Source organism: Pyxicephalus adspersus, chromosome Z, assembly GCF_032062135.1.
Source record: "Pyxicephalus adspersus chromosome Z, UCB_Pads_2.0, whole genome shotgun sequence".
Taxonomy (NCBI): Eukaryota; Metazoa; Chordata; class Amphibia; order Anura; family Pyxicephalidae; genus Pyxicephalus; species Pyxicephalus adspersus.
In genome coordinates, this window is record NC_092871.1 from 56562723 (window position 1) to 56625713 (window position 62991).

The window sequence follows — 62991 nt, forward strand, 5'->3', positions numbered from 1 at the left end:
GGCTGACTTTGGCCCTTCCTGGACAACCCCCTATCAGGAGAGCTTATAGATCGGTTACCAAGACTTTATCGGTACTGGGCAGGCGGCAGCATCATTTACAGCAGGAGGAGGAGGCGGTGGGCTCTGAGACGGAGTGTGGACAGCATTAGTATCTGGCATCTACACTCGGGTACTGGGCAGGCGGCAGCATCATTTACAGCAGGAGGAGGAGGCGGTGGGCTATAAGACAGAGTGTGGACAGCATTAGTATCTGGCATCTACAATTTGGTACTGGGCAGGCAGCAGCATCAGTTACAGCAGGAGGAGGAGGCGGTGGGCTCTGAGATGGAGCGTGGACGGTATTAGTATCTGGCATCTACAATTTGGTACTGGGCAGGCGGCAGCACGTTTACAGTAGGAGGATGAGGAGGCGGTGGGCCCTGAGACGGAGCATGAACTGCATTAGTATCTGGCATCTAGAGTTTGGTACTGGGCAGACGGCAGCATCATTTACAGCAGGAGGAGGAGGAGGCGGTGGGCTCTGAGATGGAGCGTTGACGGCCTTAGTATCTGGCATCTAGAGTTTATTAGTGGGAAGACGGCAGCATCATTTACAGCAGGAGGAGGAGGTGGTGGGCTCTGAGACGGAGTGTGGACTGCATTAGTATCTGGCATCTAGAGTTTGGTACTGGGCAGGCGGCAGCACATTTACAGCAGGTGGATGAGGAGGCAGTCGGCTCTGAGATGGAGCATGGACAGCATTAGTATCTGGCATCTAGAGTTTTTTAGTGGGCAGGAGGCAGCATCATTTACAGCAGAAGGAGGAGGCGGTGGGCTCTGAGATGGAGTGTGTACGGCATTAGTATCTGGCATCTATAGTCGGGTACTGGGCAGGCGGCAGCATCAGTTAAAGCAGGAGGAGGAGGAGGCGGTGGGCTCTTAGACGGAGTGTGGACTGCATTAGTATCTGGCATCTAGAGTTTATTAGTGGGCAGGCGGCAGCATCATTTACAGCAGGAGGAGAAGGCAGTGGGCTCTGAGACGGAGTGTGGACGGCATTAATATCTGGCATCTACAGTTGGGTACTGGGCAGGCGGCAGCATCAGTTACAGTGGGAGGAGGAGGCGGTGGGCTCTGAGATGGAGTGTGAACGGCATTAGTGTCTGCCATCAAGAGTTTATTAGTGGGCAGGCGGCAGCATCATTTACAGCAGGAGGAGGAGGCGGTGGGCTCTGAGACGGAGTGTGGACAGCATTAGTATCTGGCATCTACAGTCGGGTACTGGGCAGGCGGCAGCATCAGTTACAGCAGGATGAGGAGGGTGTGGGCTCTGAGATAGAGCGTGGACGGCATTAGTATCTGGCATCTACAATTTGGTCCTGGGCAGGCGGCAGCATATTTACAGCAGGAGGATGAGGAGGCAGTGGGCTCTGCGATGTAGCATGAACGGCATTAGTATCTGGCATCTAGAGTTTGGTACTGGGCAGGCGGCAGCACCATTTACAGAAGGAGGAGGAGGAGGTGGTGGGCTCTGAGACAGAGCGTGGACTGCATTAGTATCTGGCATCTAGAGTTTAATAGTGGGCAGACAACAGCATCATTTACAGCAGGAGGAGGAGGCGGTGGGTTCTGAGACGGAGCATGGATGGCATTATTATCTGGCATTTAGAGTTTGGTACTGGGCAGGCGGCACATATACAGCAGGAGGAGGAAGAGGAGAAGGCGGTGGGCTCTGAGGTGGAGTGTGAACGGCATTAGTATCTGGCATCTAGAGTTTATTAGTGGGAAGGCGGAAGCATCATTTACAGGAGGAAGAGGTGGGCTCCGAGACGGAGTGTGGACGGCATTAGTATCTGGCATCTAGAGTTTAATATTTGGCAGGCGGCAGTATCATTTACAGCAGGAGGAGGAGGCGGTGGGTCTGAGACAGAGTGTGGATGTTATTAGCATCTGGCATCTAGAGTCGGGTACTGGGCAGGAGGCAGCATCAGTTACAGTAGGAGGATGAGGCGGTGGGCTCTGAGACGCAGCGTGGACGGCATTAGTATCTGGCATCTAGAGTAGTGTTGATGTTCGAATTTGGGTTGTCCCTATATTCGACCCGAATATGGCTGTTCGAATTCAGGTAGACCCAACTCGAATTTTGCTGCATTCGACAGCAAAAATTCGGGCGGAAAAAAAAAAAAAAATTTTTTTTTTTAATTTTTTTTTGTATGTGTTTTTTATTTTAAACTTGTTCTTTTTTATTTTTTACAGGTTATCCGACAATGACATTATGAATCATAATAGTGTTATGTATCTTTTTATAATGTATCTTTCTATGGTATCCTTTTACAAAGTATCTTTTTACAATGTATCTTTTTATGTATCCTTTAATAATGTATCTTTTTACATCTGTTTGGAGGCTGTAGAAGCTCTACACAGTGCTGAAACAAACCCAAATTTTTCTCCCATTGACTTTAATGGTGTTCGAATTCGATGTTCGATCACCCAAATTTTTTTGCTATATTCGAGCGAATAGCTGCCGAACGAATAGTGAGCTATTCAACCAACACTAATCTAGAGTTTATGAGTGGGCAGGCAGCATCATTTACAGCAGGAGGAGGAGGCTGTGGGATTTGAGATGGAGTGTGGACGGCATTTGTATCTGGCATCTATAGTCGGGTAATGGGCAGGCGGCAGCATCAGTTACAGCATGAGGAGGAGGAGGAGGCGGCTCTGAGACAGAGCATGGACGGCATTAGTTTCTGGCATCTAGAGTTGGGTACTGGGAAGGTGGCAGCAGTAACAGAAAGAGTGGGAGGTGGTGGTCCCTTTTATGGAGCAAGGACCGCATTAGAGGTTGAGGCCATCACCTCTATGGACAGTGTAGAAGCTGTAGCTAATTGAGACATGAATGGAAACCACATAAAAGGGAATGGGCTTGGTGGAATCCGTGGGGAAATACATACATTTTTTATCATTTGTGGATATCTAGCAAGTGCTATCACAGTTAAATATCTGTATTTGTTTCACATAAATACATACATTTTTATGGGTTTTAGGATACATACCAAGTGCTATCAGAATAAAATATCTGTATTTTTTGGAGAAAAATGTATAATTTTTAAGGCCTTTTGGATAGATACCAAGTGCTATCAGAATTAAATATCTGTATTGTTTGTAAAAAAAAAACATACACTTTTATGGCATTAGGAACATATAGCAAAGTGGGATCACTTTGCCTAAAGATCTGTATTTTCTGTAGGGAAATATAGAATTTTTTAGTCTTTTGGTTTGATACCAAGTGCTATCAGAATTAAATATCCAGATTTTCGGGAGAGAAATATAGAAATTTTTATGGCTTTCGAGATATATACCAAAGTGGGATCAGAATGAAATATCTGTATTTTTTGGAGAGAAATACCGAAATTTTTACGGGTTTTAGGATAGATACCAAGCGCTATCATATTATAATATCTGAATTTTTTATCTATAAATACAGAAATTTTTAGTTTTTTTGTGATAGATTGCAGGAGGTATTCTAAATTATACCTCTTGTGTTCTATCACAAAAGCCAGAAAAATTTGTATATTTATCCAAAAGAAATACAGATATTTCATTCTGATACCACTTGCAATCTATCTCAAAAAACATGAACATTTCTGTATTTTTGTAAAAAAAATACATATATTTAATTCTGATACTATTTGCAATATATCAAAATAAACAGAAAAATTTCTGTATTTCTGTAAAAAATACAGATATTTAATTCTGATACCACTTGCAATCTATCAAAAAAAAAGAAAAATTTCTGTATTTCTGTAAAAAAAAAAAAATACAGATATTTGATTCCGATACCACTTGCAATCTATCATAAACGCCATAAAAATGTCTGTATTTCTGTAAAAAAAAATACAGATATTTAATTCTTATACCACTTGCAATCTTTGAAAATAAACAGAAAAATGTCTGTATTTCTAAAATTTCTGTATTTCTGTAAAAAATACAGATATTTAATTCTGATACCACTTGCTATCTATCAAAAAAGCCATAAAAATGTCTGTATTGGGGGGTGTGGCCTGATGGCGGCGGAGTAGGACGCTGTTCCCTGTGCTCCATGTCCCGCCTGGGGGTTTCCGAGACTGTCAGCGCTAGCGGGGACCGCGACAAGGCCCCAAAGCCGGGGGCTCGATTTTTAGCGGCTCCTGACGGACAGGCACCGGTGGCGCGGTGCACTCAATCCTAGACCGGATCGCAGCAGGAATCATCAGGACACGGCCCAGATGCCTCCACACCTCCACCACCAGAGGTACATTCTGACTCCTCCACCCTTAGCCCTTGCATGATGCCCTCTTTGGATGCTTCTTTAAGTCATAGCCCTGCCACTTTAGATTACCGAGGAAGAGTGGGACTGGAAGGCCCACTTACGTGCCTTGCCCACCGGGCAGGATTTAGAACACAGTATAGGGCGCTTGGAAGCGAGCTGCAAGGCAGAGTTCCACGCTATACGCGAATCTGTTCAACAAGTTACCAGCGTTACCACAGCTCTAAAAACCCAATGCGCTGATCTTTCTTCACAAATAGTATCCCATGCGGCTATTTTGGAACGCCATGCCATATTTTGGTGCAAATTAATATGTTGTATTTGTTGCATGATGACGCTGAAAACCTCAACAGGAGGAATAACATACATATACGGGGTCTGCCTGAAACCATACCAAATTCAGAATTGCCCACTGCGACCTACTCTATTTTCGCTAAGCTTCTTGCTGTTCCATCCGATGTTGATATAGAGATAGACCAGATACATAGAACCCTGGGCCCGCGCAGCACAAATCCGCAACGCCCTAGAGATGTTATATGTCGGATTCATTTTTTCAGAACCAAGGAAGATATTATGAAAAAAGCCAGAGTGTACAAATCTTGAATACGCTGGGGCGCAGATACAGCTGCTACCTGATCTAAACATACATTGGATCTCCGCAGGGCTCTTAAACCACTTTTAACAGTTCTTTGCGAACCGCACATCCCATATAGATGGGGATTCCCCTTGTTTTCCGCGAGCCATCTGACCTGCCTCACATTGTACGGGATCTACACCTTCCCGTTATCATATTACCGGAATGACCTACAGCGACTTCACTCCTCAGCAGCAAACCAGTGCCATTGTAAGCTCCTCCACGACCTCCCCCAGATAGTTCTCCAAGCACCTCTGCGGGTCATCTCTCTTCCCCTCCTCCTTCCACAACCTAGCCAGTTGAATCGACATCGCCAACAATTTTTTTTGGATCTTTACATGCCATCAACAATCTTTCTTTTTGTATTTCTTAGGATACCATACAACCCTTTTTTTTTTTTGGATCTCAGGTTGCCTTCAACATCATTTCTGGAATTTATATCTGCCATCCTAATTTTTTCTGTGTTTCTTGGGACACCGCCGGAACTCTTCTGACCTCAACTTGTATTACCACACACTGTGCCTATCTGAGAGAACAACCCGCTTCTGATTGGAGCCTTGCATTTGCTGCCAAGCATAATCGGACTACATCCGACCCTGCGCAAGACGTTTTTCCTCCACGGTGGGACTTTCCATGGACTGGTAGCTATGTTGAGTGTTATTTCTCTAGTGTTTATTGCTGCAGATTCTGCTGTTAGTTGGATTGCTATTCTTGAATGCCCTCTAGATCCTGTGGTTAATTATATCTAGGGCCCACTGGGGGGCGCACAAGCTATACTGCTCTCGCCTCCCTAGTTGGCCCTATTATGGGACCTGGGATGTTGTATCCCTGCTTCATCAGATTATTTGGCAGGAAATTAGTAAAATGTTTATCTTATGTTGATGTCTTTTGATATATGCTCTGCATCTTATTAATCCTGATTATGGGACTGTTTAGTACTCTGGGCGAATGCCCAGGGATCACTTATTCTTTATGTTGTTCTTGATTTTGTGGGTTCCCCCAGGTGGAACCAGATGTTATGTTTGTCGCTTGTCTGTTTGCCTCCCCCCGCTGCACACAGACACTTCCCCCACATAGACCCTATGGCCTAACTAAGCGGTGATTTGGGATCTTTGGGATCCTGCTCTAGTTTTTCACCCCACGGTTGAGGTTTTGCACGCTTCATCCGTCTGGTGCCCCTCCCCTGGCCCGCTTCCCTTGATGTCCTCAATAAAAGAAACAACACAAGTTCTGAGAATCCGCACCCTCAATGTTAAGGGTTTGAATAGCCCGAACAAGCGCTCTCAAGTGCTATATGCCCAACATAAAGCGAGAGTGAACATTTTACTTTTGCAGGAGACTCATTTTCAATCCACTAGAATTCCGTCCCTCCGCAATCGTTATTACACTGTTTGGCATCACAGCTCCAATCCTGAGTCTAGAACTAAGGGGGTCTCAATAGCTTTCCACAAAACGTTGCCTGTCCAGATACTGGACTCCCACTCTGATCCACAGGGCAGATTTCTGTTCCTTAAAATTTCTCTTTAGGATAAGAAATTTACACTGGCTTCTTTTTATGCCCCTAATCATCAACCCACTGTGGCTCTTATGCAGTACTTGGTGACTCTGAAGGGGTTCGCCAAGGAATCTATTATAGTGGGAGGCGACCTGAACTGTGTCCTAGATCCCCGGATTGATACCTCCACCGGGAAAACTCCAGTACCCTATTCCAAGTTGAACTCCCTTCAATCTAGACTACACGATCTTAGACTAGGAGATATATGGCGTACTCTGCATCCCACCACCAAAGATTATACCTTTTACTCCAACCCACACAATATGTACTCCCGTATAGATTATATTTTGGTGGGCCACTCTGTACTTGATTGGAACCCTGTTACTTCTATAGAATCTTGTCCCTGGTCTGATCATTCCTCAGTATCCCTCTCGTTCCAGATCCCTCTAATGGGCCCTAGTGAATGGACATGGAGGTGTAATGATTCCCTGTTTAAGGACTCTATTTGTGCAAAGGCGGTTTTAGAAGCTATTACCAATTTTATAGGGGATCACCTCTCGGACCCCACTCCCCTACCTTTACAATGGGAGGCTATGAAGGCGGTGGTTCGAGGAGTCCTAATTCAACAAGGAACTAGGCTTAAAAGGATCAGATTGCAGGATATTACACATACTAGTGATACAATTCGCTCCTTGGAACACCTACATAAACAAAACATGGCCCCAGCTGTATTTTTAGAACTGACTGCTGCTAGGACTCACCTTTTGAAGCTGTACGACCTAGCATACCAATGCCATCAGGATCCCTTCTGCAAACTAATTTACCAGTATGGGGATAAATGTGGCCGATTGTTAGCACGGGCTTACACCCTCCCAGGTCCACTACTTATATCCCGTCTATCCGGTCTGCTAAAGGTGGCCTGACATCCATCCCTAAGGAGATCTTGCAGACTTTTCATAACTATTATGCCGATCTCCATCAAATTCGTCCTGCCCATGCCAGTTCATCCTCCCTACAAGATTATATAACCAAAACAGCCCTTCCAACGTTAGATTCTGAGGTGATATCGCAACTGGAGACTCCGTTTTCCAAACAGGAGGTCTCTGCCGCTTTACGTGCCACACCGACTGGGAAAAGCCCTGGCCCTGATGGCTTTACTCCGCAGTTTTATAAACTCCATACCCTTTAATCTTGTTCCTTTTATGACCAAAGTGTTTTCTTCCATCTCCGTTGACACGCCGTTTCCTCCACAGAGTTTGGAAGCTCATATTACGGTCCTTCCTAAGCCTGGCAAAGACCATACGGTTTGCTTTAACTATAGACCCATATCATTGATTAATGTTGATGCAAATTTTTTTCTAAATTTATTGCCTATAGGTTATCTCCTTATATGCCCTCATTGATTCATCTGGATCAAACTGGGTTTATCTATGGAAGGGAAGCTAGGGATAATACTATTAAAACTATCCCGCTGACCCAACTTGCTAAGTCTACAGGTACTCCTATGTGCCTACTGTCCAAAGACGCTGAAAAGGCCTTTGATAGGGTCTGTTGGGAGTTTATGTATTCAGCGTTACGTCAGGTAGGCCTGGGCCCCAATATGGTCTCTAGAATTGCTGCATTGTATTCCTCACCTAGGGCCCGGGTGCGGATTAACGGCACCCTTTTTGATTCCTTTCAAATCAAGAACGGTACGAGACAGGGGTGTCCTCTTTCCCCACTGCTTTACGCCCTAGTTATGGAACATTTGGCTGTAGCCTTGCGTCACAATATGGATGTTAAAGGGATCAAGATAGGCGATACCCATTATAAGCTCTCCTTACATGCAGATGATCTTCTGCTGTATATAACATCCCCTCATGTCACGATACCTTCAGTACTGAAGGAATGCGACAAATTTGGATCACTCAGCAATTTTAAGGTAAACTACTCTACATCTTCTAAAACTTCCAAACTTCTAAATGTTACCTTAAACTCGACCCAAATGTCCACTATACACAATAATATGTCCTTTCGGATTTGTCCTACTGCCATCAAGTATTTGGGTATAATGATACCATCGGACCCTTCCGCTTTGTTCTCCCTTAATTATTCCCATACATATAGTAAAATTCAATCCGACCTTCAGAAATATGACTCCCTGCCTCTTTCCTGGTTCGCTCACATAAACACTCTAAAAATGGATATTGTCCCCAGATTGTTATATATATTCCAAACGGTTTCCATATTTTTACCAACTGTGTATTTGCGTAAAATACATAGGTTGTTTTTAAAATTCCTATGGAATAAGAAGCGCCCCAGATTGGCATTCGGGATATTGGGTAAACCAAAATGTAGAGGAGGAGTGGGGGGCCCTGATATTGTCTCATACTATAGGGCATCGGTCCTAGTGCGCCTGACAGACTGGTTCTCAGTCGGGAGTCGAAAGAATGGGTGCTACTGGAAGAACTTTTGTCCCCAGTGAGTCTTCGGTCTCTGCCATGGGTGGACCGGTCGTTATTACGGCTAAGGGCTGCCAAGCTTTTATCCTGGTCCTCCTCCGAACACCGTCACCTGAAGGATATAGTTCATGATGGGCGGGTCCCCCCTTTATCCTCCCTAGACCTTTCATACAGTAGTAAGCTGTTGTCCTGGCTTTCATACAAGCAATTAATGTCTTTTATAGCTTCTTTTACTGATCCATCCTTACTACACAGAAATTTGATGGAATTCGAGCAGTTAGTTAGCTCACCCGCTCGCCCTCCCTATATTGTCTCAAGGCTATATGAGATACTCACACAAAATCCTGAGTCTACAGCCCCTATATACACTAGATATTGGGAGAGGGAATTGACTGGTCTCATAACTGGAGATGACTGGGAAACATCACTTACCCTCACACACAAGCTGGCATTGACTTGTAAAGCCCAGGAGGTTAATTACAAAATCTTGTCTAGGTGGTATTGTTGTCCTGTGGATCTGCATAGAATCTCTCCCAAAAATTCGGACCGCTGCTGGCGATGCCTGTCGCATAGGGGGACAATGCTTCATATTTGGTGGGAATGCTCAAAGATATATCGTTTCTGGGATGTGATTATCCAGATATTTAATGACAGCTTTGGTTCTACAGTACCCAATACCCCTAAAGTGGCCCTTTTATCCATGATCCCGGGCTCGCTTAAAAGTATTAAAAGAGGTCCCTTACGGCATTTTCTTACTGCAGCTAGAGTTCTTATCCCGAGACTGTGGAGGCAGCCTGTTGCTCCTGCTTTAGCTGACTGGGTATCCGAACTTGAAAAAATCTGCCATATGGAAATGCTGGTGGCGGAAGATGATGACAGAATGGAACAATTTAAAATAGTTTGGTCCACGTGGGATTGGTTTAAAGAATCTCCCTGACTCCATCAGTATCTATCTTAATGTTCTTGTATATTTGTTAGGGCGCTATCTCTGTACCAAGGGCTTTTTCATACTTTCTCCAACCTTGTGTGGTGTACATCCTCCTTTCCCCTTCACCTCCCAACCCCCGCTTGGGCTGCTTTGTTCTTTATTATTGTTTTTTTGTTAAAAATGATTACACATGTATATAGCACTATAGGCGGCATAAGATTGTTAGAACATTATTTATGCTCCAAGCTTCTATGAGTATTTTTTTGTTAATTTTTGTATATTTGTGTTGATTTGTTTTATCCTGTTTCATGAAGGCTTTGACAGATTATTGCTATGTTTATCAGAATATATGCTGTATTTAGGATGTGTACTTTATGCTCATACGAAGTCAATGCCGTTACGGGTTAATAAGCTTTCCGTGTTTTACGTTTTAGTGTTTGCTGTGTATGTTTGTCTACTCTCCTTGAAAACTCAATAAAGCTGATTGACACAAAAAAGTCTGTATTTATGTAAAAAAAAATACAGATATTTAATTCTGATACCACTTGCAATCTATCAAAAAAGCCAGGAAAAATTTCTGTATTTCTGTAAAAAAAAATACAGATATTTAATTCTGATACCACTTGCAAACTATCAAAATAAACAGAAACATTTCTGTATTTCTGTAAAAAAAAAACAGATATTGAATTCTAATACCACTTTCAAACTATCAAAAAAGCCAGAAAAATTCTGTATTTCTGTAAAAAAAATACAGATATTTAATTCTTATACCACTTGCTATCTATGAAAATAAACAGAAAAATTTCTGTATTTCTATAAAAAAAAATACAGATATGTAATTCTGATACCACTTGCTATCAAAAAAGCCATAAAAATGTCTGTATTTCTGTAAAAAAAATACAAATATTTAATTCTGATATCACTTGCAATCTATCAAAATAAACAGAAACATTTCTGTATTTTTTTTAAAAAATAAAGATATTTAATTCTGATACCACTTGCAATCTATCAAAAAAACAAGAAAAGTTCCGTATTTATGTAAAAAAAAAAAACAGATATTAAATTCTGATCCCACTTGCAATCTATAAAAATAAAGAGAAAAATTTCTGTCTTTCTATAAAAAAAATACAGATACTTGATTCTGATACGACTTGAAATCTATCAAAATAAACAGACATTTTTCTGTATTTCTGTAAAATAAATACAGATATTTATTTCTGATACCACTTTCAAACTATCAAAAAAGCCAGAAACATTTCTGTATTTCTGTAAAAAAAAATACAGATATTTAATTCTGCTACCACTTGCTAGTGTTGATGTTCGAATTCGCTCCGGCAGCCCTAGAGGAGCTGTGACATGCATTACACATACAGAACATGTCACAGCTCCTCTAGGGCTGCAGAAGCGATCAGGGGAGCAGAGCTGTCAGCATAGTAAAGCTCTGCTGATTGCTCTGCTCCCTGAGGAAAGGGGAAGCCTGATGACAGCAAAGGCATCATCAGGATTTCCCTTTCCTCAGCCAATTAGGGGAGCAGAGCAGCCCACCGCCTCCTCCTCCTGCTGTAAATGATGCTGCCGCCTGCCCAGTACCCGACTGTAGATGCCAGATACTAATGCTGTCCACACTCCGTCTCAGAGCCCACCGCCTACTCCTGCTGTAAATGATGCTGTCGCCTGCCCACTAATAAACTCTAGATGCCAGATACTAATGCCGCCCACACTCCATCACAGAGCCCACCGCCTCCTCCTCCTGCTGTAACTGATGCTGCCGTCTGCCCAGTACCCGACTGTAGATGCTAGATACTAATGCTGTCCACACTCCGCCTCAGAGCCCAACGCCTCCTCCTCCTGCTGTAAATGATGCTGCTGCCTGCCCACTAAAAAACTCTAGATGCTGAAAGGATCTGCTTCTGCTTCTAGTTCCTCGAATGCACCGTGACTTCTCCTTCATCAGAGAGACAGACATCTGGAGAGATATCCCAATAACACACACAGTATGGTCTTAGGAATATACTCTAATCTTTACATGACAAGGTGGTCTTTTTATACACAGTTATACAATGGGTTGGTCTTTATTTACATACAGCTGTTTAAGTTTTGGCCATATATAGTGTTATTTGATACATTGTAAGGCATACAAGGCATACATTGTATTTAAAAGAATTTACAATTTTTGCCATCTGGTTACAATTAAACTGTGTAGACAGAAGAAGAAATACAACTTCCTTACAGGAACATATATGGCTCAAATTAGATTAGCTATGTTAACCCTTCAATCCCCTCTTAAGTCATGAACATGACTTATTTTCTTTCTAACATAGAGAGGTAAATAGGATATTTTTGTCCAGGATCTGTGGGCTTTGGACACATAGCGTGGAATGTTTGTATAAGGGAAGGGATACATTGGATACAACAACATAAAATTATCAAGGAAGCAATTATAATTACAATACTGATAAATAATGTTCTTAACCAACTCAAATCTGGCAGCCAGCTCAATAACCAGTCCCACCAGGAGGATGAACCAACATCCTTCTTGATATTATTGGCAATTTCATGTAACGCTTAAATATGGGACTGGATTGATCTGGAATGGTCAGATAAATTAAAACAACACATTCCTTTAAAATCCTGACTCCCTACATAATGTTTAAGTAACAAATAATCCACAGCAAATCTAGTTTCCAGCACTGCTCCTCTTACTCCTTGTAGATCTAGGAGCATGTTTGATAAGGCGGTAGAAGTATGATTCAGAGACTTAGCCAGGTCACATGCAACAGAATTTATAGTATGAGTATTATATATAGCCAGTCCAGGCACTCCCAATATAGAGGCCCCCAAACTTGTATATTCTGCACGGCTGAGAAGGGGTAGAGTAGAGTCACAAGCGCGATCGCGCACGATTCCGGATCGCTAATACGACTGCGCGATCGATAATACGATTTGGCTTGATGAATCAGGGGCATTGACTTTAATGGTGTTCGACTTTGACATTCGACCACCCGAATTTTTTTGCTCTATTCGAGAGAATAGCTGCCGAAATGAATAGTGAGCTATTCGACCAACACTACCACTTGCTATCTATAAAAATAAACAGAAAAATTTCTGTATTTCTGTAAAAAAATACAGAGATTTAACTCTGATACAACTTGCTATCAAAAAAGCCATAAAAATGTATTTCTGTAAAAAAAAAATACAGATATTTAATTCAGATATCACTTGCAATCTATCAAAATAAACAGAAATATTTCTGTAAAAAAAAATACAGATATCTAATTCTGATACCACTTGCTATCTATCAAATAAGCCATAAACATGTCTGTATTTATGTAAAAAAAATACAGATATTTAATTCTGATACCACTTGCAATCTTTGAAAATAAACAGAAAAATTTCTGTAAAAAAATACAGATATTTAACTCTGATACCACTTGCAATGTATCAAAATAAACAGACATTTTTCTGTATTAAATTCTGATACCACTTGCATCTTTGAAAATAAACATTTCTGTTAAAAAAAAATACAGATATTTAATTCTGATACCACCTGCAATCTATCAAAAAAGTCAGGAAAATGTTCTGTATTTCTGTAAAAAACAATACAGATATTTAATTCTGATACCACTTGCTATCTATTAAAAAAGCCATACACATGTCTGTATTTATGTAAAAAAAAAACCAGATATTTAATTCTGATACCACTTGCAATCTTTGAAAATAAACAGAAACATTTCTGTAAAAAAATACGGATATTTATTTCTGATACCACTTGCAATCTATCAAAAATCCCAGGAAAAAGTCTCTGTATTTCTTTAAAAAAAATACAGATATTTAATTCTGATACCACTTGCAATCTGTCAAAATAAACAGAAACATTTCTGTATTTCTGTAAAAAAATACTGATATTTAATTCTGCTACCATTTGCTATCAAAACAGCCATAAAAATGTCTGTATTTATGTAAAAAATACAGATATTAAATTCTGATACCACTTGCGATCTATCAAAAGAAAAAGAGAAATTTCAGTATTTCTGTAAAAAAAAAAATACAGATAGTTGATTCTGTTACCACTTGAAATCTATCAAAATAAACAGACATTTTTCTGTATTTCTGTAAAATAAATACAGATATTTAATTCTGATACCACTTGCAATCTTTGAAAATAAAAAAAACATTTCTGTATAAAAAATACAGATATTTAATTCTGATACCACTTTCAAACTATCAAAAAAGCCAGAAACATTTCCGTATTTCTGTAAAAAAAATACAGATATTTAATTCTGATACCACTTGCTATCTATGAAAATAAACAGAAAAATTTATGTATTTCTGTAAAAAATACAGATATTTAATTCTGATACCACTTGCTATCAAAAAAGCCATAAAAATATCTGTATTTCTGTAAAAAAAAAATACAGATTTTTAATTCAGATATCACTTGCAATCTATCAAAATAAACAGAAACATTTCTGTATTTCTGTAAAAAAACACAGATATTTAATTCTGACACCACTTGTTATCTATCAAATAAGCCATAAACATGTCTGTATTTATGTAAAAAATACAGATATTTAATTCTGATACCACTTGCAATCTTTGAAAATAAACAGAAACATTTCTGTAAAAAAAATACAGATATTTAATTCTGATACCACTTGCAATGTATCAAAATAAACAGAACAATTTCTGTATTTCTGTAAAAAAAATACAGATATTTAATTCTGATCCCACTTGCAATCTATCAAAATACAGAGAAAAAATTCTGTATTTCTATAAAAAAATAGAGAAACTTGATTCTGATACCACTTGAAATCCAATAAAATAAACAGACATTTTTCTGTATTTCTGTAAAATAAATACAGATATTAAATTCTGATACCACTTGCAATCTTTGAAAATAAACAAACATTTCTGTAAAAAAAATACAGATAATTAATTCTGATACCACTTTCAAACCATCAGAAAAGCCAGAAACATTTCCGTATTTCTGTAAAAAAAATACTGATATTTAATTCTAACACCACTTGCTATCTATGAAAATAAACAGAAAAATTTCTGTATTTCTGTAAAAAATTACAGATATTTTATTCTGATACCACTTGCTATCAAAAAAGCCATAAAAATGTCTGTATTTCTGTTAAAAAAAAATACAGATATTTAATTCTGATACCACTTGCAATCTATGAAAATACACAGAAAAATGTCTGTATTTCCGTAAAAAAATACAGATATTTAATTCTGATACCACTTGCTATCTATCAAAAAAGCCAGGAAAAATGTCTGTATTTCTGTAAAAAAAAATACCGATATATATTTCTGATACCACTTGCGATCTATCAAAAATCCCAGGAAAAAGTCTCTGTATTTCTTTAAAAAAAAATACAGATATTTAATTCTGATACCTCTTGCAAAAAAGCCATAAAAGTGAGTGCGCATGCGCCGCTGTCCATGAAGGCAGCCTTCTAGATGGCTCGGCACCCTCCGGATCCCTCAACGGCTCTCCCTGTAGCCGTTCTCGGCAGCCACGCTACAGATCAGCTGTGCAGGCTCTGGACTGCTCACTGCACCTGTCTGAGATGGTCGGGAAGTCAGGGACGAAATCCAAGGACCGCACTCAGCGGTCTCAGTCTTAGCGGCCGGCTTCCAAGATGGTGGCCTCCCGGGAAACGCATGTGGCTGCAGGCTCTGCGTTGCTGGAGAGGGAGACTATCTCCCCCACATGTACGAGCGGGGGAGCAGCAGACAAAGGGTGGGAAGGGAGATCACCCCACTCTTCACTGGCCAGCACCCAGGCTGCACAGGTTTCCCCCAGCCTCAGCATGATCCAGCCCCCCTCATAGCATTGTTCTCGCCTGCAGTCCAGGGCTTTCAGATTAATTATGGAGAGGATTCATTATCCCTTAGCCCTCATGATTGAACCCATAATAATGGATCCAGATTTAGGGTGCTCTCACAGAATCCCATTGTTTCTTCACCCCCTTCCGAGCTTCCATTGGCGGAGAGTAGGCTGTTTTTAAATCTAGCTGAGCTTCTGCAAACAGAGCTGGCTAAGGTTACAGAGACTATCACCTCAGAGCTGCGACAAGATTTTCAGAACTTGGGCACTAGAATTTATGTTTTTGAAAACAAAGTGGACGAGACGGTATCACAAGTTACCCAGAATTCCAAAGAAATTTCGGCTCTGCACAACCAGATTGAGGACCTGCAACTTAAACTTGATGACCTGGAAAATAGATCCAGTAGAAACAACTTTAGGATCAGAGGCCTCCCTGAATCAGTGAAAGATAGTACAGAGGCTATGAGGCGATTCCTACAAGGTCTCTTACCAGATCTACCAGCGTACCATTTTGAAATTGACAGGGCACACAGAGCTCTTGTGGCACCCAGGCAGGATGGTCCTCCTAGGTATGTGATTGTCAAGCCTCACTACTTTTCTACTAAAGAAGCTCTTCTGAAGGCGACAAGGGGCCTGGATCACATTGAGATGGAAGGCCACCCAATACAAATTTTTTCCAACCTAACACAATTTACTATTCAACGCAGGAGGGCACTCAAACCCCTACTACAAGTTCTTATTGATCATATGATTAAATATAGATGAAAATTTCCTTTGAAATTGATTTTCCAGCTGCAAGGGAAAAGTTTTTCCTACTCCTCTTTTGGTGAGGGTGAACAACTCCTCAAAGACTTGGATTTAATCCAGAGGGAAGACGCTCCACCCACGCTAGGCAGGAAAGCTTCCACCTCTCTATACCTACTTTGGAATAAGGCCAAAGCATCTGGCAAACATCCTCAGAAGACACCTTGAAAATATTTGCTGGACGCTATCCTGTTGCATTTTTTTTTTCCTTTTTTTCTGATGGAGGACGTTCGGGTGCCCTACCTCTGTGGTAGATATAATGCAGTATAAATATTGATCTTTTTCCGTTCTCTCTTCTCTTTTTACTGTTCTTTTATACATCGAGGCCCCGGACCTGACTCTATTTTAGTGACTGCTGCTATGGCCCCGAGACGGGGTGCCATTGTTACTCTTGGTCAAAATTCTACTTGTTTTATTAATGTACCTCATTGACCTACCTGTGAAGTGGCTGCTGAGCCCGTATCTAGCCTATGATCTCTTCAGGTTGATATTTTTACGTTGAGCCAAATTTTTAATGACGAGATCATATGCCATTGTACTCAGATTTGGAGCGCTGTGGGACCCGGAGGTCAACCAACAGGGAATCTAGTTCGGGTCTTATTTATTTTTTTGACCTGGCCGGACTCACCCTGACAAGATGGAGCTATTTGGAGCTCCTGGAAGCACGGGAGGAGTGGCTCCCCCCCAATGTCCGGGACCTTGTTTGTTCTTTTTGTTTTTCTTGGTTCCCCATGGGCCCCTGTTTCACCTCCCTCCCCCTAGAGGAAGTTCACGCATAGCTCAATTAGTAGTACGATTTAATGTCGACTGAGCCACCCACGGTATCCGCTACCTCTCCCAAGCTAACATTGCTTTCACATAATGTTCAGGGTCTTAATTCACTGATTAAGAGGTCCAAAACATTCCATTACTATAACTCCCTGAAGGTCGATATCCTAGCTTTGCAGGAAACACATTTTTCCAACAATTCTGTCCAGAGGTACTTCCATAGAAACTGTCCCATTTTTTACAACGCAAACTCCGACAAGAAGAAATGTGGGGTCCTATTGTGTTTTAGAAAGAGCTTGAATTTTGCACCTCAAGAGGTCTTTAGGGACCCAGGAGGCAGGTTTTTGGTGGTAATCGGTTATGTAGGTTTGCAGCTAATTACTGTAGTGTCCTACTATGTGCTCAATGAGGGCAAATTGGTGTTTTTTCACACTTTACTGGACAAGATATGGTCTGTTAGGCGACTCTAATCTCTTGATCACATCTAGCTCTTGATCACATTTTGGATAAAACCAATTTAAGCAGATATAGAGACCCTCCCAAAAAAAGTCATGGCCTCTCTCTTTTGCTGAGAAAATATGACCTCACAGATACTTGGCGGGAAATAAATCCATCAGTCAGGGACTACACCTACTTCCCAGCGGCCCATAATCAGTACTCCCGTATTGATAATGGATTTGTCTAGTCCCACATGCTTCCAGGCTTACTCGGGGCCCGAATTTTGTCAACTCCTTGGTCCGACCATGATCCCTTAGCCATATATCTAATGGGCTTTGGCAGGTCCCAAGCCAGGTTTCGATGGAGAATTAATAAAAGTTTGGTCTCAGATACATTGATATGAGGGGAAATAAAAATATTTTACGTGGCTTTTTTCAGACCAATATCTCCAGCGATACATCCCTGGCTATTAATTGGGAAACCCATAAAGCATAAATTAAGGGTGAGATTATCAAAATAGGTTCCTCACGAAAAAAGACCTATAATAAACCGATTGACGACCGTCTTGAAGAATACCACAGGCTACAGTTGCAACACAAAAACCCTCCTTTTTCTGGGTTGAAGTCCCAGCTGGAGTACATTGATACGAGGGGAAATAAAAAATATTTTACGTGGCTTTTTTCAGACCAATATCTCTAGCGATACATCCCTGGCTATTAATTGGGAAACCCATAAAGCATAAATTAAGGGTGAGATTATCAAAATAGGTTCCTCACGAAAAAAGACCTATAATAAACCGATTGACGACCGTCTTGAAGAATACCACAGGCTACAGTTGCAACACAAAAACCCTCCTTTTTCTGGGTTGAAGTCCCAGCTGGAGGGCAAACGTACTGAACTCATTTTGATTCCTACAACTAGGGCAGAGAAATCTATAAGCTGGGCAGCACACATATTTTTTCTAACCCAAATTTTTATAACCCACACCCTAAAATTAAGGTCAAGGACGGTAGGTTGTCACAAAACCCAGAAAAAATCTTGTCAGTTTTTGAGGACTTTTATGGTCGTTTATACAGTTCCGAAGACTCGATTTCTCGAGACGGAATTGATGGGTTCCTTCGGAATCTTAACCTCCCCAAATTGCATCCTAAACATAAAGAAATCCTGGAACGGCCCTGTACAACTGAGGAATTGGATGGGGTTTTTAGATTCCTCAAATTGGGCAGCTTACCTGGCCCGGATGGCTTTTCTAATTTGTACTACAAAACATTTAGTTCAGTATTGGCTCCGCACTTGGTTGCTTATTTTAATTTTCTGAGGGAGTGGAACCCTCTCTTAGGCGATGCCAATAGAGCATTTATCAGTGTAATCCCCAAACTGGGGAAAGATGCTTCGGAAGTAGCCAATTTTAGGCCTATTTTTTGATTAATTGTGACCTTAAAATTATGACGAAGATTCTTTCAACCCGACTTGGTTCCTTTTTAGGAGCCTATATCCATCCGGATCAGGTGAGCTTCTTACAACACAGACAAGCCCCTGACCAAACGAGAAGGGCCATTGACCTCATCTCAGTAGTAAACTGGGACGGGGGCCCCCAACGCCAGGCAATGCTCCAAAAGGAGGTCTTTCATAGAGATACCTATTTAAGGTACTCCCCAGTATGGACTTTGGTGCTGTTATGTCATGAATATAATTTGTGACAGTTTATCCAAATATTGATGGGTTGAATTTGAAGTGTACAAAGAGAGAATACACAAAGACTTGAACGATTATACTATTTAATAATAGGATAGATAGACAAAACAATGCAATACTGTAAGAACAAATAATAAGCTGTAACAAAAGATACTTAGCTGCGGAAGAAAACTGAATTCACCCAAAGATTCTGCTGGAAATCAATACCTTGGTAGATGATCAAAGAAACATGTTGCATCCAGCTAGTCCTGGTCAAGACTAGTTCATTAGGTATGGCACTGTGTTTTTAACTACTCAGGAAGGAACTAAGACAATGGCTGGTGTTTGACCAGTACTGACCCATAATCATCCTTAAACCAGTATTTTACCTTATAAGGATACCAGTTAAAAGATATGCTGCATTCCTTTAGGATGACCTCATATAAGGTATACATATACCAGTATATACTGGTAAAGCATTATTGTTGGTGAGACATAATTGATATTAAATAAATTATGCTAACCCAACAGGCGCCCATTTTACTAATTTGTTGCTGGCTCTTTATGATTCTCCGGAAGCGAAAATATCGCTGGGGGGATTCCTTTCTAAAGCTATTCCGATTAGAAGGCGGACCAGACAGGGATGTCCTCTCTCTCCCCTCCTGTTTGCCCTAGCAATCGAACCTCTAGCGATAGCCATGCAATGGACCCTAATATTAAAGGACCTACTATGTAGCGAAACCACATGAAACGGAACAGGCTTGGCAGAATCAGCAGGTAAAGAAGAAGACCCTATTGAGCCTGAGTCTATTCTGGCATCTAGAGCTGGGTACCGGGCAGTGGGCAAGCAGCAGCAGTAATAGCATGAGGAGGAGGCGGCAGGCCCTGAGACGTAGTGTGGATGGCTGTGTTACTCCACCCGCTATTTACTACTGCTGCCTGCCCACTGCCCAGTACCCAGCTCTAGATGCTAGACTGGACTCAAGCTCAACAGGGTCTTTTTGCCCCATTGATTCTGCCAAGCCCTGTTCCCTTTCATGTGGTTTTGCTACATAGTAGGTAGGGACAGATTAGAATCTCGTTCATTCCTTCATGTCTCCAATAGCTACAGTTTCTACACTGTCCATATAGGTGATGGCCTCAACCCCTAATGCCGTCCTTGCTCCGTCTCAGGGCCCACCGCCTCCTCCTCATGCTGGTATTGCTGCGGCCTGCCCAGTACCCAGCTCTAGATGCCAGTTACCAATGCTGTCCACGCTCCGTCTAAGAGCCTCTTCCTGCTCTTCCTGCTGCACGGCCCAGGCTTCATCAATATGAGCCATCAGGATGCAGGTATACTTCCGATGAGCCAGCTGATTCGAGTGGGTGGCATTTTTAACCCTGGAGCGCAGGTCGAAGCGTAAGTGGAAGTGCACGTCAATCACATGCAATTGGTGCAAATCTGCCAGTGTGGCCCTGTAGAAATTCCCTTCTATGATGTCCCAGCGCACATTAGGAATGGGGTACTTTAGCACTTCACCAGCTTTGAATCCAACAGACATGAACATGTTGCATATCACCAGACATTTGGGGCTCAGCACCTCGGTGAGCCGAATAAACAGGTGGTCCAGGTTGGTTTTTCAAACTGGCTCCAAAAGGCTGCTGCTTCCTTGTACTGTATTGGTGCAGTCCTGAAATCCCTGTACTCAGATTGAGTGTTTCACTGTTAGATAGATAGATAGATAGATAGATAGATAGATAGATAGATAGATAGATAGTCAGTGTGTTACATACACGCAGCCAGAGTCAGGGTACCCTCCCTGAATGCATGCACAGTATAACACTTGTACTGAGAGACAGACACACAGACGCAGTGAATATTGCAGTATATAGTTTGTACACTGTGCTGCATATTACAAGCGTCACCACTGAAGGAAAGTGCTGCATACAACACACACAGCGCACTTGCATTTTTGGTGTCAACCCCCCAATAAAAAAATTCACTTACTATACATATTTACACTTTGTGAAGCATATTAGCTACAAGGTAAAAAAAGGTAATGCTTGGCTACATGCCCCACTCAAATTGCTGGCAGCAGCACGGATAACTTTGGTGGCAGAAGGAGGAAAGGCAGTGGAGGAACATCGAGTAGTTTCAGCTTGCTTCTTGGGCGGAGGTGGTCGCACAGAGCTCTGTGCTTTCACCAGGTGTTCCCGCCAGGTTACCAGGTGGTGGCTTTTTAAATGTGTGCTCAAGCAACTTGTTCCAAGTTTGTTTGTGTTTTTGCCTCGTTTCAAGTGTTGAGCACACAGTTTGCAGATGACCATAGTGTTGTCATCACTCTGGACATTAAAAAATGCCCACACGGGCGAACATCTAACTGGCCCGAAAGGTGTTCTGGAGCTGGTGGTCGTGGTGGCGGTCGCGGTTGTTGAGGCATAGCTGTGGTGACAGGCAGCTTCCGACGATGGATGACTATGACATGCCTCACTGGTACTGAAGGTAAGAAAGTTGTCAGTTGTTCTGCCGGTCGTACACAGCCAGTGCCAGATTGGTGGATTTACAGCGAAATCTCAACCTCCCAGTGCACCGGTTAATTTGTGATGTGGCCACACATTGGAATTCCACCTTTTACATGCTGCAGTGGCTGGCTGATCAACTGAAGGCTGTGGTGGATTACGTGGCAGAGTCAGTTCGTTTGAGATGTATACCTACACTACCTTTCTTCAGCCCTGCGGAGTGGCTGCAAATTTAGGACTTGTGCACTGTATTGTCACCTTTTGAAGAGGCCACCAGGATGATCAACAGAGATCAGGCCTGTGTCATTGACACCATCCCTATCATATGCCTGTTGGAACAGATGATGGTGGATCTCGGACACGACACAGAGCGGACGCTGCATCAAGAGACGTTTCAAACATCATGTCGAACATGCGTGCCTACTAGACATAGTGCACCACAAATCCCGGAGGATGGAAGAGGATGAGGTAGACATTGCAGGCATGGGAGAAGGGGAGGAAGGGGCAGAGGAGGATATTGAGCATCCATCCACCCAAACACAAGGCACCATGTTCCGTGGATGGCAAGACCAGGCGGAGGAGGAGGACAACGACCCTGTGCTGCTGTTCGACCCACAGAAGTCTGGGTACAGAATTACCTCAGCTGTGGGTAGTTTAAGCCACATGACAGCCTTCATGCAAGAGTGCAAAGCCAAAGATACACACATTCAACACTAATAAAATTCACACATTCAACACAATAAAAACTAAGACTGACGACTATTGGATTACTGGATCCACGTTACAAGCCTGAGATACAACAACTGATCCTGCCCCAATACATGGGACCTAAAATGAAGCACTACCAAGAAGTGCTTGTAAGGGACTTGCGCTCAGCCTTTCCGACTGCCAGCAGCAGCAGGAATCTCTATGGCAGTTCCACCAGCCGTGGGAGCCAAACAACTGCTTTAAGCAGCGGTAGAGGTTGGCATGGGCGGCAGAGGTCGTCTAAACCAAACTATGCAGGCTTTTTTCAGTAGAAGCAAGCTGCCAGTCGTGCAGCAATTGCCAATGACAATGAGCAGCGGTAGTCAGTCATGGTGCAGGAATACCTGAGCTCTGCATGGCACATCTGCAACCTGCAAAGCCAGGACCCACTGGGCTACTGGGTATCCAAGCTTGAGCAGTGGCCGGAGCTGGCATAACATGTCATTCAGATCCTTGCCTGCCCAGCCACAAGTGTGTTATCTGAAAGAGCGTTCAGTGCAGCTTGGGGCGTAGTGAGTGACAATTGGATTCGGATCTCCGCAGAAAATGTGGACCGAGTCACTTTTATTAAAATTATAAAAGGCTTGGATCGGCAATGACTTCAACACCCCCTCTGCTTGGTGTACTGATTAGTCGTCCACTGCTGCACGGCCTGCTGACACCTTGATGAGAAGAGCACGTTCACAGCCTTCGGCATCTCCTTCTATTCCTCCCCAACTGGTGGCCCTCTACCTCTACTCTGTCTCTGAGGTCAATAACTTGCAATGTAGCTGTGTAACTGGCTATTTTTTTTAAGGAGCATCCCCATCAGGGCCCTCTGCCTACTTTGAGGCCTATATCACTTGTAATGGAGCTGTGATTCATAATTAAATATTTGTATTTTTAGTAGGGAAATACATACATTTTTCTGTCCTTTTGGATAGATAGCAAGTGGTATCAAAAATAAATATCAGTTGTCTGGCAATTAAAGTCAGGTACTGGGCAGGCAGCAGCATCATTTACAGCAGGAGGAGGAGGCGGTGGGCTCTGAGACGGAGTGTGGATGGTACTAGATTCTGTTATTTAAATTCAGGTACTGGGCAGGTGGCAGCATCATTTACAGCTAGAGGAGGAGGCGGTGGGCTGAGACGGAGTTTGGACGGCATTATTGTCTGGCAATTAAAGTCAGGTACTGGGTAGGTGGCAGCATCATTTACAGCAGGAGGAAGAGGCGGTGGGCTGGGACAGAGTATGAACGGCATTATTGTCTGGCAATTAAAGTCAGGTACTGGGCAGGCGGCAGCATCATTTACAGAAGGAGGAGAAGGCGGTGGGCTGAGACGGAGTATGGACGACATTATTGTCTGGCATCTAAAGTCAGGTACTGGGCAGGTGGCAGCATCATTTACAGCAGGAGGAAGAGGCGGTGGACTCTGAGACGGAGTATGGACGGCATTATTGTCTGGCATCTAAAGTCAGGTACTGGGCAGGTGGCAGCATCATTTACAGCAGGAGGAGATGGCGGTGGGCTTTGAGACGGAGTATGGACGGCATTATTGTCTGGCAATTAAAGTCAGGGACGGCATTATTGTCTGGCATTTAAAGTCAGGTACTGGGCAGGTGGCAGCCTCATTTATAGCAGGAGGAGAAGGCGGTGGGCTGAAACGGAGTTTGGACGGCATTATTATTTTGCATTTAAAGTCAGGTACTAGGCAGGCGGTAGAATCATTTACAGCAGGAGGAGAAGGTGGTGGGCTCTGAGACGGAGAGTGGACGGCATTATTGTCTGGCAATTAAAGTCAGGCACTTGTCAGGTGGCAGCATCATTTACAGCAGGAGAAGAAGGCGGTGGGCTGACACGGAGTATGGACGGCATTATTGTCTTGCATTTAAAGTCAGGTACTAGGAAGGCGGCAGCATCATTTAAAGCAGGAGGAGAAGGCGGTGGGCCTAGACGGAGTATTGATGGCATTATTGTCTGGCATTTAAAGTCAGGTACTGGGCAGGAGTAGGAATCATTTACAGCAGGAGGAAGAATCGGTGGGCTGGGACGGAGTATGGACGACATTATTGTCTGGCAATTAAAGTCAGGTACTGGGCAGGCGGCAGCATCATTTACAACAGGAGGAAGAGGCGGTGGGCTGAGACGGAGTATGGGCGGCATTATTGTCTGGCATTTAAAGTCAGGTACTGGGCAGGCAGCAGCATCATTTACAGCAGGAGGAGAAGGCGGTGGGCTCTGAGACGGAGTATGGATGGCATTATTGTGTGGCAATTAAAGTCAGGTACTAGGCAGGCAGCAGCATCATTTACAGCAGGAGGAGAAAGCGGTGGGCTGAGACAGAGTATGGACGGCATTATTGTCTTTCATTTAATGTCAGGTACTAGGCAGGCGGCAGAATCATATACAGCAGGAGGAGGAGGCGGTGGGCTGAAACGGAGTATGGACGGCATTAGTTTCTGGCATCTAAAGTCAGGTACTGGGCAGGCGGCAGCATCATTTACAAGCAGGAAGAGGAGGCGGTGGGCTCTGAGACGGAGTATGGACTGCATTAGTATCTTGCATTTAGTGTTGGGTACTGGGAAGACGGCAGCAGTAACAGGCAGTAGGATGCGGTGGGCCCTTGTACGGAGCGTGGACCACATTGGAGGTTGAGCCCCTAACCTCTATGGACAGTGTAGAAGCTGTAGCTAATTGGGACATTAATGGATTAACCAAAATCACACTTTCCATACCTACTATCTTGTGAAACCACATAAAAGGTAACCGACTTGGTGGAATACGCGGGGAAATACATACATTTTTTATCATTTGTGGATATCTAGCAAGTGCTATCACAGTTAATTATATGTATTTGTTTCACATAAATACATACATTTTTATGGGTTTTAGGATACATATCCAAGTGCTATCAGAACTAAATATCTGTATTGTTTGTATAATATTACATCAATTTTTATGGCTTTAGGGATATATAGCAAAGTGGGATCAGAACTAAAGATCTGTGTTTTCTTTAGAGAAATATAGTTTTTTTTTTGGTCTTTTGCAGGGGTCAGCAACCTTTACTATCAAAAGAGCCATTTTGCCTCCTCTTCCACTAAAGAAAAATAGTCTGGAGCCGCAAAACATAACAAATCCCCCTCCTCCGCAGTGTCTTGGGAGGAAGGGGATCCCCCATCAGAGATCTCCCCGCGGCCGCCGAAGGGAGCCACAACAAGGAGGCTGAAGAGCCGCATGCGGCTCCGGAGCCGCAGGTTGCAAACCCCTGGTCTTTTGGATCGATACAAAGTGCTATCAGAATGAAATATCTAGATTTTTGAAAGAGAAATATAGAAATTTCTATGGCTTTGGAGATATATAGCAAAGTGGGATCGGAATGAAATATCTCTATTTTTTGGAGAGAAATACTGACTTTTTTATGGGTTTAAGGAAAGATACGAAGTGCTATCATTATAAAATATCTGTATTTTTTTTTACAGAAATACAGAAATTTTTCTGTTTGTTTTGATAGATAGCAAGTGGTATCAGAATTAGTTATCTGTATTTTTTTTTACAGAAATAAAAAATTTTTTTGTTTTTTTTGATAGATAGCAAGTGGTATCAGAATTAATTCTCTGTATTTTTTTTACAGAAATACAGAAATTTTTCAGTTTATTTTGATAGATAGCAAGTGGTATCAGAATTAATTCTCTGTATTTTTTTTTACAGAAATACAGGAAATTTTTTGTTTATTTTGATAGGTAGCAATGCTCTACATACTGCTGTACACAAGACTTTCCAGCTGCTGATGAAGAACTAGGAGGAACAGGTGTATCATGGACTGTTTGGGACACCTGTAAGGCCTATGTCTGGGACTGGGATGAAGATGGGGGGTGCAATCACTTGACCCAGGCTGGGTCATGTACTCCACTAGCTCTTGTTTATGGTGTGGTAATAATGGACGCCCACCACCAATAGCAGCGCTTCTTGTTCTTGGGTCTGCTGCTAAAAACAAACTCATACTGCTTTGCTTGCCACCCCTGCCAAAGCTGCCCCTTCCTCTTTGGCCAGACATTGTAGAATTTTTTTGTGTGGCTTGACACCATGCAAAATACTTTGTAGCTAATATGCTTCACAAATTATAAATTTGTACAGTAAGTGGATTTTTTTATTGGGGGGAGGGGGGGGGGGTTGACACCAAAAATTCATGTGCGCTGTGTGTGTTGTATGCAGCACTTTCCTTCAGGGGTGTGTGTATGTCTCTCAGTACAAGTGTGAGTGTGATACTGTGCACGCAGTCAGGGAGGGTACCCTGCCTCTGGCTGCGTGTATGTAACACACTGACTGACTGACTATCTTATCTATCTATCTAGCTACCATGTTTCCCCGATTATAAGGCACTGTCCTATATTTTTTGAAATGCCAAAATATGCCCTAGGTCTTATTTTCAGGGGATGTCTTATTTTTCCATGAAGAAGACTACAGTACACATTTATTGTTGAAAGTGACTCATGATCACTCATGTTCCTATGCCATTGACTGTCCCCTTCTGATCACTCTATGCCATTGATTGTCCCCTTCTGATCACTCTATACCATTGATTGTCCCCTTCTGTTCACTTACCGGTAATTAAGTGTAGGGATCTCCGTTAGGGCAGGTAACTCCGTTAGGGCAGGGATCAGCAGCATGCTTCCTGGTTCAGAATCGCGGGGGCGCGTGTGCTGGCTTTTTACTTTCAGTTTGGCTCTGCACTGCAGCCAGGAGGAGACACGCGCTGCAGCCAGCATCAAGGAGACACACACAGGATCGGATATTGGGGGATGTCTTATTCACGGGTGAGTGTCTTATTTTAATTATTTTTTTAAAAATCAGGGGTGGCTTATTTAATGGGGATGACTTCAAATCGGGGAAGCACGGTAGCTAGCTAACAGTGAAACACTCTACCTATCTGAGTACAGTAGATTTCAGGACTGCACCAATACAGTACAATCCAACAATCTATCTGACTAATAGTGTGAGTGTGACACAGTCTAAGTAAAGCACTTTTTTTTACTTTGACAAACCAAGCCAAGCAGCGCACAAAGGTTGTGATGCTAGCAAATCTCTGTCAGGAGTGGTAAATGCAGGCACGCCCTGGCCTTATATAGGCCAATGGCTCCCTGTGTGGCACTAAGTGACAGACAGCCAATTGGCTGCCTGCCACAACAAACATGGAGGGGAGCATCCCTGATGTTATTGGAGGGCCCTAGGCATCATGGGGAAGGTCCCTAGGCATTGTGGGAGGGTCAAATTCAGGGCTTCAAATCCATCGTACGGTCATATTCGGGTCAAACATTAGAAAGACCCGAATTCGAACAACGACACTAGTATTTGTGAAAACTGGGATCATCGCACAGGACACAAATGTACTGTCCAAACAGTGTTGTATATTGAACACAAAAAAAGGATTTCCCCAGTGAAAGATAACTTTGCTTCTCATCAGTATAAGTAATATAATAATAACATTTAGTGGGGAGTTAGCCACAAGAGTACTCTACTTGCACTTACATTTCCTTTTTCTTACAGAGAAGGAGGGTAGCATATGTTGGGTAAAATATTTTATTAAGGGTGGGGGGCAAAAGGGGTTTTCTACTGTCTCCCACATTTTGAGTTGCCAACATCCCCCCAGACAAATTGGTGTCCAGCTATGTGTAACAGGCACCCAACCAGCCGCTCAGTCCCTCGCGCTGCAGCAACTGCAGATTTGACTGGGTAGTGATCAGTACTGAGCCTCTCCCCTGAGCCATGGCATGAGGAAGGGGTAACCTTAAAGGAATAGGCAGCCTTAAAGTTTTGTGAGCAGGCAAGTTTATATTTGAGGCACCACAGCACACAAACAACTGGCAGTACCCTAATGCTCAATGCCATGAAAGTAAGTGGCCCCCTGGGTTTCCTAATATGGAAAGTTTATTTCGAGGAACCCTGGTCTTAAAAATAGCCCCCCTTAAAGTGGACCTATCACCACAATTTTTACTTTATATAGAAGGGTAGATAACCCTTTGTTTTGTTTTTTTGACCTTCTGTCATTACTGCCACGGCGGTAAAGACTGAATAGGAGCGCAGAACCCCCTTGGTACGCACCTCACAAATCCCAGGAGGCTTGGTCTCCTGGAACATGCATGCACAGGAGGGACTTTTCTGTCATTGAAAAAAGAAGGATGGCAATCTCACACATGCGCAGTGGGATTGGCACTTTCTTTATCTTTTTCTACGAATACAACAGCTTACGTCACTGATCTGTGCAAGTAAACGTGTAATGTTTTTTTTTCATTTTTACTGTAGGTCTACGTCAGTGAGAAAAGATCCGGATTCTTATTAGGATTTTATGTTTGAGACCTTGTATTTAGCAACTTGTAATGTTTAGAGAGCGGGAATTAAGTTTAGTAGAGGCTCTCAGCGTCCGCTATGTACCCTGAAAATTTTATGTTTCTAGAATGATCGGTGAAAGGGATTTGAAGGTTTATATATTGGGGGGGGGGGGGGTAATGACAGATGCATTTACACAAACACAGTTATCATGATGCTGCTGGGATTATCTCGGTACAAGGTGGGTAGGGAGCAGCACAGCTGAATGCTGAGATCTATAGTACACACCTTCTCCAGGGTAGCTCACACTGAGCATGCTCAAAAAGCTCCCTCTCACTCTGGTAGCACCATCCAATAAAGAAAGATGGGAGATGCGCGCTCTGACACGGCTGATTGTGACGTCTTTGTACACGCCCAGTCAGCTGGTAGGACATATTCTATAGGTAGGATTATCTAATATTATTGGGAAGCCATTCACAGCCTCTACAAACCAGCCGATTCAGGGAGGAAAAATCTCCAGACGTCTCTGAACGTCTTATGTCACTCCGCAAGTCCCGCCCCTCCTTTAAACTAGCATCTAAGCTAGCGTCCACGAACATAGGAGGATCAGGACATGGAGGAGGAAGAAGAACGGGAGGTGGTGCGGGTCCGGGTCAGGGTGAGTCTGGCAGCCTGGGTCACGTGACTTTGTATTGTTTACAAGCCTGTAACCTCCGTAGTGCCATTGTAGCTCGGCACCCGCTAACCATAGACATCATAGTCCTCCACAGGTCCGCCCATAAACCCAGTGCATTATATTCCCCCCCTTGCTGTTCTTTGTACCCACATATAGGCCGCTCCCCATTACAATCATAACACTGGGAACCTGCTGTGTAGTATGACACTTTATATACCCCCCTCTACCTATAATCTGCACCCCTAAATCCATGGTATATCATTCTGTATACTCTGTACCCACATCCTGGCCTCCCATACCTGTCCATTATGCCACTCTAATTTTTTTTTTTTACCATTATTTTATCATCCATGTTTATTTTTTATATCCCCTCTGTTTGGCATTGTACCCTCATCTTTGTCGCCTCATAACACTGGGCACCTGCTGGAAAGAACTTACCTGCATACACCCATATTATCTGTAGTATACCATGTTTTAGGCCTTCCCCACTCAAAATTTCTACCCTTAAATCTATAAAATATATTTCCCACTGTATGCCAATATGCCCCCTCCAACATCCCATCATAACACTGGGCACCTGCTGGAAAATCGCTCTCTATTATCACAATATTATTATTAACTTTAAGTATATTAGCTTTAATAATAATATTTTATATGGTATAATTCAATATTATTATTATATATAATATATTTTCTATTCTCTCCCCATATTCTTTTGTACGTCCCCTACTCTTACCACATTATTCTCATCTTACCTCTGCTATGCTTCAATTGTGACCTTGGGTGCCAGCCCACTGACATTATTTGGAGCACTGTGCCCACTACATACTGCCACTTCTGTACTGTTCAATCATTGTCCCCTCATAATACAAAGGATCCCCACCCAGAAACACATTCCATTGACATTTATGTATAGTACAGCATCTTCTAAGACCCCTCACCTATAACCCAAAAATCTACTAACCTTTGACCTAACCAACCTTCTTTTTAACCTTATCCTGCCTTATCCTCCGAGTCTTGCTTTGAAATACTATACCCCCTGCCTATTGTGATTCATCACCCTGCCCAGTCCCTGTGACCATTATAACACTGGGTGCTTCCCAGGATGCCCCCCCCCCCCATATTTACCCTTTTTTTCCCCATTTTCTGTGGAACATCTATGACAATGTGTGCCCATTCTAACCCGCCCAATCTATATCTACGCCCCTGTTTCCTAACTAACACCATCATATCACTGGGCAACTGCTAGACTTCCCTCCCCATTTGCCCTCATATTTGTAGAATAGCAACTTGTATACCACTTTTATCCGACGTATTTTATATTCTCTACCTTGATACCATTATAACAATCGGCACCTGCCATGCTGTCTTTGCTATATATGCATCTATATTATCTACCACATCTAGCACTCTGTACACCCCTTACAACCTGGCTATTGTATATCCACATCCCTGTCTCATAATAATACTATCATAATAACACTGGCCCATATTCCTCTATATCTTTAGAATACCAACTTGTATGCCTCTTCTATCCCATGTATTGTATATTATCTCCCCTGATACCATTAAAACACTGCGCCCCTGTCAGGCTGTGGTTTCCCATATTTACCTTCAGAACATTTGCAATTATAAAAATGGCTATCTGCCAGGCTTTTCTCCAAGTACTGTAATATCTCAACTTGTTCCAACCCACCTATTGTAAAACTCTCTCTTTTATTTTGTAAATCCTTGTCCTTTTCTCAATCAAATTACACTGGGCACAAGCTATATTTACCCATATTCATCTATATCATACCACCTTGTATACCCCTTGTATCCTGGTCATTATATACTCCCTTTCTCTGAATTGTAAATTATCATCATTCTCCCCTCCTAATAATCAAAATACTATATTCCCTTCTAACCTTCCCATTGTACACCTCTCTTTTCTATTTAGTATACCCTCTGCCCTACATTGTATTCCTGCATCCTTTTCTCCTCTTATGACTATCTTAACACTGAGCGCCCTTACTTTATATTACCCATAGTATTTTAGCATATATCCCCAATGTTCTCCCCAGCCCCTTTTAGCTGGGCGCACTATCCAGCACTTTTCAGTAACCACCCAGCTGTTTTTGGGTGGTTACTGATGAGTTGGGTCACAAATTTCCCCCACCCAGCCTAAAAAAAATTCTGGGTTGAGCACTGTGTCCCTCTTCCAGCCTTCTCCCATAATCAGTACCCTGCCCATTGTATACCCAACAATATGCCTCATGAGCTTTTCCTATCAATGCACTGACAAGTTGCAGTGCAAAAAAATAAATTCAGCAAACAAAACTTTTCGCACAAGGAGGGTTTTGTACAGAAAGCCAATAGCATAACACTCTCATAACTCTGGGCATCTGCCAAGCTTCCTCTCCAATATTCACCTATAATATGTATAGCATACCACCTTGTATATCCACCCATTGTACACCTTCCAGGTCACTGATTGAATGCATGTCAGTTTCTAACAAATAGGGTCCCCTCTAATGCGTTCCCCAAAACAAACTAGATTGTTGTAAGAAAGGTTCTGTCTTGGCAAGCCTGGAATATGTAATGGACAACAAGGAGGAAAGAAGAAAAAGACATGCTTTTGCTAGCTTAATATTTGTATGTTATTAAAGCGTTTGTGTCTGTTTTTTGAAAACAGGACAATAGGAAGGTAATGTTGAATTTGAAGTGTATTACTTCATAGTTACATATTACATTACATATGAACTATAGAAGTATAGAGGATAGCAGATCTATAATAAAACATACATGTGAACAAGTGTTAATAAAAGATATGATAAATCACAGTGCATCAGAGTTGTACTTAGGAAATGTAAGTGTCCCTGAAAATCTCCCAAAGCCTTTCGCCAAATCAATGGCTTCCACATGATATTAAGAAACTTGAGTAGATATAAACTATAAAGAAAGGCATGTAATAAAGAGATTTGCTTAGTACAAATGGAATATAATCATATCCTAATGCATAGAAAAGTTATATATTGATATAATAATACATCAAGATAGATGACTGGTTGTCATACATATTAAGAAACAGTTATATGTACATATATGTACATATTTAATGTACAGCGCTGCGTAATATGTTGGCGCTATATAAATCCTGTTTAATAATAATAATAATAAAGAATAGATAAATATTCAAACAATAAAAAGCATTTATAAACCAAAAACATAGCCTTTCTTTTTCATGTATACCTCTAATAATTTCTGATAAATCATTTTCCAAGTCAACAAATCAAGATATATATGAAAAAATGATATATTAAGGTATGAAAAGGACTTACTGAAAATAAAGGGGGTGAGTCCAAGGTCAGAATGTCAGAGAAAGGAATCGCTGTAATGTCGTGAAAGACACCAAAGTAGATATGGCGCTGGATCATAGTGTTTCAAATAAGAATATACCGGTAGATGAAAATCTATAGGAAAGATAATAGGTAACATGTATATTATACTAGAGGTGATTTCAGAAAAAATAGATTAAGATGAGTAAAGGTAATGAGTGTAGGAAAACACTTACAATTTAGTGGCGATAAAGGTTAGGTGTTACAGTCGTCCTTGAAATAGGCAAGCATATGACTATAATAGACCATACAAACTGAAATATGAGGAGATAATAAGGTTACAATGGTAATATAAGGTAATAGTGGAAAAGAAGTCTACTTACCTCTCAACAGACTGTTGAGAGACAAATTAAGAATGTATCCAGAGTGTTTAAAGAGGTATGCCACTTGTTAAAAAATCCAATGAATTATAACGTAATGAAGTAAATATAGACTCAAAAGTTAAAAATAAAAAAGGTTGTTTGAGTTCATTGGATGTGTATAAGGGCTTGGGAGTTTGCGGGAATGTTATAAATGGAGTAAACTTTATTGGTATGTATTCAGTGAAGTGACGACTGGTCAGGCGCTCTGGGTTGACAACGTTTTGTGTGTACCAGAAGTTGACCACGTTTTGTGTGTACCAGAACAGTGAAGGCATCATGGACAGTACTCATCAGGCACACATCTTTCTTGTCACACCATCTTAGGGCCATCATCTTGCCTTTCTGCCAGGCAACAATTTCTCCTGTCTTCAGCTTCCCTTTTGCAAACAGTGATGGCAGCTTGCGCCGGTTAGCTCCAAGGGTGCCATAGGCATCTGTTCTGTGTTAAAGAAGGAACTCATAACGCTCAGGAGAGGTGTAGAAATTGTCAGTTATGACACAATAGCCCTGATTTAGCAATGGCTCAATGAGGAATAGCTCTGAAGATGTTGCCAATCAATAATGGCTGTATCTGGGGTTGAACTGTGTCCCTTTTCCAGTGTACAGTACCGTATTCCAAATGTAGCCAGATGAGGATTCACATAGCATGTATGTTTTCACGCCAAATCGTGCCCTCTTTGATGCAATGTACTGCACCCAGCTGAGCCTCCCCTTGTAAGCCATTAGACTTTCGTCAATGCTGACATCTCTTTCTGGCACTAAGGTTTGCTGGAAATTTTGTAGAATCATCTGAGACACTTCCCAAATTTTCAGTTTTTGTGCAGAATGGGTAGTCTCATCAAGTTCTTCATTGTTTGCGAAGTGCAGGTACTTCATGATGAGGGAAAAGCGGTATCTTGACCTGACTGTGCCAAAGAATGGAGTGGCAATCATTTTATTCTTGGACCAGTACCACTTCTGCATGGGTTTGCCCACAACTGCCTGCAGGATCACTAAGCCCAAAAACGGCCAAATGTCATCCTTGGTCACAGGTTCCCACTTTCTGCTTCTTGCAAACCTCAGGTGTGGAGCACCTTGTTGTTGTGTAGCGTACCTGCAAAAAATAAAAAAGGTATTTTAGGGTATGTTCTTTTATAGTGTGAATGTTGCAAGTAATATGTTAGCAAACACAGAGCAGCATATATGTTTGCATAAAAAAAAAAAAAATAGCAAAAAATTTAAAAAAGTTAGCAAACACAGAGCAACATACATGTTTGCATAAAAAAAAATTAGCAAATATTTTCAAAAAGTTAGCACAGAGCAGCACACATGTTGGCATAAATTTTTTTAAAAAAAGTTAGCAAACACAAGAGCCGCTTACCTGTTTTGTTTTTCTCCGCAACAATTTTTTTGATAACTTCATTGGTCAAAAACAACTTCAGGTATGCCAGGGGGTTGTCGCATTCAGCCTCAATTTTCATCCCAGGTGCGCCGGTGAATGGAAATCTTGGCGGTGCTGCCTGGTCCGCATCAAGGCCAATGGAGCACCATGTGCGCACAGCACTGACCTCAGGTTCAGAATCGTCGGTCAGTTCACTTTTGCTGTCTGATGACAAATTTCCTGGTGAATCACTATCGCTCGATTCCACAAGGGACTCCAAATCGCTATCGCTGCTTTCAAATTCCTCCAAAACAGAGCTTGCACCGGCGAGATGCCTTTTGGATGCCATGTGGTCTCCAGCAATCAGTCAGGAACAATCAAGGTCAAAGTGATGAAATGATACATTCAGGAAGTGATTGATAACCCATCAAAAGGTCAGATCAAGGTCAGGGCTAATAGTGGGCAAAATGTAAATCAGGGCACTGGGCAATGATGCTTGGTGCACTAAAATGTGTTTTTATACTTTTATTGTGTTTTTTGTTTTGTACTGTCCGATCGCCGCTGGAGCGCGGGGCAGAGGTAAGGGGGGCTCCCAAAGTTACCCCGACTCGGGGTTACCGCTTTTTGCATGTTTTTTTCACCCCAAATCACACTCGGGATTACCGCTAGGGGGGTTAAAACCACTATTCTACCCTCATAAGCTATAAGTAATATATGAGGAAAGCAACATCATTAGTAAGATGACCTCATTAGTTTTCTGCTGCTCCTTTACTGCTTAGCACAGTAGAGAGATGACACTTCTGTTTTTATGAATACAGTGTTCTCCCCCGCCTCTTTTAGCTTGGCACACCACCTGGCACTTTTCAGTAGTTACTCGACTGTTTTTGGGTGGTTACTGAAGAGTTGGGTTGCAATACAGGGGCTTCCACCTGTCTACAATTTTTTCCCCCTGGGCTTTAAAAAAATTTTGGGTTGGACACTGGAACACTGGGTGGTGGGAAGCTGTAGCCGGGTGGTAAAAAACGGGGTGTGGCAAAACACAGCAAATTTAGTGCTCCCAGTTGTTTATGCCATGGGTAATCAGTAACCTCTTATTGTTTCAGTGTTCTACCTTCTCCCAATGATTTGTTACAACTTTATAATGCCTGCACCGTTAGTATATCCAATTTTTCTGTTCTATGTATTTTGCCACAACTGTGCTATGCCGTGTATTGTGACCCAACTTCCTAGTTTTCTAAGTTTTTGGAGTGTATTCCTTTGTAGTAGTGTAATAGTATAATGAAGTGGTGTAACAAGTTAGACTTAGCTCATATTAGCAGCAAAAAACATTTACCCCTTCTGAGTGACTTCTGGCAACTGCTAGGCACCTAGGATTGGTAACAGGCGGTAAGTGCCTGGCTTTTTGAGAGCTATCAGTTTTTTAAGAAGCAGTGGTTCTTGGCATGAGAATGGACAAATGTAACCTTACTGCCGGTGTAAATTCAGCCTTACTTCAGATGTGCTCCTGTGTCTATATTTAGTTAAAGTGAGCTTCTGTGAAAATTTTTTTTTTTACTTGATTCTTTTACAAAATTAGCCCAGCAGGCTCATGCTGGCTCAGCTTCCACATTCTCTCTGATCCTCACTTGTACGTCCTGTGCTGCCTTGCACTGCACATGCATGAGATTGAACACTTTTTTTTTTTTTACATTATAAGAAATCCTCTGAAGGTGCATGCACACAAGGAACAGTACAGGGCCTCTTGGGATATGTGACACAAATATCCCAGGAAGCTGGGGATTTCCCCTTTGATCTTTACCGAAATGGAAGTGAAGACTGAAGGGGAGAGGTCCTCACCAAAAAGTGTAAAAAGAAAAAAAAACACATTTTTCCATTCCATAACGGAGAAAATCACTCTTTAATATAATGTCAAAAATGTGGAGATGCTTTAATGGCATCATGCATGTGATATCAGATGGCGACAAGACAGCCAGTGATCCCCTCTTATCACTGTCCATATGCTATTAAACACTGTCTGTGACGTTTATATACAGTGTGTAATGTCAACAGCAGCGCAATGTGATAGCAATGTGAGTGTAAGGGTTGCTTGTCATATTCTGCAGCCTAACAACTCGCTGTGTTCAAATCTTCATATCTCCTAAACCGTTGGTTGTATTAACTTAAATTTTTAAAGTACACGTGAAGGCATAGGAAACTGAAACTGTAGATGTGTGGGGGGCACTTGTGGCTAAACCTTTCTAAAATGTAATTACTATGGCATTATGAGAACATAAATCTCTACCTAGCAAAGTTTGCTGCCTGCTCTGTTACACATCTGTCTGCATCTTACCTCAAACCCCAATTTCTCCAGAATTAAGAGGTGCAGGGAACTAAAAATATATGTGGAAGTGGGAGAAACTTGTGGCTATCACCTTTCATCAAAATGCACTTTCTTGTTACACATAACTGTAACCTTCCAGTACCTCAACCTCAATAAAATGTAGTGGGCAGGGTTCATTTTCTAATCATCTAGTGATTAATTTTTAGGGGATGTTAGTCACAGATGTTCCCCACTTGTACCTATATTTTTGGTTTCTTACATTTACAATTTAGGACTCCTTGTTACACTTTCCTCTGAAACAGCAACCCCAAAGTTCAATTTTCATAACTTTTTACATTTGTGACCCCCATATCTTGAAATTCTTTAAAGCTGGGGGGCTGAAATTGTAGTAACTAGTATCTATAAGGGACCCCTGTGCACCCTGAATTTCTTGTCATTGTGACATACAGTTTAGGAGATATGGAGAGAGAGAGTACACAGAGAGCAGAGGATGCAGAACGACATGCAGACTTCACACACAGCTCTAGCAGGTGATACATTTTACAGGCAGCTTTTTTTTTTTTTAAATAGAAATCTCAGCTTGTGCTATAAGATAGGGGCGGGGCTGCCTGTTTCTCCTTCACATGAAGGCTGAACTGTGTGTGTGCACCTCTCATCGCAGCAGCAATCCTCTGAACGGATGACAGCACAGAGCAGCCTCACTGAGATCCGTGCAGCGGAATAGAGCTGCCAAGGAAGAGGTGGCCGGGGTATTCACAGCAGCCGGGCGGAGCAACTGTCCAAAACCCTCTGGGGAGAACTATGGGAATATATAACTTGACTGGTGTTGTATATATTTGTAGTATTCACTGTGTATCGCTGTGATACTTCCATGGTGTCTGTTGTATCTTTTGCTTTACCTGGCATTTGTTTACCTTCAATCCTTTAGAAATGTGAAGGGGTCCTGCAGCCAGAGTCCCGTTCATTTGCCGTGGACCCTCAGATCACCTCCCTGGATGTTCTTCAACATATATTAACCCGGGCCTTTGATTTAAATGGGTAAGTTTAATTTTTGACTAAATAACATTTTTTGATAGGGTTGATGATATTGCAGTCAGATCACACACTTCAGAATGTTTGCAGAATTTTATAGGTGAGTTTGTATGTCCAGGAAAACTTAAGATCAAACTAACCATAAGGATTGATTTTGGGCAGAAGCAGTGACAGGTGAAAAAATTTCCAATTTCCCGAGGAACCTATAGAATTTTTGGGCAGTGTTATAGTTGATAAACTTTTAAACTGATGCTTTAAAAAAAATATTTAATACTTTGGATGCCTATAACACTAGTGATGTGTCTGTCATATTCTAGATTTTTTGAAGTGAGAGACAGTGGAGCAGCATCTATCTGATATCTAACCTTCTTGTCAGGCATGGAAAGCCTGTATGAAACAAAGGAATGAAGCAGGTAGCTGTCTTCAGCTACTGTTCTGTAAACCTTGGATAAGATCAGCCTCGAAAAATAGAACTTTTAAATTCCTCCTGCTGGATTGAATGTATAAATATTAAAGATTTACTTGTCCATGAAAAAAAAACAATTTTTTTTTGTCAGATAGTCTTTTATTTGAGATTTTTTATTTGAAAATATTAGAATTTTTATTTGAAGGGTAAAAAGTGAAAAATAGCAACCTAATCTGCTCCATATTTTGGTATAGACACCTCTGACAAAATTGTTTCTCTACAGGAAGAACTTTGGGATCAGTTACCTTGGCCGTGACAAGCAGGGGCACGAGACATACCAGTCACTCATGTCTGACTGGGACTTGGGAACAGCATTCTCCAGCGCCTCCAAACCATACCTACAACTAAAGCTGGACATCAAGCCATCTGAGGACAGTAAGCATAAAGGCCCAGTTAGAGGCCAAGACTCCAAGGGAAAAGTAGTGAGATGAAGCTGTCAATCTTTATGCCTGACTGTTTGCAGCAATTCATCCACCAATAGGGTCATTTCAGTCAAAGATGTCACTAGTTCACTTCTTTTTATTGCTTTTGGCTTCTGTCGATGGTAGTCATTTAGAACAGCTGTCACCACCAGTGGTCCGCGGCTCTGGCCGGTGCACCTCCCAGCGGGGTCAGGAGAATGACCGCGCTGGGAGGGCACGCTGGCCAGAGCCGCGGACCTGATCCTGTAGGGATCACAGGTTTAGATTGGTGGGTGGGTTGTATCTCGGGCCTGAGCCTGAGATGGGAGAGTGGACGGGTTCAGGCATCATGACGTCACTGTGGGCAAAGCTTCTTCCCCTTTGAGTGACACACGGCTCCCTGCGCATACGTGGTCCGGAATCCGTGAAATTAATGATGTGTCACGAATAAAGGGGAGTGGAGGAAAACAGAAAGATAAATATAAGGGACTAGGCCTTCAAAGGGTAGGGAAAAAGAAAACGGTCACCCCCTACAGACACCCTAACCTAGCCCTGTGTCCTGACAGTATGAATATCCCCTGAAGGTGGGAATACTCATTCACTGGAACCTAGGCCCTAGTAGCCCTGAATAGCCCTAGGAGTAGTGATTGGGCTTGAGACTACTGGTTCCTTCCCTGATGAAAGAACCAGTGTCTACCTGAGGCCTAGTAAATAACAAAAGATCAACAAAACACCAAAAGTAGTTCAACTTATCTTAATTAGCAAATGAATGAGCAGGAACCCTGAAGAGGACAACACACCAGCTCTTCACATCCCAGAAGTGAATATCAACCGCATAGCATTAAGTGTGAGGCCAGACTAAATGGAGGAACAGTAATGACCACCAGCTGCAGCTGATACAAGGGGAGTGGTCATTACAAACAACAACACAGAAACAAGTAAAAACAAAGAGACTGTCAGATAACCTCACATGCAGCTTGTCTCACAGATCTTCTAACCTCAGTCACGGAAGGGACCGTGACAGTGCCCCCCCTCCCTTCTACTGGTAGACTCTGGACACCCAGGACCGACCTTATCCAGATTAGCCCTGTGGAAAGGTTTCACTAGGCGACTAGCATTAACGTCAGTCGCTGGAACCCACATTCTCTCCTCCGGACCCTAACCCTTCCAGTGAACAAGATACTGGAGGGATCTGCGGAGAATTCGGGAGTCCAGTATCCTGGCAATCTGAAATTCTAGAATACCGTCCACCATGACAGGAGCTGGAGGACGGTTCCGCAGGTTTGACATATCTCTTCAACAGTGATTTGTGGAACACATTATGAATCTTTAAAGCCTGTGGAAGTTTGAGATGAAAGGCAACCGGGTTAATAATGGCGGAGATCCTATATGGACCTATATACCTTGGACCCAACTTCCAAGAAGGTACTTTCAACTTAATGTTTCTTGTGGACAGCCACACAGAATCACCCACTCTTAGGTCCAGACCACTCATACGTCTCTTGTCAGCCATACGTTTATACTTGTTGCCCATCTTTTTAAAATTATTTTTAATTTTCCGCCAAATAGATGACAAAGAAGAGAAAAATCTTTCCTCTTCAGGAATGCCTGAAGTCTCAGTACCAGAAAATGTGCCAAATTGCGGATGGAACCCATATGCCCCAAAAAATGGACTCCTGCCTATGGTTATTTGTGGCAAACTCGGCCAAAGACAAAAATGAAGACCACTCCTCCTGATTCTCTGAGACAAAACATCTCAAATAAGACTCCAGATTCTGGTTAGTGCGTTCAGTCTGTCTGGTCGATTGAGGATGAAAGACCGAAGAGAAGGACAATTGTACCCCCAGACGAGTGCAGAATGCCTTCCAGAATCTAGAAACAAATTGAGTCCCTCTATCAGACACCACATCCGAGGGAATACCGTGTAGCTTCACGATGTTATCGACAAACACTTGCAAGGGTTTTAGCATTAGGTAGCCCTGACAATGCAAAAAAGTGTAACATCTTACTGAAGCGATCAACAATCACCAGAATCAAGTTTTTTCCTGAGGAATTAGGCAAATCTGTGATAAAATCCATGGATAAATGAGTCCAAGGTCGGGATGGGATTGACAATGGAAGTAGGGATCCAGAAGGCCGAGTATGTGTCACGCTGACTCATAGCACTCAACACATTTACGCAACCCCGGCCACCAGAATCTACAAGAGATGAGATCGACCGTGGATCTGTTCCCAGGGTGTCCTGTAAGGACTGTACAGTGGTGTTTCTCGAACACCTTGTGTCGTAATTCGTAAGGAACAAACAATTTTTTAGAGAAGAAAGCACATGGGCACCATTTACTAGGTGAAGGACCCTGCGATAAGACTGCTCCTACCCCTACTTCAGATGCGTCAACTTCCATAATAAATGCCTGTGACACATCATCTGGTTGCACCGGTATAGGAGCAGAAGCAAAACACTCCTTCACAGCTGAAAAGGCTTGTAATGCCGCATCTGACCAGACTGAGAAATCTGAACCTTTCCTCGTCATGTCCGTTAAAGGTTTAACTACAGTCGAGTAATTCAAAATAAATTTACGGTAGTAATTGGTGAACCCAAAAAATCGCATAAGTGCTTTCAGATTTTCGGGTCGATCCCAGTCCAACACCGCAAGGACCTTTTCAGGTTCCATACGAAAACCTGAAGATATTACCCTCCCTACGGTTCATTTCTTTCTGGTTTTATATGTCTAAAAGCGGTACATTGTTTTTCATGAAAATTTATTTTACAATATGATATAATAGTATGAGTATAATAAAGTTTGAAACACAAAATCATTTAAAAACAATAATTTGAATAAATTAAAAAATCGATATATTTAAAAAAAAAAAAAAATTTTAATTAAAAAAAAAATACATATTATACTCATACTATTTTATATATATACTGTAAAATAAATGTTCTTGAAAACTACTGCTTTTACACATAAAAATCCAATGTATTGCATTCAATACAGTTATTTTGTATTGAATGCAATACAAATGGATTTTGAATTTCCCGCCCCGCCCGGCCGGGACCTACACACGCGCCAACTGGGAACTCCCCCGGTGACTCATCGGATGCAGAAGCAGGAAGAAAAAAGAAGACAGAGATCGCGGCGCTGGACGGCGCGGAACCCTGGCGGATCAGGTAAGTGCTCTATTTACTAACCTTCCCTAGGTGTTCCAACCCCGATTGTGACTCGGGGGGTTACCACTTGTAGCAACATTTTTCTACCCCGGGTCACACTCGGGGTTACCGCTAGGGAGGTTAAGTAACCCAGGAACTGCAAAAACACACTTCTCCATCTTCGCATACAATTTATTCTCTCTAAGGATCTGTAACACTTGTTTCACGTGATCCTGATGAGTCACCATGTCTGGAGAATAAATTAGTATATCATCCAGATACGCCACAACAAACCTGCCCACCAGATGATGAAAGATGTCATTAATGAAATGTTGAAAAACCGCAGGAGCATTGATTAACCCAAAAGGCATGACCATATTCTCAAAATGACCCTCAGGGGTATTAAAGGCCGTCTTCCATTCATCCCCCTCTCTGATCCTTACCCGATTATATACCCCTCTCAAATCCAATTTAGAGAACACCTTGGCGCCGACAATCTGATTGAACAAATCTGGGATTAAAGGAAGAGGGTAAAGGTCACGGACAGTAATACGGCTAAGCTCACGTAAGTCCAAACATGGCCTAAGAGTTCCGTCAGCTACCTCCAAAGACAGCCCCTGCAGTTGTGCGACCAGTACAGAGATATCCATAGCTGCACTGACACAAACAAAAAATGGCGGTTTTGGCGGTTGATAATGTCACGGATAAAGGGGAGGGGAGGAAAACTGAAAGATAAATACAAGGGACTAGGCCTTCAATGGCTAGGGAAAAGGAAACGGTCACCCCCTACGGACACCCTAGCTTAGTCCTGACTCCTGACAGTATGAATATCCCCTGAAGGTGGGAATACTCATACACTGGAACCCAGGCCCTAGTAGCCCTGAATAGCCCTAGGAGTAGTGACTGGGCTTGAGACTACTCCTTCCCGGATGAAAGAACCAGTGTCTCCCTGAGGCGTAGTCAGACTAAATGGAGGAACAGTAATGACCACCAGCTGCAGCTGACACAAGGGGTGTGGACATTATAAACAACAACACAGAAACAAGTAAAAACAAAGAGACTGTCAGATAACCTCACGTGCAGCTTGTCTCACAGATCTTCTAACCCCAGTCACGGAAGGGACCGTGACATGGTGGCACTATATAAATCCTGTTTATTATTGTTATTATTATTATTGGTGGTCTGTAACGTCTAAAAGGTTGGCAACTGCTGATTTAGAACTTTTTGGCAGATCTTTGAAGTTTTTATTTCTGTCCGTGTCCCCGATCAGGAGATTCACCCCAATTTCTCCTAGTGACATTTGTCATGAAAACTTAAAGCACTGGGAAATTTACCATTTTGAGTTATGAGAACAATTAGTGATTGAAAATTAGAATTATGCTTTGGTGAGGAAGCTTGCACCATTTTTGCATCACTGTAGCAGAGGTAAGACTAGGTTCTGTCCTGCCTTGGGAAGTGGAAAGTATAACATAATCTTCCCTGAGGTGGCAGTTCCCTGGCATGAGGAAGTGGTAACCTAACGACCAGTGTGAATGTAGCCTTAGTATAGGTAGTCCCAGAGCTAAGGACATCCGACATACGGACTCCGCCTGGATATGAACGGGGTTACACTGCTCGCTTGTGTGCAGGATGGAGGCTTGATAAGATGAGGGGGGGCGGTTCACTGACTGGACAGGAGCTGGTTGAGGCAGAGGGGGTGTTTCACTGCCCGCCCACCAAACAGCCTTGCAGTGGAAGTGACTGTGTGGTGGGCAGGTGGTAAACCACCCCTCTCTGCCCCCATTCTTTCTCAATAGGAAGCCTGCTTGTACTGTACGTACATAGCAGGAAGTTGTCTGTCGTCAGTGGTGTGTGGAATGGAGTGATGCCTTCCTGCTGTGATAGTGTTTACTGTACAGTGATGGGCAGAAGATCTCATCCTGACCCTCTTCATCAACTCCATCAAGTTCTACCAACATTGCTTAAGGCTGTACATGAAAATGTTTAAGCATTTACGGTGCATACACAGAAAGGTAAAAAATTCAATTAAGGAACAAACCAACAGTCCCTATCTCGTATGTAACCCGGGGACTACCTGTATTGTAAAATTTAGTTCCATTATAAAAAACAGAATATCAGTGATTCTTGCATTCGACATTTACATAACTGGAGAAAAGGAGCAACATTTTAACCCTGTGCACAGTTTTGGTTTTATATCCACAGGGAGCCCAATTGGAACTTTTACATTTGTGTGATTTTACCACCTTAGAACCATTTTAGGCTGGGTCCAGTTTTAGCTGCTAGCATTTTTGCTTGTTTTGGGTGGACATGCACTTTTTAGGCACACACTTGGCAGCTGATGGATATTATTATAATTACAATTATAGGTCCTCTTTTGGAAGACTGGGACATAATCAGCCCAAAAGATGTCATTGGAACCGATTTATTTCTTGTGGACAAGCGTTCATTTACAGTGGCTCTTCCCTTTACTCAGACTTTGCTGTCCCAGGTGAGAGACATTTCCCACTTATTGAGGAAGACTTTCAATTTAAAGTGTACATTTCTAGTTTTGGATAAAATGTTTTAAGGTCCTATTTGTCTGTGATGTCCAGTAAAGGTTTTTTCTCTCTATTTGAGTAATTATCAGAAAAAGAGGTACAGGGAAATCTTCCATTTGAACACACTTCTGTGACAATTTTCCTTGGGAATTCCGTGGGCCAATATTCTTTCAGTTTATCTCTGTGGGCAGGAATTGAGTGGATATCTCTTAAACATGTTTCTAACCTTTCTCCAATCCTTTCTCCTAAGGTATTCTGATTGAACATAAGACTGACAGCTGGCAGACCTTAGTTATGAAATAGAGAATGTCAGTTTGGACTGCTTTTTTAGGCAGCACATTTACTTAAAAAAATTGAGTGATTATTCCATGAATATTTATGTCTGTAAAAAAAGCATTCATTACTTGCCTGTTGTGCTGCCCTTTACATAAACTTCTACTTTAAAGATTCAAACTTTCTGAGAATTGTTAAGCATATAACACTTTCGTGAGTGTGGTATGCTGGCGTCCCCTAATATATGTTCTGTGGTTTTCTCCGCTGACTCCTCTGTTTCTGCACATGCAGACCACTACATCCTTCTACTAAGACCTTGGGTCTGTTAGGTAGTCCCCTTAGCTGGGAGGTGTATTGGTCTGTATGCAAGTTTAGTATAGTATTCAGGTTGACCTCAGACCTCTTGGATCATGGTAGCCCCCAGTTTTATCTAGATGAAAGGACAAAATAGAGTCATACCAGCTTTGAAAAGTTACTGCAGAAGTCAGCAGGGGTGCAGACATCCAACACATTCAGAAGTCTATTGGATGCTAAAGATCTTTCAGTAAAATTGAATCTAAAACTTAGTGTTATTCAGCACCATAAACGGTGGGAGAAGTAAGTATGCAGTACTGCTGGGTTGGCTTCAGTTCATTCTTTAAATAGTGTCAAAGTTGCCTTAACTGTTGTAATGCAAAAGGGCCGGCCATATACGTCCCATTAGGCTTTTTTATTTGGCCCGATGAACTCTCTCTCTACTTCAGCAAAGCCACTGAAGTAGAGAGTTCAATGGGCCAGATAAAACAGGCCATGGTCTGCTGGTCTGGCTGATGTCCTCCTGAAGTGGCGTCAGGAGAAGGACCCCGCTGGGGGGCCGCACCAGCCAGAGCCGTGGACCATGTCCCCTGTACAAATCCAAGGCTCGGGGAAGTGGGCAGAACAGCCCACCCACTCACCCATTGCAGGCTCAGATCTATGATGGAAGAGTGGGCGGGGGTATGCCATCATGACGTCACCTTGAGTGACATCATGAAGCATAACCCCACCCACTCTCCAATCGACCTGGCCCGTCTGCCAAATTTTAGATTAGATTGTGGCCCCTGAGTGAAAATAGATGTATGGAATATTTTTTTTTTTGGAGGTGAAATCAGTGGTGTACTTAAAGCCTATTTTTGCATTAAACTTTTTTTCTTTTAATTTTTGGTGGCGGCAGTGTCACTCCAAAACTAAAATAATTTTGATTTTAGGAAAGAAATTATTTATTATATATCTTTTTTTTTTTTCCTAGTGTAGGATAGAGGGGGAAAGATTTAAACACCCTGTCAGTTTTTTTTTTTTTTTTTTTTTTTTTGCTGTGTTCCAGCTAGGGATTTTATGTTTTACATTTGTTAATGGCTACAGACCCACATGCAAAAAGTTAATATCAAAGGTTTTAATTATTAGGTTAGCCAAAAATGGCTTCAGATTTAAATTAAAATAATAAATGTAATATCTTAGACATCTACTACCTTTTGAATGATGGTTCAGACGAAACCGGCTGCCTACATTTTAACAGAATTTTGGTTGTGATACAGGTGGGTCGTACTATTTCCCGTATGCAGCAGGCGCTGAACTGGACATATGGTGAAGATGTGAAGCCTTTTAAACCTCCCCTCAGTGACGTGGAGTTCCACACCTACCTAAACCATGAAGGGCAGCTGACACGCCCTGAAGAACTTCGCCTGCGCATATACCATGGTGGTGTAGAGCCCTCACTAAGAAAGGTAATGAGGGGGACTTTTAACAATGCTTTTAATGTAGAGACTGCAATTTTCTAACTGTATGAGATGGAATGCATTTTTGATATGGAAAACCTTGAAACTTTGCAAATATAACTTTTTATCTTCCTCTTTTATTCTTTAACCTCCTGGGTGTTTCACTGATGTCTGGATTACTGGAGCAAAAGTGGTACACTGTTTTTCATGAATGTTTTTTTTTTTTTATATTGTAGACCTGTAACTTACCAAATAATGTCCAAACAAGGGTCTAGTAGATATCCTGAATATAATAGTTTGAAACACACGATCATGTGAAAAAATAAATAAATACATTTATTAATAAAATTAAATAAAAAACTCAAAAAGCAGCTTAAACAAGAATGCATAAATAAATCAAAAATACTGAAAATGCAAAAATTCTGTGTACTGTAAAGTACTATATTTTTCTAAAACACCTCCCTAGTGTGGTAAATTTTAAAAGGGGCAGCACATCGTCACATTCAGGACAGTGGAGCCGGATTTCCTTCCAGACTTTTTCCTGTCCCCCCTCTCTTGGAGCAGCACACCACACACATTCTTGTGTGCTTTTGCTTTCTTGGGGTTGGTGGAAGGTACTCCGGAAAATGACGAGGCGTATTGGGTTCACCGTGTTTGAAGCACGTCGTTGTTGATGTTGATTTGCATCTCTTCTGGTGTTAGGTGTTTCACACATATAAGAGGGGGTGCTGAGAAATGTGCAAATATCAGGTCTTTGTGATTCTTAAAACGTTTATTTCTTTTAGTGAGAAGCTCTGATGGCAGAGGCACAAGCAAGTTTCACATCATTGGAGTTACGGGCCGTCATGAAGTTTTTGTTTCTCCAGGGAAAGTCAGCAAAGTATATTTACTCTGAGATGTCACATTTCAGCACTGAAGATGAGCCCTGCAGTGGGCGCCCCGCAACCTAAACTGACTTGGCAACCTGCGATTCTGTCCATGAGCTGAATATTGAGGACCGGTGAATATCTGCAAAAAAGATAGCCCAGATACTTGAAATCTCACGGGAGCGTGTTGGGTTTGTTATCACCACTATCCTAGACATGCGCAAGCTTTCAGCAAAGTGGGTGCCGAAATGTTTGAACAGTGATCAGAAGAAGGAACGAGTTGAAGCATCCTGCCGTTTTGGCCCATTTTGAAGCTGCTTAAGACTTTTTGGCTAGGTTAGTGACTGAGGATTAAACCCGGCTCCACGTCTATGATCCTGAAACCAAGGAACAGTCAAAGGAATGGCGCCACGGTGGGTCCACCCGGCTGGAGAAGTTCCGAACTAAGAAAACGGCCAAAAAAGTCATGGCGTTCATTTTCTGGGACAAAGACGGTATTCAGTTGGTGGACTACCTACCTTAGGGCTCTAGTATCACGGGACAGTAGAATGCCAACCAGGTGAAGGAGGCAATTAAGACGGAACGTCGTGGAAAGTTGAATCTTTTTTTGCAGGACAAAGCACCTGTGTACACGTCCAACGTTGAAGCTGCCAAATTGAACACCCTGGCTTTCCAATTGGTCCACCATCCCTCCTACTCACCTGACCTGGCCACTTCCGACTATTATCTGTTCCCGAATTTGAAGAAACACTTGAAGGGGCAACGTTTTGAGAACATTTCTGACGTCAAAGATGCTGCTTTGTGGCTCAACCAAAGGACTTTTTTTTGAACGAACGGGGATATGTTGAATAAATGTGGTATTTCATAACTGGCTCTCTTCTTTCTGGGGAAAGCCAGGAACTTCTCAGCACCCCCTCGTAGCTTCACAGATTTCCCATATGAATTCAGGGTGGGGTACAGGCCTGTCATTTTGTTTTTTGAATAGAATGTACGCATTCCACAGACACTGTTCCACTAGATGGCAAAAGATTTTTTTTTTTTAGTACTTTCTCAGTTGCTTTCTGACAGCTGGATAGAAAGTCATGGCCTGGTCGGCTCTGTTGGCACCCCCCCATTGTGCGGTTGTAGTCGATGGCTACCTGGGGCTTCTGAACACCTTTCCCACTTCTTGTTCTGGTTTGAACAGTGGCGGTGTTGTGAACAGTGCTCATCATGCAGACCTCCTTCTTACCATGCCATCTGAGAACCATCATCTTTCCTTTCTGCCAGGCAACTTTATCCCCAGGCTTGAGCTTTTGTGCGGTGAAATTGGCTGGCAATTCCTGCCTGTTAGCCCTAACGGTTTCGTATGCATCAGTTTTGTTTTGTATCAGGAACTCGTAAAGTTCAGGGGACGTATAAAAATTGTCTGTAGTATGACAATAACCTTGGTTCAGGGAAGGCTCAATAAGAGACAGGACAGAAGACGTTGCAACTCCAAAGGAACTAAATCAGTCAAATTTTGTGCCTTTGTAAATATGACAGAGTTCCAGATATATCAAGATTTGGATTCGCACAGCATAAAATATTTGATCCCAAAATGTGCTCTCTTGGACGCTATGTACTGCACCCAGCCAGTTTCCCTTTATATGCCATCAGACTTTCTTCCTCACTAATGTACCTTTCTGGCATATAGCAGGTTTTGAAGTTGTGTATAATAATTTTTTTGAGATTGGGGGTAGGATGGGTGGGCTCATCAAAATCATCATTGTTGGTAAAATGTAAAAATTTCATGATCAGGCCAAATCCATATTCAGGCACAACTATGCCAGAAAAAGGGGTGGCAAGCAGTCTGTTGGTGGACCAGTACCACTTCTGCAGGGGTTTTCCCACCAACCCCTAGAGAATAACAAGGCCGAGGAAAAAGCTGAATATCCTTTTGAGTGACGGGTTCACACTTCCTGGTTCTGGACAGTCTTGCATGTGGAGCAGCTAGCTGTTGCGTTGCATATCTGTTTGTTTCTTAAACTATTTTCTGAATGACTTGGCCATTCAGAAATTTCTCCAGGTAGGCCAGGGGGTTGTGCTGACACTGTGCACCTTCAGGCCAGGCGCCCCAGTAAATGGAAACTTAGGGGGCACAGGCTGGGCCTGACGAGTGTCAATCGCGCTCTCGGTCTCAGAGTCCGATGAGAGGTCTCCAGGTGCTCCATCACTATCAGTGCACTCCACAAATGACTCCAGATCACTCTCGCTGTCCGAGAATGGTTCCAGCACATCTTGGGTGGATAGACGCCTTCTGGAGCTTGAAGTCAAAGCAGGGATCAGGCAGGTGGCAAGGCAGGCGGCAGGCAGAGAATAGTCAAAATTAGGCAAAGATCAGCAAAGGTTAAAGCAGACAGTGTTAAATTTTAAACTTAAAAAAAAATGTAAAAACTGTGATTGTGTATTTACTTTGTGTTTATTTTGTATTATTTTGTATTGGATTGGATACAGGAGTTTGTATTGAGTCCAATACAAAACTTTGAATTTCCCGCCACGTTGATGTCAACCAGAAGTCGTCGAGGGAAGGAGAAGACCAACATCCGACTTTGGAGACGGGCATCGACGCTGGAGAACTCTGCCGGAGGACGAGATCAGATGACCAGGTAAGCAATGCTTGATTTCATTTTTAGCTACCCCAAGCCTAGTTCGTGGTAAACGCTTTCAGCAGGTTTTTTTACCGAACTAGGCTTGGAGTAACCGCCCAGGAGGTTAAGAGGAGAATCAAATTATATGAAAATAATGCTCTGTTTACATTCAACTAGTCTACAGTTTTCACTCTAAAGGCAAAGGCTGAAAATTTGAAAAGCTTCTGCATGCAAACACGGGGAGAACCTGCAAACTCCATGCAAATAGTGCCCTGGCTGAGATTCGAACCGGGGACCTAGCACTCGATAATTTATGGTCCCATTAAGAGTATTGAATCAAATAGGTATGTAGAGCAGGTTATTTCTTCAAGGACATGCCGAATGTAAAAAGCTACATAGAACTTTGTAAAGGTAATATAAAGGATGGCGTAAATCTCTGCTGTAGCAGTTCAATTAATTTTTGCTTGGAGTTGCTGATTAATTATTTTCTTCTAATGTTTTCCCATACCCTCTGTAGATAAAAAAAATTCCCTTGCCCTGCAGTTCCTGTATTGTTTTCTGTCCTCTTCATGCAGGTTGTATGGCGTTACTTGCTGAATGTGTACCCAGATGGTCTAACAGGACAAGAACGAATGGATTACATGAAGTGCAAAACCCGGGAATATTATCAACTGAAGAGTGAGTGGAGGGAGAGGTGCAGCCAGGAAGATTTGGAATTCATCCAGGGTAATGTGATGAAAGATGTCCTTCGAACAGACCGTACCCATCCATATTATTCTGGTTCCGAGGATAACCCTCACCTCCAGGCCCTGCATGACTTACTCACCACCTATGCCGTTACCCACCCACAGGTGTCCTACTGCCAGGGAATGAGTGACATTGCATCGCCTATCTTAGCGGTCATGGACAATGAGGCTCATGCCTTTATCTGTTTCTGTGGCATTATGAAAAGGCTTGAGGGCAACTTCCGAATGGATGGTGAGTGCATGTCTGGGAAGTTTTTCCATCTTAAACTGCTATTGCGTTACTCTGACCCAGAATTCAACACCTACCTAATGTCACGCGGTGCTGATGACCTCTTCTTCTGCTATCGTTGGCTGCTGCTAGAACTCAAAAGAGAGTTTGCTTTTGAAGATGCCTTGAGAATGCTGGAGGTCATGTGGAGCTCTTTGCCTCCAGATCCACCAGAGAAAGAGGTGGAGCTGGTGGGACCACCCTGCGCTCCAGGAGAGTGTCGGAAAAATACACGGAAGAGGCACATGATGAGGCCAGACCGTGGCCTAAGCCCAGAGGAGGAAGCAAATGAAATGGTGGAGAAACAAGGGGAGGAGGAGGCAATTTCAGTAAATAAAGACCCTCCAGAATTGAGATATCCCTTGTTGAAACAGACCAGCTTTGGAGATTTCAAATGTTATGAGAAGAATGAATCACGGGCAAGTTTTGAGACTGATATAGCAAACAGTCCCACCTTGCAGGTCAGACAATCAACTGAGGAGGAGGAGGATGAAGAACGTCTGTGGGAACACGAACCCCTCATAGGACCTCCTGATTCCTTAAGCGTCACCAAATCTATATCTGCTCTTTCTTTAACTTCTTGTTCCCCAACTTCACAGAGCTCCACATCTCTTGAAGCTGCAGACCAAACTGAAGAAACTTCTGCTGCTGCTAAGATGGAAAATGTGGTTGCCCCAGAAGCTGAACAGACTTTGGCCACTTCACCAGCCCCCATTAGTCTGCCCCCACCACAGGAGTTTGGACGTGGAAATCCTTTCATGCTGTTTTTATGCCTTTCCATTTTGCTGGAACACCGTGAGCAAATAATGAAACAAAACATGGGTTATGATGAGCTGGCGATGCACTTTAACCGCCTGGTCAGAAGGCATAACCTCAATCGCGTATTGCATCGCGCCAAAGCTCTCTTTGCAGACTACCTTCAGTCAAAAGTGTGGGACTCTGAAGAGGTGGATGAGGCCGCAGCAGAATCTCCTTCCACTTCCTGACCTTTATCTCTGTCGTTCCACAGCTGAATGGGGTACTTCTATTTCTAGGCTGGAAACAATGCAGTAAAAGGGATAGAGCAAAGACTCTCTTCAGACCAATAATTGTATAAAAGTCCCCAACATACATTACATCACCATATTCTGAATATTACCATTTTGGAAGTAAAAAATGTTTTCACTGAATTGAAAGGCATGAAGAGGTCAAACCTAGCTCACACAAAAAAAAGTGCCAGGTAAACACTAATTTAACGTACAGGCATTCAGTTCTGTAGCTTTATTTGGCCATGAATACAACCAAACATGATGCACAACAAATATGGGACTGATACTTCTTTTTATATTGATCAGTGTCATGCTTCAGTGCCTCCACATGCCACATGACATGCTAATCATATATAAGCATCAATTTCATATTTGGTTTGCAAATAAGTTTTTTATTTCAGGGTTTTCTTGAAGGAAGGCAATTTTCTTAAGGTCTGCAGCTAATGACGTATGCAGTTGGCTTTGGATTTCTCATGGGTATTTATATCGTAAGTTTACACAAGGGGTTTAGGGATGCAAGCATGATAACAAGCATCCTTATTCAATATGGTAACATGCAAAGTTCAGAATTCCCCCATCAGAGTTAATTTGCTTCTGTTGGACAGTCTGAAAAAGACATGGCTGCTGCGTCTTATTATACTTCACTCATCATGTCCTTTAAGGTACTTTATTGAGTGAAGGTACTTTATTTAGTGAGGTTTGTCAGCTAGGGACATAGAACAATGTTATTTTGACACTAAACGCCTAGTACAAAAATTGTTGTGTATCAGTCTGTATATTACAAATATCATTGACCGATCAATTATATAGAAACCAAATATCTTGGAGCCCCAAGAGCAAAGGCAACTTGATAGTTGAGGGACCAGAATTATAAAGACTGAGTACTTCTTAAGAGCATGCAATACATTTTTTGCAGATTTATAATACACCATAGGAAATGGACACTATAAGCTGTAAGTTAGTTTTTTAAAACCTGTTTTTTTTAACCCCCCCCCTAGCTTTCTTTTTCTGTCCGTATTTCCATGCAAAATGTGTTAGTTTTTTTTTGCATGGAAATTTATTTTACATTGCAGGCTATAATTCTTAGACATAACTCACCAAAATTTGTCCAATATTTAATAAATTTATTAATGAACATGAAATAAAAAAAAACAAAAATCTGTTTAAAAAAATAGTGAAATATATAACTGTAGAGAAGCATGTATTTTTTATATAATATAATATATATATATATATATATATATATATATTATATGAAGATTTCCTTGTATTGGACTCAATACAGCTATTTTGTATTGAATTTCCCGCCGCTCCTCCCGCCCGCACAGACCCATGCACAGACGACACCGGGAAACCCTGGAGAACGTATCTGCAGTTCGCGGCTGGAGATCGGAGGTAGAGGACGTGTCCCCAGGACCTGCGGGGACTAGCAGGACGCCAGGGGATGTCAAGGTAAGTGGGGTTTTTTTAAGTTTTAAGAAACCCTGAGTGTGACTCGGGAATACCGCTTTTTGCAGGTAAAATCCACCCCGAGTCATACTCGGGATTATCGCTAGGGGGGTTAAAGTGAACTTTTGCCATTGAAAAGCAAATGCTTCACTTTAAAGTGGCACATTATGCCTATTTTCCATTTATTCTTCTGCCCCTATGTTACCACTGAAAGTAAAGAGAAATACATATAAATAAAAAACACATAAAAATGACATGGTTAAGTATTGTTTAGGCTTTGTAATATTATAGTACATCTTGTACGTGATTTATAGCATACATGACAGTATCAGACCCAAGTATAATAAGCACATAGAACAATTAGCAAAGGAGATATAGCTGACAAGTTGGTGTGATATGCCACAACATATGTCCCCTGCTGTGGCCTTTTCCCTTTATAATATGCAGAACAAATATTTGTTTTGTCTGTACATCCTCCATTGTTGAGATGTTTTGTTTTATGACCCTTGAAGAATACCTGCCTTTGGCTCAGGGTTCACAGCAAGCTAGGCGAGGTATCTGCCTAAAACTGGTCAGAGACAAAGAATCAAGTTCGCTTATAACTATATCTTTAGTTGTGACAAGAAACTGGAAACCAGGAGAAAACTTGAAGGTCTTCAATATGCGTCCCTTCTGGTAACTTGGCTATGGATCCCAATTATGCAAGGCAAGAATGGAATTTATTCTGCATGATTGTGCCATCCTTTGCTAGTAACTTGCAGCACCATGAGGGACAGTGGATTGGTTAGCTGTGTTCTATGAAAAACTTGTCAGGGGCACAAAATAACTGTTCTGGTTTGCATAGGTGACAGGTGCACCTAAACCAACACAACTCCAGTGGTAGTATAAAAGCAAAAAAAGCATTAAATGATAAGGAGAATTTACAACAACAGTAGTTGAGGGATACTTTTGCAGTACAGGGACCCACGGTTGCCGGCCGGATCAGCCAGGGGGCATTATGCCGTAACAATCCCCTGGAGCTGCATGCGACTCTTGAGCCTCCTCTTGCTGTGGCTCTCCTGTTGTCTATCATGCCACTTCCGCCACCGGGGTAAATAGGGAACACCCCCTGAAAGGGAAAGAGGGACAGGACTCGAGAGAGTCTGGCCTAGTGTGCTCCTGCCCACCCCTGAAATGGCCTAGTGGCCACAAAAGTTTGCCTTCCTCTGATCTAGTGCATAAAGCCAAGGAATAGTCCTTAGGCTGTTGTCAAAGCTTCAATTAATGTGACTCAAAACCTGTACAGCTGCCCCCCACTTGCAAAACTGAAGAGTGGAGGGTGAAAAAAAATAAGTACGTTCCTCTGGAAAAGGCACATAAAAGTGAACCCAGTTGCTTAGCACAAGTTCACTAATAAATGTATTGGTCTGCCAGATTTCATTGGGTTTTTTTGTGTTATTATTTGTTTGATGCTTATAACTGATTCTGCTAACTTTTGTAAACAATGTACAGGGAAGTTCTATTGCTAGTTGCTTGGCGGTCATGCTCATCTTTAAAGTTTTTTTTGCTGCTGACCTTGAACAAAAATTATATCAGAAGTTGTAATGTTTGTGGTTGGGTCAGTAAAGTTTTGACAGATATTCTCTATCCATGCATTTCTCCTCTCTCCATTTCTCTCTCATCTTCACACATAAAACAGTGTTTTACAGAAGGTATATTTACTGAACTATTGAGTAATATTAACTGAGGAGCACAGGTCGGTGGCTTAAAATTAAAAGATTTTTATATTTTAGGTAGAATTTTCATCTCTCACAATCGTGTTTTTAATTGATTAAGAAAATTACAGGTGAAACCAGACACACATGTGTGCATGTGTGACAGAATATATGTACAGTGTGACAGTTTTTTTTTCTTATTTTTTTTATTTTATTGTTTTCAAACATTACAACAAAAATAATATAGCACAGTCTAATAAAAGAAAATAACAAAAAAGTGCAAAAAAACAAATAAAAGAAAAGAAAGAAACTAAAAACAAAAACTCGAACTATAGGCCCAGAAATTTGTTACAAACATAAGTAGTGCAGAATCTTATTTGAAAGCAATATAGTATATAACAGTCTATACCATTGAGAATACTGATAATTATACTATGACATCCGCTGTGTGATCATCCACGTAGAATATTTAAACCGGTCATAAATAGACAATTTTTCCTGTAGACTAAGTACTTTTTTATATATTTATAGCATATCTGGAAGAAGCCGGTAACTTGTTTATCTCCCTCTCTTTCCACCTCAAATAGTTCCCTATCAAAGATTACTTTTAACAAAACAAGTACCTCCTGCATAGACGGAACCACAGAGTTAATCCAATCCTACAGAATCACCCTCCTGACCAGTTAGTAGACATATACTGGTCCAACCTCTATATTTTTTGGTATCGGTATGGAGTCATCATGTTCCCAAGAACCAAAGAGGCACAAAATCAGATACTTAAGGAGCATTTGATCTGTGGTTTCGTTTATAAATTGTAATACTGCATCCCATAATTTACCTATTTGTGGACAAGCCCACAAATAGTGTGTCAAAGTAGCATTTAATGCCCCACATTTAATGTAGAATGTGTTAGACAGTAAGATTCTTAGACAGTAAGAATGTGTCCTCTGTAACTCAGCCAAATTACTTTTCCTCATTACCTTATGTGCTCTATGGATAATTTTGAATTGTGACTCCCTCCAAACCTCATTTACCATATAACTTCTTACATTCCGGTAGCCTTGTACGATATAAGCCACTAGATTTGTGTTTGAGAAGTCCCCCTGCCAGTGTCGCACATTTGTTTCTACGAGTGGTTTATTAAAGACGCCCTGATAATATTGATAAATATTAGATATAGAGGTTGGCACTAGAGCAGTCAACTTATCAAATACATCCTTTTGCATAGGGTTATCTTGGACATAGGGTCGTATCAGTGATTTATAATATGTCATAGCTTGTAAAAAGTACAGGGGGTTAACTGACCACAGTGGTAGAGCGTACTTCGCCTGAAGAGCCTGAGCAGATAATAATTGATTGGTATCCCTCTCCATTAAATCTTTCCACAAATAAAGCCCTTTTTGCTTCCATTTATGAAACTCTTTACTCATATATCCAGATATGAAATTTGGATCCCCACTAATAGGAAGATACTTAGATACATTCGTGGGCAGTTTCAGTTTACGTCTAATCTCCCTCCAAGTGAGTACCGTATCTCTCACTAGCAAATTATGTTTTACTGTGGTAGGTAATTGTGTAACTTTACAGTGGAGTAGGGCTATCATATCCCACGGTAATACCAACTTCATTTCCAACTCATAATTGGAGCACCCGGAGGTACCCCCTATCCAGTGTGACAGTTTTTTTGAGCTTTTTTTTTTTGTTCTTTGTTTTTTTAGCTTCAAAACTAGACAAGCACTTCTAATTGAAGGAAGGAAGAAAGTGGATCCTGGTGGGTGAGTTAGACAAACTGGGTCTGATTAATATATCCTGATGGGTGAAGTCCTTAGGTCTCTTAATTCCTTACACGTTTTGCCGTGTCGGCTTCCTCAGGGGAGCTCATGCCATACCATGTCATGCCATAACAGGGCAGTACTCAATGAAGTACGGCATTGTAACAGGCCTGAATCCTCACGTCCTTCTTCCTTACCTAAGAGTTTTTCTTTGAGGTGATCCTACCCTCTATACCAGAGGTCCCCAACCCCTGGTCCGCGGCCCACTAGTGGCTCTGGCCGGTGCACCCACCAGCGGGGTCAGGGTTTGGCGGCGCACGGGCCAGAGCTGCGGACCGCATCTCCCGGAGACATTGCAGGCTCAGGAAGGTGGGCGGGTTGTGTCGCTGAACACAACCCGCCCACTCTTATCCAAGGCTAGCCAACATCCCAAAACATTTTGGGTAGTTAGGAGACTTGAGGACTTCACCCATTAGGGTATAATAATTAGATCCGGTTCGTCTAACTCACCCACCAGGATCCACCTTCTTCCTTCCTACAAATAGAAGTGGTTGTCCAGTTTTGGAGCTCAAAAAAACCTTTTTCTGCATGCTTCCAATGTGAAAAGATAGGGCTTTAACTAAGCTCAAAAACTGTCACACTTTACATATATTCTGTCACAATTGTTTTTATACTGTATATAAATCATGTTGAATACAATCAGCCAAAAAATCTTCTTTCTGTGTGTTCTCTCTTCTCTAAGCTATTTTGTTGAAACCCAGGGGTTGGCTGGAACATTGTAACCTTACTTATTGTATTCACACCCTACTCAACTTCCTACAATTACTCGATGTTCTGACTGGACTTGATAGGAGTTGTGACTAGACTTGATAGGACCTGCTTACTAACACTCCTCATGCAACCAGACTGGACTAAAGCAGTTTGGTAGCAGAATTTTCCAGACTTTATCACTGTAAATTCCCACAACCCTGATGTCATCCCATTGAACACATCACACTATCTCTAACACATTATGGGATGGATGGATGGGGGGTGAATGGGACCAGTGGGTTGACATTATGTTTAGCTGCAGAAAGTTTTCTTAAAGGAAACAAAGAACTGGTGGTTCATTGCCTTGGAAGTTGGCATGTTCAGTAGGAAAGACCTGTCTAGGCACTTGCATTTGGTTGTAAATGGTGAATCGCTCTTTGCAATGTCCAGAGAATGTCCAGATAAATACTGAGTTTATACCCTGTTCACTCTGTTGTGTATATTACCTGCATCCACGCACTTTTTAATGTGTGTTATGCTTTGCATTGCATTGTGTTAGGGCAGTTCATTCCTTTGCTCCTGAAAAGGTGGATAAATCATGTTCAGTCTACCATTGCAGGTTTATTTTAGTAGAATGCAAGTGTTTGGTGTACCAAGTCACACCAACCTAAATAACAGGAGATGTTGAAGTATAACAATAGTGTGAATAGGCTCTTAGTGTTTTTTTTTTTCTTGTGCAATTATTTAGTGTTTTTTCATTGAAATTATTTTTAAATCGCTTCTTCTCACCTAGTATTTTTCTGTTGATCAGTATAAAAAATGAAGAATCAAAACAAAACTGAATCCACCATAGTCCATATTATAATTAAATATGAACTTCCAAAGGGGTGAATACATTTTATAGATTTCAGAAATTACACAGCAGTGCATCTTTTTTGTCTGTACAATACACAGTCCAATTAATTGGAAAATGTTATAATAAATTTTATTTCCAGGTTCCTGTACTCAAGATATTTTAGTCAGTTTGATTAAGTGTATACACTAAGGATGTGTGCATTCCTAACTAATTTGTTTTCAGGTTGGCACATTAGGTCAAATGATCCAATATAATTTCCAGCTTCTTCCATCATTTTTAAAGGCACATGCTTTCCTAGATGGATTTCCAGGTTATGGAATGCCTGTGGAATACAGCAGAATGACTGAGACTTCAAGGCATTAGAGGTGTAGCTGGGAACTTGGAAGAGTCACCATTGTAGTCACTGAGAGATATGAATTGCTGTGTTTTTTGCCATCCCTAGAGACTACAAACAAACTAAGCTGTGGGGGAATGTTCTTTTAATGCAGACATAAGTGGCAAGTATCAGTTAAAAAAAAGTGTTTTTATGTACTGTTTTATTTATTGTTTAAATTATGGAATTTCCTATGTACTCAAAATGTCATTCTACCTTTCTGGTAATTTCAGATGAATTGGATATTGTAAGTCAGGGCAGCAAAATAAAGCGTGTAAAATTTAACTCATTTCATTGTATTAGGGTTGTTTTAGTTTACCTTATCTGTAGATGGTATGTTAGATTTCCACAGGCATTACAGAACAAAAAGTAATAAACACCTTTTACTAAACAATTCCCCTTTGCTGCCTTATAAAATGCCACATTTGTCAAGACTGAAGGGAAAGTTACTTTAAAGGTACTTTAAGTCCAGGCAACCCTAATTAACCTATTTCAGAAGGCAAATCAAAGAATAGGGGTGCTGTGCAAAATGCATCAACCTATAATCACCATTATAAAACCTCTTCCAGATATGAGTTCTTTAAACCCGAATCCTGTTGGTTGCTAATGGTCCGTTGTCATCTTTCAGGTCCTATTAGATCAGTTAGTGTTCATTATTTGGTGTTCAAACAAGGTAGTCTTGGTTTGTAGTGCCAGTCCTACATATTTTATTATCCCGGCCCAGTATGGAAGAGCAGATTGTACAAGCTGATTGTTTTCTGTAGGTAAAACACATGCTTTTAGACCATTTTTACCTCCACCACCCAGGTAAAAAGAACACAACATGACACTGGGGCACTGTATTACCTGGCAGGTTTAATAACTAACATTTTAGGCAAGAAAAACCCTGCAAATCCTAAAATTTTTTTATGGCTTTTTAGAAGCTTGTACTGTAATATCAAGTAAAAAACTTGTGTGCATACAGATATAGTTAGTCAAAGGACTCAATTTATGATTGGTTATGGGCTGTTTAACTAGTGCTCTTTGCTCTGAAAAAAAAAAACTGCCTATACATTTTGGCTATGAGGAAACGAACATAGCCACCTTGAACACAGATATGACTTGATGTTTACAATGTTTAGAATATTCAATTTTGATAACCATTCAGATTAGCTATAGATGAATAATGATTTTTTTCCCCTTATTTACCATTGCTTCAACTAACTATAAGTCTTCACCTTGTGGGAACTCACCTGAATTCTGTTAGTTGTTTCCTTCTAACCTTATGCAAAGCCTCTTAGCACATAAGAACACTTAACAAAAAACAAAGGCTTATAGCGAATAGGAAAATAGACTAAAAGATTTTGACATTTATTACTTTTATGCAAGGCGAGAATCTGGGACTCAGTTGATAGTACAGTTAAAAAAGCAAATATATCAGCGAGCTTGTATAGGATATTGATATTTTTCCTATTTGGGAATAGTAGAGTGTAGAGGAGAGGATCTGAATCTTTTTTTTAATTTTATGACTTTTAACAAAAAATTTTCACTTTGCTGTATTAAAATGTTATGCTGAATTTTCTGAAGTATTGTCATAACACAGTGTCCATGTAATCAGAAAATAATAACTTCTGTTTGAGGTACAGGGGCTGGTACTCCAACATCTTATACCTAAGAAATGGAGAGTGATAGACTGGCTCAGTCAAAACCATAATAAATCCCATTGAATTGTTGTTGTCAAAAAATTTCAGTCATTATCAGAGACTGATAAGCAGTTATGCAAAACAGCTATAAAAAAAAAAAAAGTTTCCTCCAAAAGTGTCAATGTAAGCCGTGTACCGGGGGCTTTCTAGGATACAGCGAAGTCACGAACAGAGAACACAACACGGATGCCAGCTCATATAAAAAACGTACTTTACTGCGTAATACCACTTGTTTAGCTGTGCTCAGAAACAGCGGCATCTTGTGGCTAAAATGCAGAACGACAGTAGTCCTATATTTTATTACAAACATTGAACACATGTGCTGTTTTCTCAATCTCACATCAACACGGGGTGTGCATGCGCCGCCGATGAAGCAGGACGCTCTGTGATCGGCTCGGCACCCCCCGGTATTTCCATCGGCTCCCAGAGCAGTGACACTCGGCAGCCACACTGCAGGTGAGCTCCATCCGGTAGCGGAACGCACCCCCTACATATTAAGCCATGGTGGGCAAATCGGGGAAGAAATATGGACCCCGCAGCCCACGATCTCACTCCCAGCGGCCTGGACCTAAGATGGCGGCTATGGGGGACACGCACGCGGCTGAAGCCTCAGTCCCCAGGGATGGAGACCGGGACTTGCAGGCAAGTAATGAAGGGGGATCATTGGAGAGAGGGTGGGAAAGGAGTTCTCCCCACTCCTCTCAGGATAGTTTCCTCCCCCCCCCTTCTGCACTGCCTTTGTCTGGGACACAGGGCATGCGATAAACACAGGGAGAGGCCCCATCTTTCTCACGTGCCAGCAATCCCACTCTCACTCCTGTATCCAGCCTAAGAGATCAATCTCTGGATCTTGTGGCCCCCTCATCTCCTTCGGATCTCCCTTTAGCTGAACGCAATCTTTACCTTAACCTGGCTCAACTACTACAATCTGAACTGTCCAAAGCCACAATGACCATTACATCTGAAGTTCGCCAGGACTTGCAGTCCTTAGGAACCAGAATTGACATATTTGAGAAAAAAATGGATGAAACAGTGTCGCAGGTTTCCCAGAATTCCAGAGAGATATCAGTACTCAACAATCAGATTGAAGACCTCCAACTTAAGCTGGATGACCTAGAAAATAGGTCCCGCAGAAACAACTTTAGGATTAGGGGCCTCCCTGAATCGGTGAAAGATGTAACAGAAGCTGTGCAGCGTTTCTTACAAAAGATCTTACTTGATCTGCCGGAGTCACACTTTGAAATTGATAGAGCACACAGGGCCCTGGTGACACCTAAGCCAGATGGTCCTCCCCGAGACATTATTATCAAGCCACACTATTTCTCTTCAAGCGCTGCTGAAAATAACCAAGGGCATGGGACACATTGAAATGGAAGGGTACCCCATTCAAATATTTTCTGATCACTCCTTTTACCATCCAACGCCGGCGGGCGCTTAAACCCCTTCTACAAGTGTTGATAGCACATAAAATTAAATATCGGTGGGCCTTCCCACTCAGATTAATTTTTCAACTCCAAGGGAAGAGTTTTTCTTTTTCCTCTTTTGATGAGGGTGAGCGAATCCTTAAAGACCTGGATCTAATTCAGAAGGCGGACGCCCCTTATATGCAGGATAAAGCAGTCGCGGCCTCGTTGTACCCTTTATGGAACAAAGTGAAAGCGTCCGGGAAGCACTCTCAGAAGACATCCTGAAGTGATCTGTTGGACGTACCACTGGGACAGTGAGCATGATTTGTTGCTGCAGATCCGCTTTGGACACTTTGCAGCGTATTTCACTTGATACTAATGTTCTCTATGCAAGCATGAGTGTGGTTGCTAAGCGTTGACAGACAATAGGATATAGTTTTAAAAGTGCAAACATGGTTCGGTCACTGTAATACCTTCGTTCTGATTAACATGGTTAAAGTTAAATGTGACACATAGCAGCATATTTAATTCAAAGCATAAGTTCTAACTGTAGACATACGTATGGATGTTTAACACTGGACGACAATAGGATACAATTTTGGTCAGTGATGACACGGTGCCAGCATTGTATTACTGTATACCTGATTAACAATGCAAAAGTTGTGTGTGACACTATGCGATGTCTTTAATGCTATGCTTAAGTATTATTTGATGACATTAGTGTGATTGTTGCGCACTGGAAGACGTTAGGTTACAGTCTTATTAGCAATACTATGATACCTTACTGTTTAACCTTCGGTCTGATTACCACTGTTAAAGATATGTGTGCCACATGGCAGGGTGATGTACTAGATACTTAAGTAATATCATTAGATTTAAGGGTTGCTGATTTGCACTGGTAGACATTAGGACACAGTTCTAATAGCGATAACATGGTGCCTTCACTGTATTACC

At 41.9% G+C, this 62991-nt stretch overlaps 1 protein-coding gene across 3 annotated transcripts; it reads left to right on the forward strand.

Annotated features, from left to right (window-relative positions):
* The first annotated feature begins 29277 nt into the window (after window positions 1-29277).
* TBC1D25 (TBC1 domain family member 25) lies at window positions 29278-60737 on the forward strand. Of its 3 annotated transcripts, none has more exons than XR_011923447.1 (7): window positions 29278-29511; window positions 37877-37986; window positions 38670-38821; window positions 44362-44483; window positions 46359-46547; window positions 50589-52246; window positions 58859-60737. XR_011923447.1 is itself a non-coding variant. In XM_072430911.1 (6 exons), the coding sequence occupies exons 1-6, from the start codon at window positions 29467-29469 to the stop codon at window positions 52011-52013; spliced, it is 2043 nt and encodes a 680-aa protein (XP_072287012.1). In that variant the 5' UTR covers window positions 29278-29466; the 3' UTR covers window positions 52014-53213. The 3 variants fall into 3 exon arrangements, 1 of the variants encoding a protein (XP_072287012.1); XR_011923446.1 differs by lacking the exon at window positions 58859-60737 and adding an exon at window positions 53384-53500; XM_072430911.1 differs by lacking the exon at window positions 58859-60737 and having other exon boundaries at window positions 50589-53213.
* Window positions 60738-62991: the final 2254 nt, after the last annotated feature.

What these genes read in the sequence shown, in the direction of transcription:
- TBC1D25 (XM_072430911.1), top strand. Translation starts at nt 29,467, where the DNA reads ATGGAGGAGGAAGAAGAACGGGAGGTGGTGCGGGTCCGGGTCAGG. An exon ending in TGGTGCGGGTCCGGGTCAGG is followed by an intron (nt 29,512 to 37,876) that starts GTGAGTCTGGCA and finishes TCAATCCTTTAG; the next exon opens with AAATGTGAAGGGGTCCTGCA. An exon ending in CATCAAGCCATCTGAGGACA is followed by an intron (nt 38,822 to 44,361) that starts GTAAGCATAAAG and finishes TTACAATTATAG; the next exon opens with GTCCTCTTTTGGAAGACTGG.